The following is a 72,089-nucleotide window of genomic DNA, read 5'->3' on the forward strand; positions in this document are numbered from 1 at the left end:
TGTATGGCTTATCATGCTCGAGACAAGATTTCTGGAGATACAAGCTCATTTAGAAGTGAAGTAATTTCTTCTGAAATAAAAGTTTACTTCCTAATCATGAGAATATTTATCTTGGCTCTTTCTGGGTCTTGCATATAAAATGAAAGTCCTGAATGAGGCTTTCATTCAAATTTTGAAAAAACAGACACATTCATAGTCAGGAGATCCTCTCTCTCTTGCTCTCAATAGATAGACAGACAGAGAGATACAGATATATTAGTTTGTTTAATAAAACACAGGCAGACTGTATAAAATGTTGGTTTACTCAGAAAATGGACATACCTTACACATAGGAGCTGCGCTTGACGTTGTCCCCAGGCAGGAGGATCCAAACCCTGGGCCTCAGGTACACTGTAGGCCATGTGTATTGTTTAAAAACAGTGATTAGTGTAAATTAAAGAAGAAATAAGCTACTAAACCTGAAATCTTATTTCTGGCAAGCAAGGTAGCTGAATCTTATTATAAAATTAGTTGTCACCACGGGCCCATGATCACCACGGGTAACTGTCAGTGAATGTTAGTGAATGTGGTTCTCTGTGCTAGGCAGAGGGGACTGTCCCACAACAGGACTGTTAATAGAAAACTGAGACCCATGTAGGTCATTAAATGCACAGAATGGCAGCGACTTATTTCTAAGTACTCAGGTATTAAGGAAACATCCCAAAATATAGCAAATGTGACATATATCCTTGCCCTTGGGTTTCTTCTTTGGGGTCAGTGATTTAACTTCACTGTCCAGGATATTGTTGTTGGACTTGGTCCATCTGAAAAGCTTTGGGCAAACCACTCCTTACTATCACAACTCCACGAGATCAGCAGGGTTGTCAGATCATGCAAACAACTGTAGATGGGGGCAGAGATAGACTGTTTTTACTGAAAGCATACTATATGTCAGGTGCTATGCTAAGGGCTTCATATCTTGTTATGTCATTTAATCTTGAACCCATTTTAGCAACCCTATACAGTTAAGTTATTCTTTATTCTGCAGCTGAGAAACAGAAACCAGTTGAGTTACGTAGCTGTTAGGGAACATGGAAGTCAGCAGCATTCGGACTAGGATCCTAGCAGCTCTTCTGTAGAGCCCATACCCGGGATTACTGTGCACAACACTTCTACAAGTTGATCCAGTTCAGCTCATAGATAGAAATAATCTGCTTGTATCACTTGAATAAGCCTTTTTAAGGAAACTCCTTCCTTCCTTTATATAAATCTGTACATATACCAAAAGAGATAAATTAATAAATCAGATGATGGTGATTTGTAATACTAAAACAAAAACAGAAACAACCACAGCAAGAAAAAACTCCACTTAACAAATTGACAAGTAAAGTTGAGGCTCAGGGATAATATTTATGGTATTTAGGAATTTTGTGAACTACAAAAATTATGTGCAGAACTATGGGTCCACGGCTCTTTTTCTGTTCTCAGAGGAGCTTAGAATTCCACAACAGTAAATAGCCTCTGGCCAGGCACCTGGGAAGTGCAGAAAAAGGACAGGGAAGAAAGTATGAGTTATGTAATATAGTACATCCTAGAAGCTGCACTGGGTGACCTTTTAAGTGGTCGAACAGCAGGCCACTGCTGTAGGGAGATCCTGCTCAATAAGCCTGATTGAAGATTTAAGGGAGGTCACAATCCCAGATGGTGCTGGAAATGGGGAGAAGTATGTAAGGATAAGTGGGGAGGGGTGCTGTGGAAGTAAGAGCAGAGCCATAGATATGTTCTCTCCCAGAGACCAGAGAGAGACTCCCTTACAGCTGCATATTATTCCATCTGCTTTCACCAAGAGGCAGTTCTTGTAAAGTGAAAGTGTGAGTGGCCAGGGAAGCGTCGTACCTTATTGAAGGAGACTCACCATCATAGGCAGCTCCTAGTATTAAAGCTGTTGCCCTTCAATCTGGAAGAAATGGACAAATTCCTAGAAGCATACAAACCATCAACACTGAAACAGGAAGAAATAGAAAATTTGGACAGACACATAACCACCAAGGAAAATGAATCGGCAATCAAAAATCTCCCCACAAACAAAATTCCAGAGGCAGGTGGCTTCCTAGGGAAATTCTACCAGGCATCTAAATAGTTAATACCTATTCTTCTCAAACTGTTCCAGAAAAATAGAAATGGAAGGAACACTCCCAAACACAGCATTACCCTCATTCCAAAACCAGACAAAGACCCCACTTAAAAGAATTATAGACCCATATCCCTGATGAACATGGAATGCAAAAATTCTCATCAAGATACTAGCAAATCAAATTCAACAGCACATTAAAAGAATTATTCACCACGATCAAGTGGGATTATCCCTAGGCTGCTGGGCTGGTTCAGTATTCACAAATCAATCACTGTGATATACCACATTATCAAAACAAAGGATAAAAACCATATGAACCTCTCAATATATGCAGAAAAAGCATTTGACAAAATAAAGCATCCACTCCTTATAAAATCCCTCAAGAAAATAGAAATAGGTGGAACATAGTTCAACATCATAAAGGCCTTGTACAAGACCCACAGCTAATATCATCCTCAGTGGGAAGAAACTGAGAGCCTTTCCCCTGTGGTCAGGAACAAGATAAGGATGTCCACTCTCACCATTATTATTTAACACAGTACTGGAAGTCTTTACCTTGGCAATCAGGCAACAGAAGTAAAGGGCATCCAACCAACAAGGAAGAAATCAAACTTATTACTCTCTGCAGATGACATAATACTCTATGTAGAAAACCTGAAAGACTTCATTAAAAAAATTGCTAGAACTGGTGCATGAATTCAACACAAAGTCACAGGATATAAAATCAATGTACAGAAGTCTGTTGCATTTCTTTTTTTAAAAAAAGATTTTATTTATTTGAGAGAGAAAGAGACAGCACAAGTTGGGGAGGGGAAGAGGGAGAGGAAAAGCAGACTCTCAGCTGAGCAAGGAGCCCCTCTGTTGCATTTCTATATACCAATAATGAAGCGACAGAAAAAGAAATCAAGGAATCAATCCCATTTGCAATTGTGCCAAAAATCATACAGTAAATAAATCTATCCAAAAAGGTAAAAGATCTTCATTCTGAAAACTATAGAACACTTATGACAGAAATTGAAGAGGACACAAAGAAATGGAAAAGCATTTCATGCTCATGGATTGGGAGAACAAACATTGTTAAAATGTCTATACTACCTAGACCAATCTGCACATTTAATGCAATCCATATCCACCACCAGCATTTTTCTCAGAGCTAGAACAAACAATCCTAAACTTTGTATGAAACCATAAAAGACCCCAAATCACCAAAGCAATCCTGAAAAAGAAATGCAAAGCTGGAGGCATCACAATTCCAGACCTTAAGCTTTATTACAAAGCTATAGTCCTCAAGACACAAAAACAGACGCATAGATCAATGGGACAGAATAGAAAAACCAGAAATGGACCCAGAAATGGTCAACTCATCTTTGTCAAAGCAGGAAATAATATCCAATGGAGAAAAGACAATTTCCTCAACAAATGGTGTTGGGACCTGGACAGCCACATGCAGAAGAATAAAATGGGAACACTTCCTTATACCATACACAAAACCAAAATGGATTGAAGAACTAAATGTGAGACAGGAATACATCAAAATCCTAGAGGATATCACAGGTAGTAACCTCTGTGATCTTGGCCACAGTAACTTCTTGCTATACATGTCTCCAAAGGCAAGGTAAACAAAAGCGAAAATGAACTAGTAGGACTTCATCAAGACAAAAAGCTTCTGCACAGCCAAGGAAATAATCAGCAAAACTAAAAGGCAGCCAATGGAACGGGAGAAAAAAAAATTGCAAACAACATATCTGATAAAAGGTTGGTATCCAAAATCTATAAAGGACTTATCAGACTCAATACCCAAAAACCAAATATTTCCGTTAAGAATGGGGCAGAAAACATGAATAGATGCTTCTCCAAGAAGACATGCAAATGGCTAACAGACACATGAAAAGATGCTCAACATTGCTCATCCTCAGGGAGCTACAAATCAAAATGATGATGAGATGCCACCTCACCCCTGTCAGAATAGCTAAAATTAACAACACAAGAAATGACTCGTGTTGGCCAGGATGCCGAGAAAAGGGAGCCCTCTTGCTCTGTTGGTGGGAACGCAGGCTGGTGCAGCCACTCTGGAGAACAGTATGGAGATGCCTCAAAAAGTTCAAAACAGAGCTACCCTATGACCCAGCAATTGCACTCCTGAGTATTTACCCAAAGGGTACAAAAATACAAATTTGAAGGGGCACGTGCACTCTGATGTTTATGGCGGCAACATCAACCATAGCCAAACTATGGATAGAGCCCAAATATCCATCAATTGATGAATGGATAAAGAAGATGTGTATATGATAGAATATTATTCAGCCACGAAAAAGAATGCAATCTTCCCGTTTGCAGTGATGTGGATGGACCTAGAGTATGTTATGCTGAGTGAAATGAGTCGGTCAGCAAAAGACAAATACCATAGGATTTCACTCATATGTGGAACTTAAGAAACAAAACAGCTGACTACATGGGAAAGGGGGAGAAAAGAGAAGAAGAGAGAGGGAAACAATCTATTAGAGACTCTTTAACAGTAGAGAACAAACAGGATTGATGGAGGGGGTGGGTAGGGGATGGGCTGGATGGGTGATGGGTAGTAGGGAGGCATCTGTTGTGATGAGCACCAGCTGTTGTATGTAAGTGACGAGCCTCTGAATTCTACTCCCAAAGGTAAGTAGAATTTATTTATTTTTTTATAAGATTTTATTTATTTATTTGACAGAGAGAGATCACAGTAGACAGAGAGGCAGGCAGAGAGAGAGAGAGAGGGAAGCAGGCTCCCTGCGGAGCAGAGAGCCCGATGCGGGACTCGATCCCAGGACCCTGAGATCATGACCTGAGCCGAAGGCAGCGGCTTAACCACTGAGCCACCCAGGCACCCGGTAAGTAGAATTTAAACAAAAATTTAAAATAAGATAAAATGAAATAAAATATAGGCTAAAATTTTAAAAGGGAAAAAAATAAAAAATAAAGCTGTCGCCCCCGATTTCCTTAGCCAGGGGGAGGCTGTTGTCACTTTTTGTGAGTCTCTGTGCCACCGAAACATTGTGACCTGCCCAAGGCCATGCAGTCAGCATGTGGACATGATGTTGAATTTGAGCTGAGATCTGTTGCCAAAATCCACATTGTATCCATGAGCCAGCATTCAAGGGAGGTCTGACTGCTACCCAATGTTAGAAGAGGAACTAGAAATATGCAATACTGTTCTCCCCAAAATAGAATCATTATTGACCAGTATTGATTAGGCTCCGTGAGTCTTCAAGCCCCTGGGAGACTAATACGAGTGAGTCTGGGCCAAGTTTCCCTACATACATATCTCATTTTGATTGTTTCTTAACTATTTTCTTCAAGTTTTATTAAGCTACTTCCCTCTTATTTCTGTTGTCAGTTGTATCATTAAGCACAAAATCTCTGGTACTGAAGTTTCTGGTATAACCAAATTTCAGTTAGGCAGGTACTACACAGGAGGTCTTAATCTAGCTATTGCAGAATAGACAGCTTTTTAATTTCTGATACAAATGTTAAGGTAAACACAGTATTGGAAAAACCCAGTTCTTTCCCTGGAGAAGTGTTCAGCAAATCATCCTCTGGACACAGTTGCCCGTAGAGTCTTGGAACAGTTGTTCTGGCCAGTTTGAGGATTTATTACCTTCCGGACTGCCCGGGTGGCTCAGTCAGTTAAGCCTCTGCCTTTGGCTCACATCATGACCCTGGGGTCCTGGGATCGAACCCCACATTGGGCTCCCTGCTTGGTAGGAGGAAATCTGCCTCTCCCTTTCACACTATCCCTCTTATGTTCCTTCTCTCGCTGTCTCTCTCTCTCTGTCAAATAAATAAATAAAATCTTAAAAAAAAAAAAAAGATTACCTTCCTTTTGGACTTGGTGTACTATTGATAATGCTTTTCATGAAAGGTGACCTACAACTTCTATTTCTGTCACTTATTTCTTCTTTGTTTCCTTCATTTCAAAAGTGCACTAGTAGAAACACACATTTATTAGCACATTTTAAAATAGTAGACAGTAGAGAACAGGAGGTCATTGGTGGTCCTGCCTTCCTTCTGTGACCAGTGCCGTCAGGGATGACTGCCTTCTTTTTCCTCTGTGTACTTTTTCAATTAGGTTGTAGCAACATTTGATATTTAATTTTTGCTTTTGTTTTTATCTGTTAATATTATAGTCCAAGTATTTTTTCATATAACCAGATAAACTTCAAAGACATTTTTTAAGGACTATAAAAAATATATCAAGTGAAATGTGTCATAATTACTTAGTAACTCCTCCACTTGGTACCGGTTAGGGTATCCTATTTTTATACTATAAATGTTACAAATATCTTCATCTATACAGATGACTTTTCCATATTTCGGTTTTATTTCTTTAGACTATGAACCTAGAAATTGAAATATAGGGTTAAAAGGCAAAAACACTTTCATGCCTCTTGGTATTATTGAAAGATATGGGGTGCCACAAAAAAACTTGGGATATGTAAAAGCACATGGAGATGAGGATAAATTGTCTGAAAGTGTGCTATCATAGAAGAAATGCGCTTGGTAATAGGAACACAGGGTGTTCACTGCTGTGTTGTACAGAAAGGCTGCATTTGTGCCGAGCTGTCTTCTGCAATATGTTAAAGTTATAAATACTGCAAAAAGATTAAAGTCTTACATAAGAATCCTAACAGATACAGAATACTAAATCGCTTTTCTTAAGTGTTCTACCAATTTATGACACCTCCAGAAATGAATAATGGTGACACTATTTCCGCAGCTTTGCAAGAATTACGTAGTATCGGTTTTTAAGCCTTTGATAATTTACTGCGGAAAAACTTTGTTCTCATTTGCACTGGTTCTATAGGTCAGCTGAACATTTCACTCTACATTGTTTCAGGGAGTCGTGTTTGCTGGTATTCTGCCATTGATGTTTCTCTAGGCACTTTCCCCTGGGAATCTACTTCTGTCCAGACTCCCCTGCGTTGTAGAGCCCCTAATTGTACCTCTCAAGGGACTTCCTGTTATCCAGGGTGATGTTTACGTTTCATTTCCATTGTCACCTCCTCACAGCATGAATCTTTTCTCTGGTGTTTTATGTTTTGGAAACAAGCAGATGACACTTGTGATACTCTCTAAATAATAAATAATAAAAGTCCTGCCGTCCTCTGCCAGAGCCCTTTGATCAAGGGCAGCTTTCAACTGACTTCACATGAGTAGACATAAAGAAGGAAAAGAAGGAACTTTCTCCAGAGTTTGGCAATTTATCTGCAGTGATCATCTGGGTTGCTGATAGGGAGATGTCAGAAACACACCTGTACCTGCTCACAGAGAAACTTTGGTTTGTGGCAGACTCTCAAGGCAGAGCTCCAGATGCTCAGGTCTTCTGTGAAATGTCACTTAAGTGGGTTGCGAGGTGGGAGGATTCAGTATCCCTTAGTCTTTCCTCTTTCCGTGTGTGTGGATCCTCCTCTTCTCAGCTGTTGGAGGCAGAGAGGGAGCTGGAATCGTGTTTTGGTCTTAATGTCAGCTTTTCTGCGATAGAGTTGGAACCGCCCCAACGAGCCACGTATCATCTGAGCACTCCGTGCTAAGACTACACATGGTGACCACAGCTCCCGGGAACGCAGTTAATGCTCTGGTCTCAGAAGAACTCCCCTCTCCCCGTGGACAGTGGCTAGAATGGACTGAAGATCCTGTGCAAAGTGTTGTAGAGGCTGTTCTCTTTCAAATTGGGAGGAAAGCATTCAACTCGCCTACTTCCCAATCAAAATCAAAAGCATAAAACTTTAATCCATCGTGTTCACCAATTTAAAAAGAAAACAGCAGGTTTTCGCGGAGAGCAGAGAAAGGAGAAGAGAACGGTGTGGAAGAAGAAAAGAGGAGACAGAAGCAGGAGGGAGACAAGGTGGACGTAACAGAGAACAAAAGAATATTCCTGAAGAGGGAAAGGGGAAAGGGCCCTGGAGAAGGACATGGGTACAGAACAGGATCCAGACAAGGGCAGAGAGACTCAGGAACTTTGGAGGGAACTGTGTGTCTGTGCTAGAGTGGTAATGATTTCATCTGCTACTTTTCTGAATATTGCTGAACACCGAATAATGCCCGGAAGTGTCGAATCCCTGTGTCAATTCCCTGAAACTAACATACCACCATGTATTAACTACACTGGAACAGAAATAAAAATACTTTTTTAAAAAAGGGAATTGAACATGAGTATACGCATTTTTAAGGTTTTTGAAGCATTGACTGTCTTTCCTGATAGATTCTACCAGTATACACTGAAATTTACAATCTGTAAGTGTGTACGATCTGTAAGCGGTGTACACTTACACCAAAGTTATGTTGATACGGGTACACTTACAGATTGTACACTTACACTTTGGTGTACAGTCTGTAAGTATACAATCTTGTAAGTGTACCCGTATCACCATAACCTTGCAAGCATTAAAAAATATATATTCTTTCTCTATATATGGAGATGCTTTTTATGTTACGATACTGTAGGATGTAGAAAGCATAGTATGATGAAACTGGCAAAGCCGTAATTTAGCCCCAACAGTTAGCAATATATGGCTTCATCTGGGTTAGCAATATATGGCTTCATCTGGGTTCACCCATAGTCAGGCCTTGTTTTCCTGCAGACTCCAGACATAATACCATTTCAAATATTCCAGTATGAATTTCTAAAACATAATGTGTTTAGATACATGTATAAATAAGCCCAATACCATTCTTGCATCTAGGGGCGCCTGGGTGGCTCAGTGGGTTATGCCTTTCCCTTCAGCTCAAGTCATGATCTCTTGGCTCATGGGACCGAGCCCCACATCAGGCTCTCTGCTCCCCGGGGAGCCTGCTTCTCGCCCCTCCCCCACCGCCTGCCTCTCTGCCGACTTATGATCTCTCTCTCTGTCAAATAAATAAATAAAATCTTTAAAAAAAAAAAAAGAAACCGTTTTATCACTTTTTCAGTCATGTGCTGGGATAGTTCTAACAGAAATGATAGGATCAGCATCTTATTTTTTACCTAATTTGTCAGCTTTTGAAATGATGATTTAGTTCACTAATCTCTCAACAGTGATCAGTGAGAATTATTTTTTAAATATCATTATGAACTAACTCATGAATTGTATCAAAATTGACATCTTTTATAGATTTTTAAAGAAGATTTTATGTATTCATTTGACCGAGAGAAAGAGAGTACAAGGTGGCAGGCAGAGAGAGAGAGAGGGAAGCAGGATCCCTGCTGAGCAGAGAGCCCCACACAGGGCTCAATCCCAGGACCCCAAGATCATGTGATCCAAAAGTAGAGGCTTAACTGACTGAGCCACCCAGATACCGCATAATTGTTATGTTTCAATAATATGAGTTCTTATCCTTACCTTAGATATTCAAACTTACCCCCTTTAGCGGGTAAAGACCTATTTAAGCTTCCTCCTCCTTTTCATATGACTTTACAGCCTTTGATATTTTTCTTGCTTTCTGGTAATGACAGGATGTTCAAGCTCATCTTGTGAATTTTCTGTCCCAAACCAGAAATCTGTCAGTTCTCCAGGAAGACTTGGTTTCTCCTGGTGGGGAATAGTATTTTAATACCACAGCGTGGGATTAGAGATACTATCATTACTGTGTACCCATTGTTTCAGGGCCTTTCATGTAAACAGAGCTATAAAACAAGAGTTACTCACATGCAAGTTAAAATAAATCATGAGTTCATCTTCATACTTCTAATTAAATCAAGGATCACAGGGATTTTACTTAATCTGTTATACCTTTATGTTTATGTCTCCTTCTTACACATAAAGAATTTCAATTCTTGAAAACACTGGGAATGAGAGAAGCAGAACATTACACAAGTGCTCATTTGTTTTATCCTGTAATAGACAAACGCCAATCTCAGAAAAGCCATACCAACACTACCACCAAAACTACAATTACTGTAAACACTTGAGTTGTTTTTTTCCGTGTATTTCATCTTTAGGTTACATCCCAGTAGGAAATGCATGCAAATAATGTGCTACACGGTCATGTGGACTAGTTCTCTATATGGTCATACCAACCTACTGAGGGCATATTTACTTTAAATTTTTAGAGATTGATTATTTCTAAAAATTTCATTTCCTCATTATGCAAAATATACTCATGGTTTCAAGGTCAAATCTATAATACAATGTATTCAAGTAAGTGTAGCTTTTTACCGTGTCTTGCCTGTTCCCTTTCCCCCCGTCAGGAACCTGCTTTTTATAGTTTATCCTTTCCTTTAAAAAAAAAAAATCAAACGCATTCATATTCCTTCTTCCATCAGATTGAACATTCTGTACAAGTATTTCATTTTTTTCCACTTAACCATCTATTCAGGAAAGTACTTGACAGCAGTATATAGGTTTTTCTAACTCTTTTCCAGCTGCATAGGACCCCATTAGGTGGATGTGCCCTCGCTGACTTGTCCAGCCCCCTGTGATCGATATTAATGCGGCTTCCTGTCTTTTGCTATTATAAATCGTTCTGCAATGACTAGCTTTGCTCATACATCTTTTCCTATTTTTGCCAGTACATCTTTGGAATGAAATTCTAGAAGTTTGGTTGCTGAGCTAGAAAGTGCATTAGTTATTGTGCTGGGTGTTGATGGACGGCCCTCCTGACGGTGTGTGTCATCTTCTGTCTCCTGTGCAGTGCGTGACAGTGTCTGTTTCCTCCGAGCCCTGCTGGAAGATTGTTGTCTGACTTCGAAATGGTAACCAATCTAATTGGTTTGGAGCCGCGATAAATGGTAGCTCCGTGTGGTTTTAATTTGTTTATCTCTTATGAGAAGTGTGGTTGATCATCCTTCATCTGGTGGAGAGAAATTTGTGTGTCTTTTTCTTCCAACTCTGTATTCATTTCGCTAGATTTTCTTTTCTCTATCTTTAGAAACTCTGTTTTTTTCTGTGTGAGAGATTTTTCTCTGCTTTTAGGAACTTTTTATTTTAAAGGTTTTCATTCTTTGTTTGTGATATACAGTTGCAAATATTTTCCCTGATTTGCCATTTGTCTTTTTCCTTTCTTTACGTTGTGTGTGTGTGTGTGTGTGTGTTGCCATGCTAAATTTTTAATGTATAATTAAATTTATCTCTCTCTCTTGTTGTTACTAGATCTGAAACTATGGTAGAAATGTTTTCCCTTTTTCTGGGTTATAAAGGAATCCATTCATCTGTACTTCTGAATCCATAAATCTAGTATTTATATAGATTCTATTTTTTTAATCTTAAATTCCAGGTCCTTTTGGAATTTTTCTTTTTTAATAATATGAGAGATGGATCCAAATTTATCTTTTTCCATATATGTATATATGTATCCAATTATCTTGACAGCGTTATTAGATGCTCCATTTTTCCCTTCTTTTTCTTAATTATATTTTTAGTATGTAGGAGAGTTTGCATTTTTACCAAAGTTTAGTTTTATACTAATATTTGTTCATCATTTTAAGCTTTTTTTTTTTGTTATTGTCTAGTGATTCCCCACTATAAATATATTGAAATTGGGCTATAACCTCTTCTTTTCTTTCTCCTCCTTTCCCAGCTTCTGGTTTGAAGCACTATCCTTTCACTGCTAATGGCCAACTGTAAAGCAGTTTATTCTTCTACCTCTCCTGTGCTTTCCACATCGCCCTTTCCCACCCCATTTTGGTAGTTGTTCTCCAGCTACATTGTCTCTCCTAGCATCTCTCTACCTAATGGATGAATTTAGAGTAGTTCAAAAATGGGGCTACTTCGACGGCCATTTTTCCCGGCCTCTCCACTGTTTATTCTTTCTTGACTAATATCTTTCTTCCTTTCTTTCTCTTTCTCCTTCCCTCCCTCTCTCTCTTTTCTTTCCTTCCTTCCTTCCTTCCTTCCTTCTTCTCTAAATCAGAATTTCTCCAAGAGATCAGTTTGGGAATGTGCGGAGATGTTTCGGTTGTCACAGTTATTAAGGAGCCCGACAGGTGTTTAGCAGACCAAGGCCAGACTGGACGGTCTATAAGGCTGTAAAGAACTGTCCCATGTCCCACATTTGTTCACTTCCATGACTTTTGAACGTCGTATTGGGTATTCATAGAAGTTAAAAAAAATGATAATTTTTAAGCTTATAATCTAGCTCTGTATAATGTATAAATTCAAAGTATTTTTCTGTACCATTTTATTTCAATATATACTGAATTTCCAGGAATGCAACTACCACATAACTTGAAAGAAGACTGTACTTTGTTGGGTTTGGAACTGTGCCGAGAGTGTTTCATCATTAGAGAAACTTACGTCGCTGTGGCAATGCCGCTCGCATTGTTTGTGCTGCCAGTGCAGCCAGAGTCTAGTCAGCACGTTTGCGGCTCCTGCCCTCACAACACTTCTTCACGCAAATGCATCTGACTCCCTTGTTTTGTTTTCTGGTACGGTCATTTTCCCACATTTGCATATTGAAATATATATTATTTTATAGTAAAATATTTTATTATATTTACTCTTATTTCTTTTTTTAGTTCTCTTTTAACTGGGGCATATTAATTTTTTTTAAGATTTTATTTATTTTAGACAGAGAGAGCCTGCGAGCAGGTGGAGGAGCAAAAGGACAGGGGGAGAGAGAGACTGAATGTGGAGCCCGATGTGGGGCTTGATCCCAGGACCTTGAAATTGTGACCTGAGCCGAAATCAAGAGCTGGCTGCTTAACAGTCTGAGCCACCCTTGCCTCCCAACTAGGACATATATTGATTTAAAAAAATGATGGGTGAATTTCCGTTTCAAGATAGTGAATATTGCAAAATATGTGCGTCCACACACAGCAGGCAGTCAGTCTGATAGTATTGGGAACTTGGGATCTGGATGGTCCTAAAGCCAAAAAACAATAAGGAGATGGTGCCCTTGGACCACAGCATCAGCGCTCACAGCTGTGATGACCCAAAGGTAGGGACCGCACAGGACCCTGAGGGGAAGCTTCCTGTCCCTCTACTTGCCAGAGGCAAAACCCTTTAAAGAGTGATGCTCACAGGGAAACTGACTCTCCACCCACCGCCTATAGAGGAGTGAGGAAAAATGAGATAACAACATAGAAAGTGTTAAGAAGCAATTGGAAACCAGAGAAGTGTCGATTACCCACCAGCTGGACAATCACTGGCATATTGATGTCATGTCTTTAATGGGATGCCATAAACCAGACTTGGTTTGCCCAGTAAAGCTAACAGTCTTTATCAACCCCTGGTTGTACATGGCATGTGTTAGATACAAAGATGCCTACGAAAAATGAAATGGACAAAATTACCCTTGTGCCAGCTCTTCAACGGCCACATTTCTGCGTGGTTTGAATGCGACTGTGCTTAGCTAATAATGTGACTGCTTCTTGCTCTGCAATTCTAGATTGTGTAAGGGCAAGACTTAGCAATACCAAGCTAACCTCATGACAGGTCCTTTCATTGGCTTCCAGGTTGACTTTGCTCAGTGTCACTCATCCCCCTGGGGTCACAGACAAAAAAAGAAATATTCAGCCAACCCAGTGAGAGAGTGGGCATGCTGGACTGAGTAAGAGAAATGCTGCCAGATTCCAGTCACGTGTGGTTCATGAGTAGGGTGTGATGTTGTTGGTGAGCGGAGACACCAGTGATGGATTACCAGTTTGCACTTACTGTGGGATTCCAGTTGGTGGATCCCAGAGGACAGCCCATTTTCAATAGGATTTTGCCCTGGGTAGCAACACAGTCCATTCACTTTATGATCTCCTCATAGTTTTCTGACAGCTAAAATTTATAGGACACAGACTCTCTGAGATACATGCCTAATGTACATTCAGAAAAATCTTTCCAGTACTTCAGTGTTTTTTTTTTTTTTGTAATGAAATAATCCTCCCTTCCTGGAATGAAGTTTTTAATTATAATACATGGGATAGCAGATACTCTGTGTGTGTGTGTGTGTGTTGAGGACAATTAGCCTCTTGAGGAAAGGAGCTTGTATTTATTTCTGTATCACCATCACTTGGCATTGTAGATGTTCAATAAGTGTTTGTAGAATGGAATTAAATGTAGAATTAATTTGTAAATTGAAAGAGATAAAGTCTATAGAAAACATCAGAAACGTGGGCAGAGACAGTGCCTCGAGATGATTATCCATTTAACAAGTGCCTATGTAAGACTGGCTTCTGTCTTGTTTAATTCACTTTCATCTGGAGGCTCTTGGTGGCAGCTGCCAAAATGTATCCTAACTAATACAGATTTCATATATCAAACATTCTGGTCATATGCATTAATTTTTTAGACCATTAAAATTATCCAGTAACACTGAATTTGTGTATTATCCCCAAATTGCTTAGAAAGAGTAAGAGATTTACCTAAGTCTCTAGTGACATGGTGAACTTGGACAAATCCAGGCACTCCCCATTCCTTCCTTCCCTTGGAAAGAGAAATTTCTGCCTCCTATCAACCTCTCTCAGGCCACAATCCCTTGTCTTCTCAACTCTGCATCTAGATCTCTGCCTCACCCAGATACCTCGTCCTGCTGCCAGGCCCCCCTCTGCAGAGAAACCCTTGGGTCCAAGAGAGTCTTGTCTACCTCTTTGCAATACAAACTGAAAAGTCTGATTAGAGCTTCTGACTCTTGATTTTGGCTCAGGTCATGACCTCAGGGTCCTGAGATCTAGCCCTGCATCAGACTCTGGGCTCAGCGTGGAGTCTGCTTGCCCCTCTCCCTCCCACTCTGGTCCTCCCCTGTGTTTGGTCTCTCTTGCGTTCGGTCTCTCTCTCTCTAAAATAGTTAAATACAATCTTTAAAAATAAATAAGTAAAAATAAATAAAATGTCTGCTTTCAAAAGTCATCACTTTTTGGTCTTGGTAGAAGAACCAGCTATAAATACAATATCCAGTGAACCTGATACTGTATGAAATTCACGTCACCTACAGCTGAAGTATTTCTAGCCTTTTCGAGTCACCCTAACCTTTAATCATAAAATGTAAATGGCTAAATCTCCCAGCTAACACTGAAATGGGGAACGAATGTCGGCCCAACCACTTGCCCCAGTACTGATAGGAATATGTGTTTCAAAGTGCCTTAGGCTGGTTTCTTGTTTCCCTTCACTTTACCTCACCCGTGACTCAGTCCTGTGTGGGGTTTCTCAAATGTGGGCAAAGCTCCTTTGATTTCCCTAAATTTCACTACGACAAGGCAGATGTACACAGAGGGGTTCTACTGGGCTTTGGGGAAACAGGAGGAATGCGAGATCACATCTTTAAACTATCAGGCAGTAATGTTCTTAACTGTCCAGACACAGCCTTTCCTTTTTAATTTTTTTTAAGATTTTTTTTATTTATTTATTTTCAGCATAACAGTATCATTATTTTTCACCACACCCAATGTTCCATGCAATCCATGTCCTCTATAATACCCACCACCTGGTACCCCGACCTCCCACCCCCCCACCACTTCAAACCCCTCAGATTGTTTTTCAGAGTCCATAGTCTCTCATGGTTCACCTCCCCTTCCAATTTCCCCCAACGCCCTTCTCCTCTCTAACTCCCCATGTCCTCCATGCTATTTGTTATGCTCCACAAATAAGTGAAACCATATGATAATTGACTGTCTCTCCTTGACTTATTTCACTCAGCATAATCTCTTCCAGTCCCATCCATGTTGCTACAAAAGTTGGGTATTCATCCTTTCTGATGGAGGCATAATACTCCATAGTGTATATGGACCACATCTTCCTTATCCATTCATCCGTTGAAGGACATCTTGGTTCTTTCCATAGTTTGGCGACTGTGGCCATTGCTGCTATAAACATTGGGGTACAGATGGCCCTTCTTTTCACTCCATCTGTATCTTTGGGGTAAATACCCAGGAGTGCAATGGTAGGGTGATAGGGAAGGTCTATTTTTAATTTCTTGAGGAATCTCCACACTGTTCTCCAAAGAGGCTGCACCAACTTGCATTCCCACCAACAGTGGAAGAGGGTTCCCCTTTTTCCACATCCTCTCCAACACATGTTGTTTCCTGTCTTGCTAATTTTGGCCATTCTAACTGGTGTAAGGTGATATCTCAATATATTTTAATTTGAATCTCCCTGATGGCTAGTGATGATGAACATTTTTTCATGTGTCTGATAGCCATTTGTATGTCTTCATTGGAGAAGTGTCTGTCCATATCTTCTGCCCATTTTTTGATATGATTGTCTGTTGTGTGTGTTGAGTTTGAGGAGTTCATTATAGATTCTGGATATCAACCTTTTGTCTGTACTGTCATTTGCAAATATCTTCTCTCATTCCGTGGGTTGCCTCTTTGTTTTCTTGATTGTTTCCTTTGCTGTGCAGAAGCTTTTGATTTTGATGAAGTCCCAAAAGTTCATCTTTGCTTTTGTTTCCTTTGCCTTTGGCTGATATCGAAGAGATTACTGCCTATGTTCTCCTCTAGGACTCTGATGGAAACCTGTCTCATGTTGAGGTCTTTTATCCATTTTGAGTTTATCTTTGTGTACTGTGTAAGAGAATGGTCGAGTTTCATTCTTCTACATATAGCTGCCCAGTTTTCCCAGCACCATTTATTGAAGAGACTGTCTTTTTTCCACTGTATATTTTTTCGTGTTTTGTCGAAGATTATTTGCCCATAGAGTTGAGGGTCCATATCTGGGCTCTCTACTCTGTTCCACTGGTCTATGTGTCTGTTTTTATGCCAGTACCATGCTGTCTTGGTGATCACAGCTTTGTAGTAAAGCTTGAAATCAGGTAACGTGATGCCCTCCGTTTTATTTTTGTTTTTCAACATTTCCTTAGCGATCCGGGGTCTCTTCTGATTCCATACAAAGATTTTATTTATTTATTTGACAGAAAGAGATAGCAAGATAGGGAACATAAGCAGGGGGAGCTGGAGAGGGAGAAGCAGGCTCCCTGCTGAGCAGGGAGCCCGATATGGGGCTCGATCCCAGGACCCAGGATCATGACCTGAGCTGAAGACAGACAATTAACGATTGAGCCACCCAGGTGCCCCAATTTTTTTTTTAAGATTTTATTTATTTGAGACAGAGAGCACAAGTAGGGAGAGGGGCAGAGAGAGGGGGAAGTAGACTCCCTGCTGAGCAGAGAACCCCCTCGAAGCCCAGATCCCAGGATCCCCAGGATCATGACCTAAGCTGAAGACAGTCTATTAACTGACTGAGCCACCCAGGTACCCCAAGAGGCAGACTTTCTTAGTCACCTTACCACCCACATGGGGGCCTGACACAAAAGGAAAACAGGGTAATATCGATCCTGTCCTTATTTAAAATTTTGATATTTTGCTCTTCATGGACTTCTTTTTGCATTGATTTCAATTTTTTTTAAAGATTTTCTTTATTTATTTGACAGAGATCACATGTAGGCAGAGAGGCAGGCAGAGAGAGAGGAGGAAGCAGGATCCCCTCTGAGCAGAGAGCCAGATGTGGGGCTCGATCCCAGGATCCTGGGATCATGACCTGAGCCAAAGGCAGAGGCTTTAACCCACCGAGCCACCCAGGTGCCCCTTGATTTCAATTTTTTAAAATATTCCACTAAAATTCTATTTATCTTGGTTACTGACCTTTTTGGTGATCCTTTAAGTTTCATCTGGAGGGGCATCTGGCTGGTTCAGTCAGAAGAGAGAGCAACTCTTGATCTCAGAGTCTTGAGTTCAAGCCCCACGTTGGGGATAGAGATGACTTAAAACAAACAAACATTATATTTCACATCTTTAGAAAGTTCCTCCCTTGCCTCATGGTCATTCTGACCCTGCCAGCCGCCCATCATCTCCGCCCTTCCGTGCTCTCCCACACCAGCATGCTCCGACGTATGGTACATATGGCGTGGGAGACGGTATCAGGAATGACAGGAGGTCATTCAGTAGGTCTGAGGTGGGCCTTGGCCATCTGAATTTTTAATAATCGTTGTGGTAATTTGCATTGTTTCGTCCAACAAATTATGCTGACGTCCTAAACCCTGCTACCTATGAATGTAGTCTCACCTAGAAATAGGGTCTTTGCAGGTGTATTCAAGGTGTAAGTTAAAGTGAGGTCATACTGGAACAGGGGGCCTGTGATCCAGTATGACCAGTATCCTCATAAGAAGAGGAGGAGAGCCACAGGCATAAACACATGCACAGAAGAGAGCAGCATGATCAGCCAGGAGTGAAGGCCACATGATACTGGAGGCAGAGACTGGAGTCATCCGCCGGAGGCCGAGGAACACCAAAGATTCTTGGTGACCCCTGGAAGCTGGGAGAAAGAGCACAGTCCCACTGACACCTTCATGTCAGACTTCCCGCCTCCAGTCTGTGGGAAAATGTATTTCTGTTGTTTGAAGCCACTCAGGGTGCGAGACTTCGTTATGGGAACCCTAGAAAAGGCACACAGTCACCTGCCTCCCTCGGGCATTCTGATGGAAGTGGTCCACAGACTAGAGTTTGACATGACCCAAATGTTGGTCCTAGTCTGTCTCTGGGAATGCATCATTCTCATTTTATTAACGAAGCAGAGAAATTTAACACTCCCTGTCTTATTTCTCTACCCGAGCGTAACTGTGGTTCTGGGACTGTAGGTAAATCAGAACCATAACCCAAGCCCTATTTTTCCCAACAAAGTGAGTTCAGGAAAATCTATACATGAGCTGGGTTGAGAATTTTTTTTAAAGATTTCATTTATTCATTGGAGCCAGAAAGATACAGAGAGAGAAGAGAGCGTGAGAAGGGGGAGAGGAAGAGGACGAGGGAGAAGCAGCCTCCCCTGAGGAAGGAGCCTGACATGGGGCTGGATCCCAGGACCCTGGGGTCAGGACCTGAGCCAAAGGCAGACGCATAATCATCTAAGCCACCCAGGTGCCCTGGGCTGGACTGAGAGTTGAACACTGGTCCTACCGTCCCTTTAATTTGTTTCCTTTCTGCCAGACGATCTTGCTTTCCCTCTTCTGTATGAGAGACCTCCCTGAAAGCATGCTAGAAGGATTTGTCCTGTTTGGAAATAATTTTCATAGTCTATTCATAGCTTTCTGTAGTCTCCTTGTGTTGAATGGCAGCGAGGCAAGGAAATTTTGTTCCAGTAGGAATAAAAACAGCCAAAGATTATCCCCTCTCAAAGGGCACACACATAATTTTATATATAGTTTTAGAGATTGTGACTGCTACCGTAAAATGCTCCATTTTAACCACACAATTAAACTTTTTTCTTTTCACAAATTTCTGGGAAATAAGGCATTCGCAGAGGTTGGTCAGTATCATGTAGGTAGATGGCTTTCCCCTGCAGGGTTTTGTAAGCCGGTCCGAAGAGCTTTGGATGAGGCAGAAGTGAAGACACACCGGTGCAAGGGTTGAGGTACAACTAGTGAACACTGTCACTTGCGTCTCCACATTCACATGCCGGGGATCAGGGAAGGGTTAAAAACAGTGGGGAATGCAGCTTCCCTGAGCTCAGCACACCATACAAACTCACGTTCATAGAAGGGTCAGGAAGATGGGCTCCTGCTTTTTCTCAGCCTTCCACAGAACACCTGGAAAACATGATAGAGTATTCTCTTTTCCTCCTCCAGAGGAATGAAGAAGAAAAATCATATTGACCTCAGGACCTTTGTCTTCAATGCCAAACCATTCATCCATCCCCAGATAATTGCTATAATTCAGGACCTGTGATGAGGATATACAGATGAGAACATAAAGTCCCTTCTCTCATGTTTCTGACACCCAAGTGGGGGAAATAACCAGACACACGACTAGCAAAATTGATATTCACGGCAACAGAGGTGTGAGAAAAATGCAGGGAGCAGTAGCTTGGAGGGAGAAAGTCAAAGGGTCTCAAAAGGGGTGACTTTTGAATGAAAACCTGAAAATCACCAAGAATCTGAAGGGCCCAGAAGTTGAAAGATGGGAGGAATAGAGGTTGCTTTAAAACAGGACTGCCCAATAGAACTTTCTCTGATGAAATGTTCTTTATTGGCACTATTCAGTGCATACAAGCAGGGGACATTTGAAAATGTGGACATTGAGGCCAAGGAGCTGCATGCTTCATTTTATTAGTCTTAATTAGTTTGTAACTAACTTTAAATCACTGAACAGCACAGCTTTGGATAATAGAAACGGTGTTGTAAAGGCACAGAAATCTGAAAGCCTGGCTCTCTGCCACAGAGTAGCAGGTGTTTCAGGGGATGGGTTCTTGGATTTCAATGGGAATGGTGGAAAGTGGGAGATGATGGAGCTGGAAACATTGGCTGAGGCTGCATTACAAATGGCCTTATGTACCAGTAACATGTTGAAGATGTTAGACTTGCTCCTTCAGGTCACTGATAGCCCAGAAACACTTTTGAACAGGAAAATGATATGGTACAATCTCATTTTAAATAATTGCACTGGCTTTGATTGGCATCTATATGTATTTAGGATTTCTAGTCCTACTGAGTAATGTAGCCTAAGTAATTGTGGCCATTTCTCACCACCCCTCCCCCCAATGACAGATCCCGGATTTCAAAAAGTAGAGTGCAATCTACAAATAATATTTTTGTTCCCTGCTACTTCTCCCAGCGTTCTTGTAGGCTCTTAAACAATGACAGTATGTGGTAAAAATCTTATTGAAGTGTTTTCTAGGATATAAATCCCTTAACAACAGAGTGAGAACCAATTTCTTAGTCCCGGGACCTGTTCTACCCTGGGTTTCATTTCGAACCTTTACACAACACCTGGCACCCAAATTCTCATGGTCTTCATACTAACTATAGGTTGTTTTATGGATTATGGAAAGAATATTTTAAATTAATAACCATTCTTCTCCCTTCCAAAGCTGGTCTCCTAGGCTAGATTTTCTAGCTCTCTTCTTAGAAGAACGAGTTATGGGCATAAAATGAAGTAGCAAATGTGACTTGGAATTAGTTTGTCACCAGTGAAAGCTCTGTTGCAGGGGCCCTGGCAGAGACTGGACCAGGCTGCTCCGCACTGCTCTGGATCCCTGCCTGCCACCCCCAGGGACATGCGCACTGGTCCTTTCTGCAGCCGGCCTCTGCTCCAGCTTTCAGAGGTGGACGGAACAGTGCTCACCCGGCTGTTCCGAGAATGATAGGAGTTAACACACCAAGAGTTAGTTTACTTCCTGACCCATGCTAAATGCTTAATACATGCTACCCACGGTTTTTATAAATTCAAGTTTTCTTTTGTGCCCTCTCTGATCATGGCTTCCAAGGTTCCTAAGAGAAACCCTGGGTTTGTCATTACAATAAAAAACAAGGTCATTTGGGCCATCCTGTCTTTGTGTTACAGGCAAAGAACATGAGTGTAAAGCCCAGCAAACACACCTCAGATTAGGTTTAAAGGAAGAGCTTTCTGACAGTGATGATTTTTACATGTTGAAATTACTTTCTGAGAAACAACACAGTCACTACTTCCCACAACAGATTTTCAAAATGAAATGCTACAGGGACGGCTGGGTGGCTCAGCTGGTTAAGCATCCAACTCTTGATTTTGGCTCAGGTCATGATCTCAGGGTCGTGAGATGGAGCCCCACATTGGGCTCCTCTCTGGCCATGGAGCCTGCTTAAGACTCTCTCTCTCCCTCTGCTGCTTCTCCCTCCCCAACCCCTACTTCAACCCTCCAGCTCCCCTCCCTGCACTCACACGTGTGCGTTTTCTCTCTCTCTCAGAAAAGAAAGAAAGAAAGAAAGAAAGAAAGAAAGAAAGAAAGAAGCAAAAGACATTTCACAGGTCAGAATATTCTGGAATCGAGTGCCATGTGATCTTTTGGAGTTTTCTTTAGGGACAGGAAGGATTCCTGGTTGGTTGGTTTGTGTGTAGACAGAGGCTGTACGTGGTGAGAGGGGGCACATCCTGTGTCTGGGTTCCCACTCTACGGCTGGTTGGATTTGACACGTCACCTAACAAGCAAGCAAAGCAAACTGAAATATTCTGGCGAATCCTTCAGAAAGTAAAATTAGTGAACTGATCATGGATTTCATGTGTTTTGAAGGTAAGGGGGATGAAAGAGTCAAAATTGAAACTGAGCTTTCTGCTGAGGCAACCATGTGGTATCATTCATGGAAATCAAACACACTTTATTCATTCTTGACAGAGAGTTCATGAGTGCCCGCTAACTCCCTGACCCTGTTCTGATGAAGACAAAGCAGCAGTGAGTGTTTCAAAGACCTCACTGTCTTTAAGCTTGCAGGCAAGGTAGGAAAACCAATCATAAATGAGCTCCATTTGGGACATATTGAGGTACAGGTTTCTGTTCAGTCTCAACGTGGAAATGTCCAGATGGTATAAAGTTAGAAGAGAGATCTGGGTTGTAGACAGAGATTGGGAACCGTCAGCACATAAACAGTTCCTGAGGTGGTGGGAGAGAGATTCCCCAGGGAGACAATAGAAGGCTAGAACCCTGAAGAAAGCCAGTATGTGGAAGAAGAGGGACCTCCAAAGGAAATGAGGGAAGATAAAACCAGAGAAGTTGATGTGAAGTCAGGAGTGCAGGGTACCTAAAGTTCTAGTGAAGAGAGGGTTTTCAAAGAGACTAGCCAACGGCATCAGATCCTAGCAAGAAGTCAAGGACAGGAGAATTATGGGCTTGCTCAGTTGGAAAGGGAGGGATCCAGCTTCACTGGGAGGAGAGATGGCTAGGAAGGAAGTTGGAGGGAACTGGACGTGTAGACATCTCTCCCAGAAAACACAGTTTTGAAGAGGAGAAAATCTAGGGCTGTAGACGACAGTTAGATACACAAGAACCTTTAAATGTCTGACAAGAATAAGTGTGAAGAGAGAAATGTCAGCACAGGATAGAAAAAGGAATCACTGATGGGCAAATACTCAGAGGAGGACAGATTTCAGAGCAGAGAGTGAGGGACCAGCCCCAGACGTGGCCAAAGAAATATGCTCATTGTAAGAGAAGGAGGAAGGATGTAGGTCTCACGTACAGCTGAGAACAAGAGACAAACCCGGAGAAGCAGGACGAGGACCGTGTACTCTGTGCTACCGTTCTCTCACAGGAGGTGCGGATCCTCCGAAGGTTTTCAAGCAGGGACATGCTTGGGAAGATTTCTCTCTTCCTTGTAGCAACCTGGCAGCAGAATGAAGAAGGAATATGAGGGGATCCGGACTTGAAATAGGCTGAGAAATTTGGGAAATCTCTGCGGTAATCTGAGAGTTGCAAAGATTCTGAGCCATGGTGGCACAGTAAGGGAGGGCAAAGCGCGTTCGGAGTCCAAGTGAAATTGGCCAAAGTCGATGATTAATGGGGTGTCTCGAATGGAAGAGAAGGAAATCAAGAATGATCCAGAGATATCTGGCAGGTTCATGATCGAGTCATTCATAAATGACAGAGATTTCATGAAGAGAAGATATAGGGCGACAGTGACTTGCATAGAGGACCCGGTGAATAATGTGTGCGTAAAGTAGCCAGTGGAGATGTCCAGCGGATGGTTGGATGAAACCCAGTGTCAGGAGAGAGGGACCTGAGCTAGGGGCATGTTTGCTCACAGTAATACTTGCTGATATTTATTTAGATTTGATTCTGTGCGGGTGCTTTACTCTGTATTATTCCTCTGTCAAGTCTGCGAGGCTGCTGTTGGAATTCCCGTTGTATAGGTAAGGTAAGACCTTTTTTCTTTAATCTCGGTATGTGGCAGAATCATGATGCAAGATCGAGAGAAATCATCAGTGCCCAAGTGCTAAATGAAGCCACAGGCGTGCAGAAGATTGCCCGAGGAGAGGGTGTGGGAGGTGTGAAGAGGGCAAGTGTTCCCGTGTGGCTAATAAATTTCAGAGCTAATGGAAGAAGAGACGAAGCCAGTCACCAAGAAAGATGGCCTGTTGACTGGAATATGGCGGGCAATTTCATACCCCGCTCTGCTTGCTACCCAACCATCCAAACTCAAGTTCCAAGGTACAGACATTGTGCACAGATCCACACTGCAGCCAAAGTAAATTTTACACGTTAATTAAAGTTTGGTCACACAACTTGGAAGGTGACAAGGGACACCTTTGCCTCAGAGAACCTGTTCAGAATGAAAGCTCTTCTCTGCCTGCCTCTGGGCCTTGGAAGGGTGGCATCTGGCTCCACAGATCCTGTGGCACCCTACTCCCAGGCTCCAGGCTCTGGGGGCCTCTCCCCATTTCAACGCTGCTGCCCCGGACTCCAAATTCCATCCATCAGGGGTCTGTCACACCAGGAAAGACACCTGTCTTATAACTGCTCTCCTCCTGAGCACCTACAGCCACGAGGATCCACTCAGCCATTCTTTCCAGTGATTTCTGTCGCCAATGCGTTAGTCTTTCCTTGTAATTAGGAAGGTTATTGCTGTTACATCTCACGGTCTGTAAGAATATTCACTGCCATCCCTGAATTCTAATCGGTTGTCAGAAACAGCGTCGTAAGCAGCCCTCCGCTGCCCTTGCCTCATGAGAGAACCACAGTGCACCAGGTGAATATGAATGAGTTAGAGCTCTAGTGCGTTTCCTCTGGGTAAGTAGGGATGCATGCCAAATGACACCGCAAGAATTGCTGGGAATATGGCAGAATTCAAGTCTGGCCCTCCCTGACCGTTGTCGTCACCAAGCTGATTGATAATGTGACCGGCAGAGCAGCCCAGCAGTTTCACAAAACTTGTTCAAGACCCAGACGACACCAAACCTTGTGACTCTGAGTCCTGTGGACCTGGAATGGCTTCATAAATCAGACATGCTTGTTTCCAATAGCTCCCAGCAAAGGAAAAAAATGGGGAAATAAGACATCGTAAGCCTCTAGGCTGTGCTGTAAGTGTCTGAAAATGGTAGCAGTATCTTTTTTGAGATGTGCACTCTCATCGGCACGGACTGCCAAACGTTAAAAAAAAAAAAGAAGACAGGGTTCTTTTCTTTTCTTTTTTATTCTTGAACAAGGTACACTTTTTATGTCAGTGTGATCTGTCTTTTGTGATTAAGCACAGAAAAAGGGATCTTATTCTTAGGTTTCCTCCTACACGCTTAGCCCTGTGGCCTGCATGTAGTGGATGTTCAAGCCAGTGGGGCAGCAGAGCTCCAGAAAGGCATGTGGTGTGGTCCCCCTGGTGTGGGGCTGGCTGCAGCTGCGTGATTCAGCCACAGCTGAGGTGTCTGTGAAACGGCCAGCCAGCCATCACTTAAATGGGGTTTAACTGATCAGCCAGTCGAAATCTTTTAGGACAGAGTGGATTTTTATGACAAGATCGGTATCCAATTGTACTTTTACTTTATTGGTACATCAGATGAAATGCCACTAAGGCAGACATATTTAACTCAGGAAAACTCTGAAGAGCTTCTCTCCTCTCCTCATTGGTGTCAACTGAAACCTCTTAAAGGGAGAAAGATGGAAAAATTAGTCCAGACTGAGCATTTTACCCTAGACATCCCCTGCCTTTTCTCCTCAGAACATTCAAATGACCACCCCCATCAGTCCCTTAGGGACCCATTTCTGAACTTTTAAATCTTAGTCTGTCTACCACCCTTTCTGAGTATCAAATATCTTAAGAAATTTAAATTTTCTTCCCCTGTGGTTTGTGTTTACTTGCATCAAGGTACAGAGTATTTTGAAGAGAAATTGTGTAGCAGGTTGTATAAATGGGTACGTGTTTATGTACAAAACCTAGGTAGGTATGTGTGTGCGCATATGTAGAATGAATACACATGGACTTACAGAGAAACACATTTAATTTTAGAAGGCAGAGCTTACTGGTTCTGTTCATTGTGCCACTGGAAGGTTTAGAATGGTAATGGTATCTTGAATTAGCTGATTTGAGGCTGCTTAGGCTATGACTGTGTGATACAAAAATAATCAATTCAGAAAGTAAAAGTGTATGTATTATCTGGTTGTGTTTATTTTTTTTTTACCTTGTATTTATTTAGAACAAAAAAAATGTTTGATTCTACTTTTCACTTTTCAACTGTTCACTATCTTAAAGTAATTTATTTTTTAAAGATTTTATGTATTTATTCATGAGAGACAGAGAGAGAGAGAGGCAGAGAGAGACGTGGGACGTGATCCCAGGACCTGGGATCATGACATGAGCCAAAGGCAGATGCTTGACTGACTGAACCACCCGGGAACCCCCTTAAAGTAATTTAAATTAAAAATGAGTTATGTTGTGGTTCAGGGCTCAGTAAACCTAAGGAGAATGGCAGTCCCTGTGGACATACACAAAGGGGCCAGTAACGCGTCATGTAATTGTGCCCAAGTTGCTAACATATCCCTCCAAGAAATTTGTGTCCCAGAAAGACTGTGAAAAGAGACAAAGGATGGGTTTATTTGGAATAATAAGGGCAGACATGCGTCCCCCTGTGGAGGGGGAAAAAAATCAAGCGGAACAGTAATCTTCATTATTTAAGAATTATTGGTTGAGTTTCTCCTATAGGCCAGGCCGTGTAGAATACTGAGATAGACAAGACATGCCCCTGCCTTCCAGGAGCTCCCCACCCAGGAGCTTGAACGAGGATTGATAATAGGAAAAGACCTGGAAAGATTTAGTGTCCGTGGCTACCAGCGTAGACCATAGGCACCAGAGCAGGTCATCAGGAGATGAGGAATAGAGCAGTGAGGAGGACCTCCCTGGACTCGGAGAGTGGACGTCTTGTGGACAGAGAACAGAGGGAAGGTCGTTTGAAGTGAGGAAAAAGCAGTGGCCAGGACACTGAGCCAGGAACGAGCGTTGTTTGGAGGCAGAGAGGAGGGGAATGGGGCTGAAATAGAGGACAGGGAGTCCGATGAGTTTGGATGAGCAGGTGGTACCGAACTTGAGGCCTCGGTGCCCGGCCCAGGTGTGCAGATGTGAATGTCGGCAGTCGGCAGCCCTCGGCTGGGATCCGAATGGAGGCTCCGTGACTGCTCTAGGTTCCTTCCTGCTTTGGGGAAACTGCACTGCTTTTTTCCTTCTAAGTCATGGTTTCAAAACTAGAGAAGGCACCAAACCATTCAATGAACCATATTTACTTTCCTACGAGGGGGCACCTCTTACAACAATGGCTCATGGTGTGGATTTTAATGAAATTCTGCCTCCTTCGTCTTCATGAATCCCTGTTGTTATAAATAGGTGGGCCCAGCTCAGTCAGAGACCCATTAGGAGCCTCTTTAGAAACAGTGGACAGGGCCATCTGGTTACATTTCCACCCCCCACAGCCCTCCAGTCTTCTCATAATGACTTCTGGGCTCCTCCACACAGGCCTGTCTCAGCACGGAAAGAAAGCAGAAATTAAGTAGTAGAGTTTGAACCGAGATTTGAGCTTCCCGAAAGGAACACTCCAGGCAAGTCCAAGAAGGTGAGTTTGACACTCACTTTTATTATCTGAACTAACAGTGTGACTGTTTGGGAGGGCAGGGGCCATTGCCTGATGGCTGGAAAAATAGTTACTTTTCCACTAGTGTGTTTTTTGTGTTTTCTCATTTAATTCTGATACTTTACACACATTCTTTGGCTTAAAAAAATAAAAAGCTGCATTAAATTTGGTAGAATTTAATCTACCAATTTGGTAGAATTATGCCAATTTGCTTTGATTGTTGGTTGATAATAATGATGTTAACATTACTAATAGCTACTTTTTATTGAAAGTCTATCAAGCTCCAACTGCTCCAAGCGCCTGAGAAGCATGATCTCATTTAACACTCACAGCCATGCTAGGAAACCATACTCTTTCATTTTACATACAGAGAACTGATGTCGAGAGAAGTTACAAATACATGGTCACCACTCAGGACACTAGTTTGGGGCCAGGAAAACGACAATCTCAATAATCTTAATAAACAATGGGGAACATTGCTGTTGTTTTGTGACCTTTAAAAAAATTTCTCTCAAAAGATTGAGAACTCTATAGCTATTTTAAGTGTACAGAATAATGAAAAGGGGTAAAACTAATATTTTTTTAACTACACTAGAAGAGAATTAAAGTTTGTTATTTCTTCAGAAAAAAAAAGTATCAAGACTAGTTTGAACAGCGATTATTCCCTTCCTGTCATATAACTTACGATACATACTCTTTTCATTTTTTTTTTTTTTAAAGAGAGAGAGCGAGCATGTGCAACCATGCGGCCAGGGGTTGGGGATGAGAATTTCAATCTTGTTGGAGCCCAGCAAGAAGTCCAACATAGGGCTTGATCTCATGATCCTGAGATCATAACCTGTGCTGAAATCAAGATTCAGAGGCCTAACTGACTGAGCCACCCAGGTGCCCCAGTTTATACTCTTTTCTATGTTTGATTGAACTCCCAACAACTCATCTTTTGCTCCTTTAATGATGTGAACTATCTCTGAATGTTCTTTAAATGTGAAGTTAATTGCTGACACCACTTCTTCTTAGACACTTCATCCTCCTAATCACAACCACTTTCCTCGTTTCTGTCCATACGTTCACCTTCACTGGGTTCCTCAGGTTGCGTACCTGGAGCATTTTGGAAAGTGAGTGGTGGTATTCCCAAGGTCAGCTGCTTCTTCCACAAACTCCATTTATGCTCACTTCCACTTTCACTTCCATTTCGTTTATTTGTTGCACTTGCATCTTTGTTGGTCAGTTTCCTCTTCTGATGATTCATTTTTGTAAAATTCATGTTAGTTTCTCACTGGGGCATAAGAAGTCAACACAACTACATTCTTTGCTGCCTGTTGTCAATGGAATAAGAGATGCATAGTGACCGATCAATCCCCCACAGACTTTAAGAGAAGTGAGAGGATTGGTCATTGATCATGATGTCCATTTGTTATCTATGATGTGATTTGTGGAATGAGAAACTAACAGGAAAGTTTGTTGATTTATACAATTACTCATAGTCAATATAGCATTAAATCTGAACCATGTTATTAAAGGAGTAGGATTATTTAACTAAATTGTGGTAACTTAAATTCGTGCATGTCATAACTGGGCCACGTAAGGACTTCCTGCAATTGCTTATGTTGATATCGCTAATGGTGGTGAGAGAGCCAAGACTTGAATTCAAGTCTGCTTAGCTCCTAACTCCACTTTGACTGACTAACTCCTGCCGTTGATTTAGGATGTATGTCTCCTAAGAGAGAGTAAGGTTTTGTCTCTGGAGGTGGCATGGGTGAAGAAGAGATGGAGGTAGGGAGAAGAAAGGAAGAAAGAAGGGATCGGAAGGGAGAACAGCAAATGGAGCGGGAAAGAGAGCAAGGTGGGAAGAAGGGGAAAGGACAGCAAGGAAGAGAAGGAGAAAGCAAGCCAAAGAGGACACAAGGACAAGAGAACAGACAGAACAGGCAAAAGCAACAGGGTGTGACAAAAAAGAAAAGAAGTAGGAACGAGAGAGAACAGAGTTCAGTTTCCCCGCACAGTGACTCAGTAGGTCAGTATGAAATATCAGAATATCTGATTGCTATTTATGGACTGTTGCCTGCCCTCTTCTCTTGCCTAAACTCCAAGCTCCTTAATGACCAAAATGGCATCATTTTCATTTTTCATTTCCTTGTGACTAGGGCACTACCCAACTCAACAATGCATGTTAGCGAATGAGCTTCAAAAATACCCTCCTCCAACAGGGCATTCTAAATGATCCTGCCCTTATTTAATAACCAACCTGAGAATGAAAGTACATAATGTAAAATAATCAGCTTGTCCATTTACCAAAATAAAGTCTACATGATTAAAGAGGCAAATATAAAATTCTAATCCAAGAAAACCAACAGACTATAGGATTAAAAAAATTATATCCATCTTTTAAAAAAAAATTTATTTATTTATTTGACAGATAGAAATCACAAGTGGGTAGAGAGGCAGGCAGAGAGAGAGGAGGAAGCAGGCTCCCTGCTGAGCAGAGAGCCCAATACGGGGCTCAATCCCAGGACCCTGAGATCATGACCTGAATGGAAGGCAGAGGCTTAACCCACTGAGCCACCCAGGTGCCCCAAATTATATCCATCTTTAAAAGAATGAAAACTGTAAGAAGAAATAATTCAATTGTGTAAATACCTAAAGCTCAGGTACAATAAAGACTAACATAACTAAAATGCAAAAAAACCCCAAAAGACTAAAAAAATATTCACAGCAAACATGAAGGCTTATAGAATTGTCAATAAAATTATCTAGACCCAAAGGGGAAATAAACAAAGGATCTAAAAAGAGAGTTCACAGAAGAGGAAGAACAGTTGCTAAACAAACATGGAAAATAGTCTTTGAAACCAATTGGCAGAAACAAGGTGATTTCCACGTGCTACGTTAACAAGCATTTTAAATGAAAATTCATAATCCTGATGGAAATATTTTTAAACTGGTACTATATTGCTGATATGTTGCTGGGGACAATTTAAATTTGTTCAGCTCTCTTGAGAAGTAATTTGGAAATGTATTCTATGAGATTTTTTAAAAAGTTCATACAAGTTGACCTAGCAAAATTACTCATAGGAATATCTTAAAGAAAGAATAAAGTATATGAAAAATCCATAAGAATGAATATTTCCATTGTGATATTATTTACAAAATGAAAAGGGAAGTGATAGCTATATAATTATATGAAATGTTATGTAGCCATTATAAAATTAATATAAGAACAAAATGTGATAAATGATAAAAGAATAAAACAAAATAGAAAATTTCATGAATGCCGTTTAAATATGTATTCTAAATATATATGACATGCTGAATAGGTAGGCATGGAAATAAAAACCAGAAGACAATATGGCAAAATGAGAGTGGTTGGTTCGAAGGCAAGTAAGTAGAGTTTTTTTTTTTTTCTTTTAAAGCTCCATAATTTTCTTTTAAAGATTTGATTTATTGTTGAAAGTGGAGAGAGAACACAAGTGGGAGGAGGAGCAGAGGGAGAGGAAGAAGCAGATTCCATGCTGAGCAGAGAGCCCAACATGGGGCTCAATCCTAGGACCCCAAGATCATGACCTGAGCCGAAGGCAGACATTTGACTGACTGAGCCACACAGGCCCCCAGCTCCCATAATTTTTATAATTATTTTGTGCAGTGCCTTAAAAATGGTGTACTTTGACATCATACATCTTGGTGAGATCAGTCTAGCCAGAAGTTGACAATAACCTTTTCTTGAGTAAAATGAACTGAAAAACATGATCTAGCAAATAATGTTGCTCAGATAAAAGTGTAGCCACAGAGTACAATGTATAATAAAAAAAATTCTCCTTTCCTTTGCCTTATCATAATAATCTGAATATCAAAAGACAAGGACCTGGGGTCTAACTTAGGAGACAAACAAAGGAGACTCTGTTTTTGAAACTTCCTAAGAGGATGCAATATTTAAAATACCCCAAAAGGACATCATTTTTAATGACCATAATTAAGCCCTTTGAAGCTCCAACTCCATGCCTTTCATCAGTGAGTTAATCCTTTCCAACAGTTTTATATCATTTTTGCCTCAAATTAAAGTCTGTTGCTAACAACCAATCAAACTGTTTTCTCTGGATAATCATATAAGTGCCAAATAAAAATGGTTATATAGCTTGATGTTGTGATGCTCAAATCACCTACTTGCTGGCTTAGTAATTAATGGAAATGAAATGCATGGAACTACAACATAAAAATATTCTGAGACACGTTATGCTCACAATCAATTGTTTTATTATCCCCAGTGCCTTAGAGTTTCGTGTCATTAATACCAATATATTTTCATCAGTTGAATCAATAAGGACGTGCTATAATGAATGTTTCATGCTCAGTCTTGAGGATAATAGAAAAACTGACAGACTGAGAAACAACGGGAGTTCCTTCTGCTCTAATGTAAGTCATTATGGTAGCTGCAGGCTTGCATCCAGACAGCACTTTGCTCCCTTCATAGCTCGATGGCATTTACTGTCCCTGCAACTTTGCAGGCTCCCTCATGACTGTCAGTGTGGGGTGGTGGACTAGAGCCCCGCTTTTCCTGGGGGTTGGAAGGCTGGGCCACCTCAGGGGGTCCTATAAAGGTGATCTTGGACCACACAAGAAGGAGACTCTGAGGGCAGCTCTTCTTGTATGGAGAAGGTAATATAACGTCTCCTCCTAGCTGCAGAGAGGTGGAGATCTCATGGCCTGGTTGCTGGATAAAGGGCTCAGGGACAGGTTCAGCCAAGCACCAGGAAGCCTGGTTTGTGACCTGCCCTGCTGGAGAAACAGAAAACTGCCATACAGTGTAGGGAGCTTCATGATAAGGAGGGTAAAGGGTGGCTTATGAGCACACAGAAACAGTACTTAGCACTGTCCTAGAGAAGGCTTCCCAAAGGAAGGAAAAATAAATTGGGATATTAAGAGTAAGAAGGAGTTGGCCAGAAGAAAAATTGGAGAAAGGGAAGGTCCAGGGATAGTTGAAACTGTGCACGTCATCCATACAGTGGTGGATAAAGTAGACAAATTCTTTACCCATACAGTGCTAGCCGAGGGCAACTTAAATGTATTTCTGTGCCTACCTATTCAGCATGCCATATATACTTGGAATACATATTTAGAATACAAATTTATATTATATATATAGTTAGATACAAATTTATATATAAACATTTAAGAAATGTATGTTATATATAAGAAATATACATATTTTTGATAAATGCTGTGATAAGAAAGAAAGCAGATACAGGGAAGAGAAGATGGGGACTGATATTTTAGGTAAAATTACCATGGAAGACAGCTCTGAGGAAGTGACATTTGAATGAAGCGAGGGGGTAAGACATGTGAATTGGCTTAGGAATTAATGGAAATGAAATGCATGGAAATACCACATTAAAATATTCCGGGTGAAGACTCTTCCAAGATGAGAGAACAAGAAGTACTGTCCTGAGTCAGCAGCATGCTTGCCATGTTGGAGCAGTGGCATGAAGACCAGTGGTTGAGATAGGGGTGGGAAGGGCAGCCTGGGTCTGGGTCTCAGAGACTTTGGTAAAAGCTTCTTTGAAAGCTAACTTTGGCTGCAGTATGAAACAAAGTGTGGGGACCGTATAAGAAAATGAGAAGGCAGGCTTGGAGGTGATTATCCAGCAGAGATGGTGGTGGTGTGGGTCGAGGTGGCAGCAGGGAGGCCAGATTCTGGATGTGTTCTGAAGGTGCCAATGACTGGATTTCCTGGGGAAGTGCAAGAGAAGGACGATGACATGCCAGCATTTGTAATCTAACTGAGTGGATGGGGATCTTGCTTGACTGAAAGAAACACAGGAGAAGCAGGATTGGGAGCACTGGGAATCATGGGTTCAGTTCTAGGAAAGTGGAGTTGGAGATGACGTTTGGACCTCCCAGGTTCGGCTGCTTTTTAGGATATACATACTTGGAATTCAAGAGAAGAGTCATTGAGTACACATCTGGAAGCTGTCGAAGTACGAGAGTATTTAGAGAAATGGGTGTTATCACTTAGGAAGTAAGAGCAGACAAAGAGAGACCAAAGGACTGATCCCCAGCCCAGACAACCGCCCTGCAGGTTGGGAAGAGGAGAGGATTACAACAAAGGAACATGGAAAGGAGTAAACACCAAAAAAGTGTGACCTAGAAACTGAACAAAGAAAAGTGTTTCTGAAAGGAGGAAACTTATCCATTGAGTCTCTTGTCCCTACCATGGAGACTATCAGATTTAGCAACAATGGAGGTCTTTACCGATCTTTGACCTTGAGGTGAGGGGGTGGGGGCAAAAGCTTGACTAGACCTTGGAAACTTGGGAGGAAAGGACATGGACACCCTAAATATAGCCTATTTGGTGGGAATTTTTGCAACAAAGAAGAGCAGAGAAATGATAGCTAGAGGGATACATTTGGTCCAGAAAAAAAATGTGTTGGTTTTTTTTAAGACAGAAATTATCACAAAATATTTTATTGCTAATAGAAAAGAATAGGTAGTCAAGGGAAATTGATGGGCCAAAAGAGAGGTGGAGAGTTGAAGAAGCCAAGCCTTGGCGAAGACGAAAGACAATGGGATCGAGGCACAGGCAGACAGGTTGAGCCAAGACCTGGGCAGGGCGCGTTCTTGCGTAGACCCTGGAGAAGAGTCCGCAGCCAGGGCGCATGCGCAGAGGTGGGCGGAGCCCAAGGCGGAGCGCTGAAGGAACCGGAAGTAGTTCCCTTTGGGTGGAGTGGGAGCGTAAAGAGGACAATTGTGGAATAAATCATGACACCTTCAGCTTGTCTGTCCAGGAGGAGTTGTGAGACACTGATTTTTTCTAATCAGAACTTGGACTTGAAAGAACTGCTTGGACGTGTGCTTCCCAGGGTGCTTCCTGACGGGGTAGTGGAACTGGGATTACTGTGCGCCCCCCAGCGAGCGCACGCGAAATAGCGTCGATAATGCAGAGCCTGAGTCGGCCTCAGGCCTCCTGCAAGCGTGTTGGGTGTATCGGCCCACTTTACCCTTTATCCCTGTCCGAGAGGGGAGCGCTGTTCTTCGTCTGCAGATGATCCGAGACGCAAGAGGTCCTCTGACTTGCACTGGGTCACGAGCTGGCAAATCCACGGCAGAGCAGGGGCCTCAACCCAGAGGTTCTGAGGCAAGAGCCCAGGCTCTCGGCCGTTTGCTGGACAGCCCTCTGATCACAACCACTTCGAAGTCTAAGTTCGGTTAAATTCCTTTTTTTCCTAAAGTCACGCTCCTTCACAGTCATGCCTTTACTGGGGAACCTGCACAAGGTTTGTGCTCCGAGTGTGACTGGGAGACGGGCAAGAGCCGCGTGATCTGGAGGAGTGCGCCTGGACGTGGGCGCTGCAGCTTCCCCCGGTGGGAGAAGAAGGGTCTGATCCAGCCGATCTGTGGTCTGGTGCCTCCACAGCCCGTGCTCTTCCCATGGGGCCTCGCAGCTGCCCTGCTGTCTCCTTGAACAACCAGCCATTCGCTGCAGTGACCCAGACCGGGAGCTCACTGTCCCAGCGCCCTACCCTCCCCAGGGCCAACCATGAGAGCATCCGCCCAAGCCACAGGTGCGGGGGCAAACCAGGGTGCTGTAAGCAGCTGTACTTATCCTGCAGTCCGTGTGCTCCCTTCTGCTTCCCAGATGTTCACACAGGGAAGGTGGGCCCAGGACAATGGATTTTGAGTAGAAGTGACAGTGGCATCAGTTAGTCCCAACCCAAGGCCATTGTTAGGAGTCCTTCTGCCTTCTCCGTGTGGCTCAGGACCTACGGGGGCAACCACAGAGGTCCCTTGTACCAGATGCCTTAGCTCCTGGGTGGAGGGCCGCCTCCTAACCCACACCTGACTTGATGTGAATGAGAAATACGTTTATGGTGATATGAGCTACTAAGTTTTAGGAGACTTTCTGTTGCAGTTCTCACTAATGACCTTGATTAATAAGTGGGCAAGTGACTCCCGGTCACCAGTGTTGTCCCCAGGGAGCTGAGCTGCTGCATCCCCTGGAGAAGGTGATGAAAAGAAAGACAGAAGGAGGCCTGAGCCCAGAAAACACTTGGGCAGCCAGCGCAGAAGAAAGAAGAAAGGGGCTTGGGTTAAAGTCTATCTTGTTGAAAGAAACAGATTATCTCCTGGTAACTTAAGTCAAATGGGATGTTATTTTTAAAGTAGATTTCTCAGGACCAAACAAAGATGAAGCATCTCTGGGCCAGACAAGGACAGACAGAAGGCTCCGTGTCCTCAGGAGTCTTGTGACTTCTCCCCTCCCTTCTCTCCGGCTCCCTTTCCTCTTTCCTTGTCTGGGTTCTGCTTCCCGCGACCCCACCTGGGGACAGCAATCCTGACATCACCTGCTCTTCAGGAGCACTTGCTGGCATCAGCTGGCTCAATCTCTCTTGCATTGCAAATGTCTCTGAGAGAGTATCCAACCTCCCTGTGTGTCCCCCTCAACTCCGTGCGGCTGCTGTCTTCCCTTCAGTTGGCCCCGGCCAGAAGCAGCTGTGGGTGAGGCAACGTCAACCCAGGGCCTGGGCACAGACCTTAGGGGAGATGGCCATGGAGGAGAATTTCTGTGACCGAACTCCTAAAAAGTCTAAGAGCTTATGGGAAGCATTATTAATTATGGAAAGGAAAAGACAAAGTCTGCGTGGAAAGAAAAAGAATGTCAGGCCAGAAGGAAGACAGAATGCAGATGTGAGCCCCAGGATGGAGTCAGATTGATCCTCAACTTGCCGGAAGATTCCCGCCGAGGAAATAGGGGACACTGTTAGAGCTAATCATTTAGTTTTGTAGTAATACTTATTTTAGGTTTTAGGTTTAAAGGCAAATTTTCTAAGTGAGGAAAGAATACCCACCCAAGAGACTCTCCTTATGTCAGATTGAAGAGGCAGGGTGGCCGCAGAGGGTGCCGACCTGTCATGAAGCCGGATAAAGCAGCATCGAAATGGACTGGAGGCGTGGGGCCAGTTAACTCAGGCTTCTGCGTGTGCCATACTGCAGACTCGGGGAATGGAATTGGTTCCGCTGCTGCTGATCTAGGCAGTGTCCTTGAAGGATGTTTAAAAAATAGTGTTCCTCACCAGGGCAGACGCGTCTCCGTGGAGCATTTGTGCAAGTTGCATAAAACAGCTACAACCCCGAGCCAGCCCGATAACGGTTGCCTGAGATCAACCCTCAGAAGCAGCGACATCTGAAAACTGTATCATGCGTGACATGGAACTATTTAGCAAAAACAAATGGTTTATTTTTATACACATTTCACATCTTTAGTATGTCTCCCAAGGAAAGCACATCTGCTTCAGGAAATCACAAATGAAAGCTGAAAAGAGAACAGAACTATAGAAAAGTGTTTTTTTGCAGAATTGTTTTCACAACATTGACTCCGTCTCTGCCTGGGGGAAATGATTTAGTAAGTGAATTTGTTTCAGGATAAAATACATGTTAATAGAAAATCAGTTTATCCCTACCTTTATTAAATGTTTAGAAAATATCAATTTTTAAAACTGCCAAATTACTGGCATGTCTGGGGATGTATCCCGGATGTATCCCAGCTCTGGCTGGGGCTGTGTGCAGACAGGAGATGGTCACTGTCTTGTGCTTGGTGCTCGTGCGGATAATGATGGGAAATCAGACTCCCCCAGGAGCTGGGGGGAGAAAACAAGGCAAGATTGTACTCGCTACCTGTATGATATGAAATGTCGATCCTCAACTTGCCAGAAGATTCCTGCCGAGGAAATAGAGGACACCGTTAGAGTTAATCATTTAATTTTGTAGTTATACTTATTTTAGGTTTTAGGTTTAAAGGCAAATTTTCTGAGTGAGGAAAGAATACCCACCCAAGAGACTCTCCTTATCCTCATATCGGAGCATGGTCAACGCAGGTCCAGAAAATTCTCTGTACCATATAAACAACCAACAACCATGCACATGTGACTGACCGTCTCTTATCCACACAGTAAATTTAAATCTCCTATTCCTTTCTCCTTTTTTCTAACTCTTGGATACCCCTTAACCTGGTGTTATCCTGAGGCAGTGAACACTCTCTTTAATTCAATTTGCTGGTTATTTGCTTAAGTAAATCAAGTTGTTTATGGAGAATCTAATCTGGTGTGAGTGTATAGACATTACAGAGACTATGAGGTCCAGCAAGAGTATAGCACCTGACAGAGAACATCACCTCGATTTGGAGTTAGACAGATGCACACAGTGGGAGAGACCCACAGGCCAGCTCCAGAATGAATTCCAGTACAACAAGGAAACAGGACCCTAAGGAAGGCACAGGACAGCTGATCCTTGGCAGCCCCCAGATCAGGAAGGGGCAGCAGGATGACAAGACAGCCCTCCCCAAGCAAGACAGAGGGAAGAGAGTGGAAAGGAATTCCAAAGCAGGTGAAGGTCAGACATTGGACATATCAGAAGCAAGGGCTGAAAAGTAGGAGCCTGACCATCAGGGTAGAGGCCAACAGTAAGCCCAGGCAGGGATGCTGAGGCTGGAGTGAGGGGTACCTATGTGCTAACCAGAGGAGAGTGTGTGTCCAGAGAAGTCCCAGAAGCCTGGGACAGAAAACTGGGGAATGCCATCCCAGTGTGAGGAAATCATACAGCAGAGGCCCTGACAAGGAGTGCAGAGGGCTGCAGTGTCACAAAAATGGACAGGAAGGGAGAGTTTTAGGGAGGCCGTGTTGGTCACCAGGAAGGGCAAGGAGATCAGAATGAGCTGCTGCGTGGGAGGTGGAGGGAGCTGGAGACCTGGAGAGCATGCGGGGGACTGGTGGGAACTGGCTGAGAGGCTCTCTGTCCCCTGCTGGAGGACCCTGGCAGACTCGTGTGAAGGGCATCTTCATGGCAAACCCACACACATGGAAGATGAGTCACGTTTTCTTCTTGAGAGTCATCTCACTTGACTCCCAAATGGGACGAGTGTAAATCATTCTTAATTTCAACAGAAACTGGCAGTTGTTTCCAAACAGAACGTGAATCTTTTTCTAACCTTGCTATGGTAGGAGCTCAGTAACACTGAATTTAACTCCTTTCTGTGATAAATTATTTTATGATAGGGAGATGTCCAAATTTCCATTTGGATCGACTATAGGAATAAGGCTTACAGAACAGGGGTCATCAGCTGGGGCGCATGTGTAGCCAGACACGGGGCTGTGGGCCAACAGCCGTGGTTCAGGAGCCTCGCCTGTGATGTCCTTCAGTGTCAGCTGTAGACCCTGTAGACACAGCTCAAGGACGGTCCATGGGCAAACAGTGAGGGACCAAGAGCACAAGAAGTCCCAGGACCCACTGGTGCATGTGATAATGAGTGAATGCACCCCCTCCTTGGGCCTTTTGGTGTGGGAGTTCAAAGATTTTTTTATAAAGATTTCATGTATTTACTTAGAGAATGTGCTCGGGGTGAGGGGGGCAGAGCAGAGGGAAAGCAAGCGAGAGAATCCCAAGCAGACTCCCTGCCGAGCACAGAGCTCAGTCTTAGGCATGGGGCTCCATATCTCGACCCTAAGATCATGACCTGAGCAGAAATCAAGAGTCAACTGACAGAGCCACCCAGGTGCCCTCAAAAGATGCTTTTTTAAAAGGCCAGTTTTTGTCAATCACACCTCATGACATACCTGTATTTTTTTTAAATATTTTATTTATTTATTTGACAGACAGAGAACAGAAGTAGAGTAGGCAGAGAGGCAGGCAGAGAGAGAGGAGGAAGCAGGCAGGGAGCCTGCTGAGCAGAGAGCCCAATGCGGGGCTCGAGCCCAGGACCCTGGGATCATGACCTGAGCCAAAGGCAGAGGCTTTTAACCCTCTGAGCCACCCAGGCACCCTGTACCTGTATATTTTTTAAAAGTTAGAAGCTCTGGGGGAGCCTGGGTGGCTGGGTCAGTTAAGTGGCTGCCTTCTGCTTAGGTCATGATCTCAGGGGCCCGGGATTGAGCCCCACATCAGGCTCCCTGCTCAGAGGGGAGTCTGCTTCTTGCTTCACCTCTGGCCCTTCCCCAGCTCGAGTGTACTCTTGCCTGCTCTCTCTCTCAGATAAACAAAACCTTTAAAAAAAAAAAAGTTAGAAACTTTGAGTTTAAAACCTTGCCCTATTACTTTCAAACTTTGTGAGTTACTTTCTCACTTTGGTGAGCCTAAGTTTGCTCAGTTACCAACAGGGATAAGAAAATCTCATCTTGCGGTGATGGGGGGGTGGGGGCTTGGCTTACAGCTCCTGCCTGTAAACTGTTGGGCACCAGCACATGCTGGATGAGTGGAAGCATTGCCGTTTTATTAACAAGCAGATCTTTGTCCCTCCAGCCTTAGCAAATACAGCGTTCCAATAAAGGACAGCACGATGGACTAATGAAAATGGGGAATTTCATGCTTGGCTGATCGATGCATTTTGTGCAAAGAGGAGCAAAGTGGGCAGAGAAAGAAGCTGGTGGCTGGCCTCAAGGTACCACTCACAGAGAATGCCCAGGGAAGATTACTGCCCAGGGATCCCCCAGAATTTCAGGTCCCAACGTGACAGTCCTTGTTTTGATACATCTTTCCTAGGAATTAGGAAGGGAGGGAGAGAGGATGGTAGGAAGAGAGAGAAAGAAAAAAAGGAAGGAAGGAAGTGAGGGAGGAAGAAAGAAAGAAAGAGGAAAAGAAAAAGAGAAGAAAAGGAAAGGAAAGGAAGAAAGAGAGAGAAAGGGAGAAAAGGAAAGGAAGGGAGGGACCTTAAACGACTAAACCACTAGAGAAGGACCGAGGGGAAAGAGGAATCACACATAAAAGCCGAAATTACAGAAGCAGTTAACTGTGAAATCCAACCAGCGGAAAGGAGAATGAACTCTACAGACACCTTTTAGGGTCCAACATGTCCAGTCAATGAAGGCGTGAATTATGTCACACATGTTCTGCTGCTCTTGCTGAAGTATGAGCTTCAGGGGCATAACTTGCTGAAAAAGTGAGAGAAAATTATGGTTTTTGGAAGCTGATCATACACCCAGTCTGTTGACATTTGCTCCCAGATCTCATGTGCCACGAGCTGAGAGCCCTGAGTCTTTTTCACTGTAAATGCCTGAGTGGATGCTCTGTGTCTTCTGGCCTTGGAGGCCAGGCAGTCCCCTTCAATTACCTAAGGATCTGATGGGAGCCAGGGTGGAGAAAGCGTTCAGCGGAATGTAAAAAGTCAAGCTTGGAGTTTATAATCCCTTTAGCCCTAAGGGATGTTGGCTAATACAGCCCTGGGCGAAACTCCCAGGCCAGTGAAAGAAAAATCTGAGAAGAAAAACAAGTAGGAGAAAGGAAAAGTTAGAAGAGAATACAGAAGACGTTAGTCACGTGATCGGGCTGCAGGTCAGGAAATCTCTCCGGGCTGGCCTGAGAATTCCTGTGCGGAGTGGAACACCGCCCGAGGTACCCCGCGGTCACCGTCCGTCAGGATGGACAGCATCACGGCGGGTGTTCTTGTACCTCCCTGCTGGATGGGACCACGGTCTGCACATTTCGGTTCTGAGGGGCCAGAGTCAGGTCAAGGCTTGATCTGGCTAGGGAGCGGGGGAAAGGGAGAAGTTACACTGAGAAGAAGCCTGGGTTATCAGGGACCTTCCATGAGGGTAAGCAGTTCTCAGAGAACAGGGGTCACTGCTGCCCAGTGCTGATCCACCATGCAGAGGAAGGGAGAAGGATGGGCCAGAGAAAGAGGAATCTCCACTGACACTTTCTCCAGCCACTGATGAGTCCTGACGGCAAAGACTTCATTTTAAATGGCATATAAGAGACAAGGAAATTGGAAATGACCCAGATACCCAGATGCTCATCAAAACATGAATTCATCAACCAAATGTGGTATCTGCGTGCAACAGAACATCATTCAGCCATAGAAAGGAGGAAATGCTCACACGTACTGCAACACGGATTAACCTTGGAAGCATTGCTGAGTGGACAAATAAGCCAGACACAGAAGGACAATTATTGTAGGATTTACTCACGTGCAGTACCTAGAGCAGTCAAATTTAGAGACGGGAAGTAGGATGGCAGTTGCCGGAGACTGTGGAGAAAGACAACTGAGGAGGAGTTGATGTTTAGTGGATACAGAATTCCAGTTTGGAAAAATGCAGAAGTTCTAGGATTCCTGTGATGATTGAACAACACTATGAATGTTCTTAATGCCACTTGCCTGCATACTGAAAAATAGTTAAAAGAGTAAATTCTATGTTATATATTCCTTACCACAATTAAAAAGAGAGAGAGAAAAACAAGGAAACCAACATGTATGTTATGGTGAAGGGAAATGCCAGATACAGAACAACAGACACCCAGAATATTTTATTAGAATTTTCTCTGTAAAGAGCAGGTGAACATTCTTCCTGGGTCCACAGAAACCTGTGCCACACGCTTCACTCCCGACACCGGTCGTTTAGAGTTTGTATGTGCTGTTCATTTCCTTGTTTTCTTGTGCTTTCTTCCGTCCCCTGGAGAGAGTACAAAACGCCCACAGTGGGCAGCACGTGCGCTTAGTGTCCTCCGCACATAAATCCCCAACACTAGATCTTCTCCCCAGTCACCTCCCAGAAGAATCCAGAAGCCACAGAGCCCTGGGGAAGGGGGCAGGCCGGGTTTCTAAAGACTGGACAGACCTGGGCCAGAGAAGGTGCAGTGCTTCAAGCTTAAATGAGAAATTGGGGTTTTGATGTAGGAAGTGGACTGGACTTCAGATGAGCCTGTTTGTCCATGCCAGGAAGTGGCAAGAATAGCTAGAGAATGTGCCGGAACCATTACCGAGTAGAGGGAAAGGGAATTTCAGCAGGCCAGATTGGAAAGGGAATGTTGCCGAGAGATAACGCTGCTTCCCACTTCCATCCTCCCAAATGCAGCTGGCTCAGTCGCTGACTTTAGCTCACATGTAGTATTTATTTTTTAAAAAAAATATTTATTTGCACGAGAGAGAGCACACAAGTGCAAACCAGGGGAGAGGGTGAGGGGGAGAAAGAGAAAGAGAAAGAATCTTCAAGCAGACTCCCTGCTGAGTGCAGAGACTGACGTGGGGCTCGATCCCATGACCCTGAGAACATGACGTGAGCTGAAATCAAGAGCTGGATTTTTAGCTGACTGAGTCACCCAGGCCCCCCTCACATTTAACCTTTATAGCAATCTTTAAGAGATAGAGATTGTTATACCTGTACATACAAGAAACCCCAGGTTCAAGGAAGTAAATTAATTTACCCAGGGTTGGTCCCATAAACGAGTTAAAGGGCCAGTGTCTAAAGCCTGTACCTTTCTATTTTGCCATGCTACCTATATTCATGTACTCGGTGTTTAAAAATACTCTTAATAGGGGCACCTGGGTGGCTCAGTGGGTTAAAGCCTCTGCTTTCAGCTCAGGTCATGGTCTCAGGGTCCTGGGATCGAGCCCCGCATCGGGCTCTCTGCTCAGCAGGGAGCCTGCTTCCTCCTCTCTCTCTGCCTGCCTCTCTGCCTACTTGTGATCTCCTTCTGTCAAATAAATAAAATCTTTAAAAAAAGATTTACTCTTAATAAGCTAGCAGAGGAGTATGCAAAGGACAGGAATGCTAGGACGCTCTCTGTGGCGATGTTTTCTGTGACGCCGGCCTGACAATGACTGTGGGCCACATGGGGCTGCCGAGGAGATCAGTTTGGCCTCCCAAATGAGGCTTTCTGGAATGCAGGGTCTGAGGGGCTTTCACCATTATGCAGAGGCCCCCACCTGGCACCACACATGTTGGTAAGGTTTGTCTTCAAGTTCTGTCCTCACCCCTCAGTGAGGGAGTGGAGTACCGGTTGGCGCTTGGTGAGCCTGTGGGGCTCTGGTGATGGTGGCCTGACCTGAGGGTCTGCTCCTTGCCCTCAGTCACCCTCACGACATAGTTTCCAGGCTCAGTGCTGACCTGAGGTATTTTCAGTAAGTGACAGGCCCCCCTTCTCCAGACTGCCGTATTTACAGTCCTCACCTCCCCAGAGCCTCCCTTTTTCCTTCTTTCAGGGTCACCGACGGCTTCATCCTCCCCAGAAAACCACTGTCAGAGGAGGTGGTGAGAACATGAGGCCGTTATAGCTTTTTTTTTTTTTTTTCCTGTCCTTCAGCCGCCTCCTCTGTGTCCTTCTGTCTGAGCCGTGGGAGAGCATCCCTCCTCCAGTTCTCTCGTTCGGTTCAGATTTCTGGAAGCCTGAGGTTCCGAACAGCCCATGGGGGGTTCCCTCCCTGCCATGCGTGTCACCTATCTCTTGGGAACTGTTCAGTCCTATTTCCTTCCCCCAATTGGCTCATGAAAGAGCCAAGAAGCAAGAAGTGCTTCGACGGACACGCTCTCGCACCCGGGTCCGTTCCCCTGAGCTCCCAGGACTTTGCAAAGGTCGACACTCCGAATTCACGGTCTTGCACTCCTGCAGCAAGGAGGTCGGGAGTTCTTGATGCGGACTGAGTGCTGGGATCACCCAGGGAAGGGCTAAAATGTACGGATGCCACTCCAAACTCACTGCCCTGGGTTCTCTGGATAAGTTCCTTGAGCATTAGGGTACCGTAAGGCCTCCCCGGTGCTTCTGGCATTCAGCCAGCATTGCAAAGCACATCTCAAGGCCGTGGCCGCTCAAAAGTAGAGAGGCCAAGGCTGGTCCGTGAGCCTGTCATCCACATGAGACCCGACGAAGCTTCCACCAGCCGCAAGCATGTCCTTACAGCTTCGGTTCAGCCGGCGTTGTCTCTGTGGCAAAATGGCCTCCGTGAAAGACAAGGTTCATTGATCTACCTTCAGAGTCTCCTCATCTCTAATGAAAATTTTGGAAGCTGGTTTCCTTGAACAGCACTGCTGTGGGCCTGTCCCGCAGATCCAGAAGTCTCTGGAATTCTCCCTTTTATGCAGCCTCTTTGGAGCCTGGGCACTTCATCTAAACATTTATTGTTGTAGTGCTGAGTACCGCGTGCCGAGCAGATTACACATGTCTACAGAACATTCTAGCGTCACTGTGTTTGCACCCCGTCTGCCATGAAAGCACATATTTTTGTCAGGTCATTAAAATGGGCAAATGACCAAATTCTGGGTCCCTGAGGGCATGGGGGGTAGGGAAGAGCTTTGAAGTGACCCCAGCTCCATAGCATAGGTGGGCTGTGCCTTCTCTTATTCTCTCCTCTCGTCTACCAGACAGTTGAGGAGTAGACAGGAATTCATTGACCGATATAGATAAATATGGAGAATCTCAAGACAGAGAATTCCCTTCCCCTCCACCCCCAAGCCAGAGCCATTGTTTTAAAAAAAAAAAAAAAATTCCTTCTGGATCATGAAAGCTTTGTTGGAGTGAAAGGTTATGTTTCACATGTTTCAGGTAATGCTGAAAGTATTCCTGGAATGTGTGAACCTAATGAACCACGACTTATTTTATTTAAGATTTTATTTATTCATTTGAAAGTGAGAGAGAGAGTGAGAGAGAGAACATGTGGGGGGTGGAGCCGAAGGAGAGGGAGAGCAGGCTCCGCACTGAGCAAAGAGCCTGACTCAAGACTCGATCCCAAAACCCCGAGATCATGACCTGAGCCAAAGGCAGACGCTTAACCAACTGAGCCATCCAGGCACCCCCGAACCACCAATTTAAATAAAAGGTAGAAGAGAGTAAAAGACTGTAGGAACTGGAGTCAAGGTAAGCATTCAGTAGGGAAAGGGGAGACTGCACATAGACAGGGCGCCCCTCGGTAGTGGCACGAGCAGAGGACCTCTGCAGTTGGAACAAGACGTCATTTTGTGTCCTGGGTCTCTCTCTCCCTATTCATCTTGCAGTGTTTCTTAGTATACCCGCACCTTAGTGTCCGCGTTTGTAAATGTTTGTGCCGCCAAATTGTGGGGAGTTTTCATTGAGATAATGTGCTCAAAAGCACTTAGCACAGTGCCTGACACTGAGTTAGTCTGTTCGTTCAGTCAACAAAAATGTTTTGTCAGGCACCGTACCAAGTACCATTCCTGGTCGGGGGCATCACGGTGTGCCCTCATGCTGCCTAGAGTCATGTGGGGGAGACGGAGAAAAATCACTTTAATGGAGGCATAAGCGCATCAATTAATATTTCATTCCAAATGGACATGAGGAGAAGAAGTGATCATAATAGCGAGGGCTTACCGTGTTTGGAGGATCTAGAAGTACTTCCCCACAGAAGGGATGTCACAGCCCAGGGCTGAAGAAATCAACCTGGTATGAGCAAGGTGGGGGTATGCCTGTAGAACAAAGACTAAGGTAAGAGGAAGAGCCCCTTGTGATGTCAACTCAATTTAAATCAACCTAAATCAAAAAGGAGTAGACAGGCTCACGTGACTGGGAGCTCCAGGATCAGGCACTGGCTTCCAGCGTCAACCCCAACAAATGCCACCCCTCCCCTGTCTCTTCTTCATCTCCTGACTCACATCCCTTCAGCCTGACCTACTTCCTCAGGCAGGCTTTCTCCACATGGTAGAAAAGCTCAGCCCTAGAGGTGGGCTTCAAAGCTCTTATCTCAGGAGGTCAAAGACCCTGCTTCTAGGATTCATATTAATTGCCAAAGTAGGGCTCTCCTTGACTCTGACCCTGACCCTGACCCCTGCCGTGGAGATAATGCCCAGCTCTGAGCCAGTCCCTGGAGTACTCTGATGTGCCCGGTGGGGTCCCATGCTCTTCCCCGTAGGGAAGATGGAGCTAAGGGATCGGTAACCCACTGGACTGGGGAGAGGCACTTCTGAAAGAGAGCTGGGTGGGGGAGGTAGCAGATACCCACTGCAGGGAAATTCATGGTATAGTAAACATTTCGGTCTTCACCCTAAGAGCAGTGGAAACTACTTAAGGGTTTTAAACAATGCAGTGAGATTGGTACTTTGATACAAATCATCCTAAGTGCAAAAAGGATAATAAACTGGAGGGGGCACCATAGATGTGGGGAGACAAGCTGGGCTCTTTCAGACCGGGATGATGGTAACTTGGACTAGGGTTGCACACGCGGAGCTATAAACAAGGAGATGGGATGAAAATATTTAGAGGGTAGAATCAACAGTGTTAGAATAGGAAAGAGAAAGGGGTGGGAGAACCAGCCTACAAGGAAGACCATGCCTGAGATCTGGGGTATGCTGAGGTTGGCGTATCTTGGAGACACCCAAGGGGAAGAGATGACCAGGAAGCTGGTATTCTGTGTGGGCCCCGGGTATAATTTTTGAAGATACTGATCGACTGCTGGTAGTCATAGCCATGAGTATGGATGAGATTCACTAGAAGAGTGGAAGGCCTGTGGTAGAAGAAACACAAACACTTAATACATATTTACATGGTTTGAGCTCGGGTCAGACTGGTCCTGCCCATTTACTCAGGTCCCCAGTTTTCTTTTTGTAGGGACACGTTTTCCCTTTCTTCTGTGCACTCACCCACAGCGTGCTTCCTAATTTGACCCTTTTAATGGGGTTGTTTTCACAGATTATTTTAAATGACTACATGAACAACAAATTACAAAGATTGAATACACACGTAAAGAGGTTATTGTTGTAATCAAACAAAGCCTGCAACAGAGTTAATCAGGTGCATGTTTTAATGCTATGCATCGTTTTGATTGTGCTGCATACAAATTAGTCTCAAATGGTAAGCAGTTCACCCCATGACTGTCATCAGTATCACTGTGATGGACCAGCCAAATCATATTTTTAGTTTATCTCCTTTTTACTTGATTATTTGTCATCTTTGTTACTGTTGACCTTGTTCCTTGTGAATCATTCTACCGCCCATATGTGTGTACACACACACACACACACACACACACACACACACACGCAGAGTATCATTCATCAGCGGCCAGAGTTACCCTGTTCCTGACATTCTCTTATCATAGTAGAACAGGTCAGGCTAGGTTGAGGCAAGATGACAGACCCCAGATCATAGAGGCTTACAACAGAAGCTTATTCATTGATAATCAGGTAGAATAGATAAGATTGATAGAAAAGATAGATGATAGATAAGGTAGATAGTAGGTAGATACATAGATAAACGGACAGACAGACAGAGATGGATCTACTGCGTCGCTGTGCTCCCCACTCTCCACGCCCCCGGACCTAAGCCCAAAGGGCAATCCGCCCGGTGATCAGTCCAGTCACTGTGGTGAAGGGAACATTGTGGTGAAGGGAACTGTGACTTGCCTGCCCCTAAGACTTCTTCTCAGAAGTGACACCAGGACCTCAGACTCCCTTCATCGGCTGCTGTGAGTCACGTGGCTAGGCAGTAGGGCAGGGGAGAGAATGCTTCCCCAGGGAGGCAGCAAAGACTTGAAACAATAGTCCTTCCATTTCGACTCCCATTCTGTAGCCACTGCCCTGAGCCCAACTCCAAGGGCGTTCTGCTCTCACACGTCCTGACACCGCAGGATCCTCTCCCGAAGCCTCATACCGGTGGCTTCTACAGCAGCTGTGCGCAGCCTCCTAAGTCTGCGGGGTGTCCTGGCCATGGAGTGGTTTGTGGGGCAGTATTCCTGGGCCATGAGGCTGTGAGCTGGCTCTCCAGCAGTCACCGTAACCGTGACAGTGATGGCAGTGGTGACTCAGTGAGAGCAAGACAGAGCAGTAAAAACATAGATAAGGGGACAGAATCCACTGAGGTCCTGGTTAATGTTTGAAGTCAGTGCAAAGTATCAACAATGAAATTATTCCTTGGGATAGCCTAAAATGACTAAAATGTTAATTTTTAGGATGTCTCTAGGTATAAGATGAATTTAGGCACCAGCATAAGATTTCCCTTATTCATTAGAATTTAGCAAGCTTTAGAAGTAGTATTCAAACCCACATTAGTTTACACTGCATAACCTTGGTTCCCCGTCCCTACCCCTACCCATCCATCTGCCCACTCCTTCCTGTGCCTGCTGGAGTCGTGCCTCACCTGGCAGACTCTTCTGTACTCTGACGCTTTTCCTGATGCCTCCCTTCCCCAGCAGGAGATCCACTTCTCTGGGTGTGGCCCTCCTAGATGTCTCTGATGGCCCGTAGATGACCATCCCATGGGGTAAAGCATCCTTCACAAAGAAAGGTGTGTCGAATATGAGGGTGGTTTACAGCTCTTCTCATACTGATGAGTGAGTTTCTATCAAAGGATAATGGTGATGTAGACCAGTGCTTGCTCTTCTTGGGAGAAGATTCAGAAAGCAATGAGGTCTTGGAACCCAAGACAGGAAGAGAACGCTTATGAAGATCAAGAGTCAGAAAGGGAGGCTAAGGAAACAATGATCTTGCTAACAGAACCATTTTTCCGCCATTTTCCTGGCCAAAGCTGGTTTTTGTTGGGGGGATGGCACAGAGTGGGAATGTTTTGTGAGTGTGAAGGGGGACGGTGTTGCAGGTAGTAGGCTGGGGTGCAGAGCAGAAGCTATGACCCTCACGGACAGGGGGGTTAGCGAGACCCTGCCCACTAGACTGGCCACAGAGTGTCCGATATTTTGGTCTTTGGCCAGTTTTTTGTGGGCTTGTCAGGTGCAACTTCTGACTGGCCTTGGCAGACTCTGTTCATGCCCATAGCTTACTTGGAGTCCTTGCCTGACCCCATTAGGATTTCTTTTTCCCCCAGGGATTTCTCCTTTCTGTAGATCCTGGTATGTTTGGTGTATACAGGATAATTATCGAAGGGCACTGGCTTTTGACAGTCCAATTTGTGGCTTCTGTATGATGCAGGCAATTCTCAGACTTGTCTGGTATTTCTGTCTAAAGCTGTTAGACCCCTTACCAATTAATTGTCTTTTTCATTTGCATAGTAAGATAGCCTGAATTTCCATGTAATTGGATCCCTGAGACAGTGAAATTTTGTAGATCAGTCTTAGACGTTTGTTGGACATGTCTCCTCTCGAGATTAGTTTATAAAAATACTATTTAGTTTTTAAAAAAATACAATTCAGCCCCTTTCAAATTAGAAAATGTTGGAATTCCTGTGTCAGAACACTCCCATCCACGAGAGCCATTTCTATCAATACCATGTCATTTCTTGTTGTTTCTGTAATATTGTTCAATTAAGAACAATGTGAAACAAGAAGTGCTCAGAGATGCTGATTCTAATTCTCATCAGCAGTAAAGGTCAGGGCTCATTCCATCTAATTCCCCTTCTCTGGGTCTGAGGCCTCGTGTTGCTATGCATTGGGATGATCCAGTTATACAACAAAGTTCCTTGGTCATAAACATCTAAAATGATCGATGGTGGGTTTCACATTAATTTTTCAAGTGCTTTGGTTGCTCTCCATTATTAGAACATTGGGTCAAGTCATCTTTTTTGAGACAGACATTACCCTTCTAATTTCCCATCGATTTCTAGTCTGTCGATCAGCTGATCTGTTTGGCTTATTTTAGAAAACTGCTCGGTAGAGCAGAGCATCTAGCAATTAAATATCTGTCAATTTTATGTCATATGGCTATTCCAACGGTCCAGCTCGTGTCTCCTCCTGTGTCTGACTGGAGGCTGGTCTGTTTTCAGAGGTGCTCATGAGGTCCCCCGAGGAGCCGAATGAGGAAGGTCACCTTCAAAATCATCCAGGTGCCATCCTGAAGAAAGTTCGCTCCAAATAATTAGGCTGTGGTGTTTGATATTGTCAGAAAGCTGAGAATAAGACAGTGGGACTCCAGTTCGAGCGTACACAACTATTTCTCCTGGGGGGTTGGTGAGGGGGTGCTTAAGGCTTAAACAGGAGACACACAGTTCTGGGGGTGGGGAGTCTGACATCAAGGTGTTGGCAGGGCTGGTTCCTCAGAAGGCTTGGTGGGGGTGTGGGGGTGTCTGCTCCTGCCTTCTCTCTCCTTCCCTGACTCGTAGATGCCTCACCCCAGTCTCTGCCTTCAAGTCTACACAAAGTTCTCCCCGGGTGAGTCTGTTTCTTCCTGTGGCTGCCTTTCCTTTGTATGTCCTGTTCCTGCTTTTCTAAGGACACCAGTCTTGGGATTCGGATCCACCCTACTCTGATATGATCTCATCTTAACTAAATATCTTTCCAAATTCATACAGATTTACATCCTTTGCATAATCATACAGATTATGTCATTTCACATTTCCACTCCAAGTTCACCTCCTCAGAGAGGCCTTCCTTGGCAGCGACTTTTAAAAATAGACCGCTCTCCTCTCCTACTGGGTGCCCTCGCTCTGATCCATTTTCTTGATAGCATTTCTCCTGCTCTGGAACTACCTGACATATGGATGTTTGTTCCTCATTTCTCACTTATCCTAAGGACTAAAAAGTCACTGCATGAGAGCAGCGACTCGGTGGATTTGGGTCACCGCACATCCCTGGCACCTGTTAGAGAATAAGCATTAAACAACTCTTTGTTTAAGAAACGAATGAACAGCCCTTCAGTCTCTACAGGAGAGATTCATGACTATGTCGATTGAACAAGCCAGATGATGACTCACGACCTCGCTTTGACTGTGGCCAGAGTTGACTAGGCGGTCATATAACTTAAAGACAGGTAGTAAACCTCAATCATAAATGGAATGCAGGCTGTTTTTAATTATTCTTATAAATAAATAAATATTAGAGGGGCGCAGGGGTGGCTTAGTCAGTTATGTGTCTGCCTTCGGCTCAGGTCTTGATCCCAGCGTCTTGGGATTGAACCCCATGTCAGGCTCCCTGCTCAGTGGGGAGCTTGCCTCTCCCTCTCTCCCCTACTGTGCTCTATCTCTCGCCCTCTCTCTCAAATAAATAAATAAAATCTTGAAAAATATATAAATAAATAAATGTTAAAAAGTATCACAATGGTCTCTTTCCCAGTTAATCCTTCCTTACTGGAGAAACCCTGGTGATGAAATTAATTAAATTAGCTTTTCTTTACTCCTTACCTGGCGTAAGTCATCATCTGCTACCGGCCAGTAGAAACCTGGCCCCTTTGCAGGATGCATTAAATTCTGGCTCATCTGTTCAAGTGAGTAAGAATAACATATATATTTATTCTATGGAATACCAAGATGTGCCATTTCTTGGAGTCCACATTGATCTCTACTTCTCTTGACTCAACTTTCTTCTCTCCAGTCAGTGTACTTAGAAAGTTTTCTCCCCAGGCTCCAATATTGCTTTCACTAGGAGTCAAAATTAAGAACTATGGCTCCGTCTCCTCCTGGCTTCTGGACAGTATAAGGAAGTGCATCCTGTCGAGGAAGAAGCCCCTACCCCGGAGGAAGGCGCCACCCTGGCCTGGTCATGTGGGAAAGCAGGGAGCCCCAGTCACAGATGCACAAATCCTTCCTCTTTGTGGGCATTCACTTCTTTATGAAAATTGTCTTCATCTGCTCAAAAAATGTGTAAGTCATTGTCCGTGTCATGCAGTTAATCATGGCAATCAGAGAGCAGCAGCAGATGACATATATAACAGAAATTGTAACCATTATGGCTAAAGACACAACGTGAGGTTAATTTCCCAACGTTGGAAAATAGCCAACAAATCTGGAAATCGGGGCTGCGGCTGCAGATCTTCTAGGAACAATCTGTGATCCATGTAAGTGAGGCACATACACGTTAAGGGTGTCAGCGTATAAGTGAGGGCTAAGTCAGTTCTCTGTTTTGGTTATATAATCTCATTTACTCACCATAGTTACTTCGATCTAGGTGAAAAGTTTGGAGTTGAAAGAACCAATTGGCGATAGTCATCAGAAATACAATGTGCAACAACTGACATTGCTCCCTGAAGAATTGGAAGAGAGAAGACTGTTCCGTGAAGCATAGTTAATCCCACACATTAACCCCAGACCCACCGCATCCAGGAATTTGGAAGATAACATACCCCAAGGAGAAGAAAGTAGCAACCTTTCAGAACCACCTTTGTGTTCGTTTGCAGAGACACCAAATGGGCTGCAAGGAGTTCGGAGGGTTTATTTATCGACACATGGACATATATTCACACCTTCCAAGCCTTGCTGGAAAAAAAATCTCCGTTAAAGGGAATCTTTACAGGAGGACAAGATGGCGGGGGAGTAGGAGGAGGCGCCTTTTCAGCCAGCACCCCAAAGTGAGCTGATTACCTACCAAAGAACTCTGATCACCCATGAAATCAGCCTGAGATCAGAATTATACACGTCTGGATCGCTAGAGGGGCAGAAGACGCCAGTGGGCAGGTAAAGCGAAATGGGACCAGCACGGACTAATATCGGAAGATAAACAAAAGGGGGAGGGAGCCACCAGACGCGACCGGTTGGAAAGTAATACCCCAATCCGAGCAAGAGTGCACTGCGTCTGGGGACCAGCATTAACTCGGAGACTGGTTGAAAGCACTCCCAAAGAGCAAAGGATCGCGGGGGGAAATTGTGGGAATCGGGGCGGCTAGGGACAGGGGCTTAAGTCCCCGGTCCCAAGACAGCCTCCCGTGGCGCTGAGGCAGAGAGAGTGCGGCGGAGAAACCAGCTCTTGGTCCCTAAGCCGCCAGCGCGCCCCAGAATGCGTGGGTTCTAGTTCCTGTGAGGGGATGGGAGCCACATCGGTCGGCAGAACGCGCGAGCCCTACCACAAAGCTTGAGATACGCACGTCCCTCATGCTCCCCTGAGTTACAGAGGCCCAGCCGGCGCTCTTTGACACGTGCCATTGTTTCAAAGCCTAAGCCGCGCCCCAAACTCTCCCCTGACAGAGGGGCACAAAAGCCCAGCCTGGTGCTTACGGAACAGCACCCCGTTCTCAGTGCCTGAGACGCGCACCCGACCCAGAGCCGCCTCTGAAAGAGGTGCGCGCAAGCCGGGCACTCCCAGGCCGGGCCAGCGGCAAAATTTCAGTGTGGGATCGCTGCTTGGAACCTCTCTGGTGATCGGTGGGGAGCTCCCAGACAGCCGCCACTGCCTTGGCTTTGGGTACAAGCAAAAGATCCTGCGCCCCCAGGGTCTGCAACTTGGAACCTGCTCTGCCAGCGGCCAAGGGGGATCTTATTTAGGCTCTGCACCCAGACTGAGGCTTCTCTCTGAGAGGGAGATCAGGGTGCGGTTTGTTTTCCTCTAAAACTACAAAAACCATCAAAGGCGGTCAAGGTGAGAGAAAAAAAAGTGAACAAACATAAAGACCGCCAGAGAACAAAAGCCTGAAAAAAACCAGTTTCCTCAGAGCCCACCCCCTTGAGGGGGGCGGGAGGACTTAACTCAGGAAACTTCATTGACTGACAACCCACGTGGTAGGCCCCTCCCCCAGAAAACAAACCAAGAAAGAAAAAAAAAAAAGAGAGAAAAAAAAAAAAAGGACTACAAGAGAACAACCACTCCTTCATAAAAAAAACTTGTATTGTTCACTCGTTCCCACTATTCCGGTTCATTTTTTTTTTTACACATAGGTAATTTTTTTAACCTATTTACCATCACAGAGAGCTGTACAATACATCAAATTCCATAATACCTTTCTAACCTGAACTTTTTGATACATACACCTATGTTTTTCTTTTGCATTTTTATTTTTTGAATTCCTTTTTTTAAATTTTAGTTTCGTTTAGTCTAGTTTATTCCTTTTTATTTTTATCCTCTAATATTCATATCGAGTTAAACTTCCAAGTAATCCCCTTTCCCCAATCAATATTACCCCTATAGGTAAGCCAATTTTTAATCCCCTTTATCTTAGGAAAGTTGAGTCCTTTAACAAAGATATCAAGATACATCCAGGAAGAATCAAAACAACCTTCCTCGCACACACTGAGAATTTATAAGAACTCTCCCATCTTCTTCCACCAGTGTTTCTGTGTTTGTTGTTTTTGTCCTGATAGCATATAAATTTTACACTTGGGGTTCTTTTTGACAAGGTTCTTTCTTTATTTGCATATATATATTTTTTTCTCTTGTCATACACTTGTATCAGACTTTTTATCTCTTTTTGTTTGTCTACTTCATAAATCTTACCTTGGGGCCCATCTGGGCTGAACCTTCTTTTTCATCTTCCCTTTCTTTCCTGTCTCTTTCTCTCTCTCTTTTGTTTTTCTTCTTTCCTTTTTTTTCTTTTTCTTTTTCTTTTCTTTTGTCTCTCGTTTGGGTGGGGAATCCTGATTGCTCAGAAGTGTTCCAGGGTGCACCTTGACTGCACCACAGTTGATACATCCAGCTACATCTGTTCAGTCATCTCCCACCAAAATGACTAGGAGGAGGAATGCCCAACAGAAGAAAAATACAGAGGATGGACCTTCTGCAACAGAGCTAACGGCTATCAACATAGACAATATGTCGGAAAGAGAATTCAGACTAACAATTATCCAGGCAATAGCTAGGTTGGAGAAAGCCATGGATGACCAAACAGAATTGATTAGGGCTGAACTGAAAGCGACCAGACAGGATGTTCACAATGTTAGGGCGGAGCTTAAAGCTACCAGGGAGGAGGTTCACAATGCTCTCAATGAGTTCCAATCTAATCTAAACTCTCTCAAAGCTAGGGTAACTGAGACAGAAGGTAGAATTAGTGATCTGGAAGACAAAAAGATAGAGAGAAAGGATCAGGAGGAAGCCTGGAACAAACAGCTTAGAAACCACGAAAACAGAATCAGGGAAATAAATGATGCCGTGAAGCGTTCCAGCGTCAGAATTATTGGAATCCCTGAAGGGGAGGAGAAAGAAAGAAATCTAGAAGATATAGTGGAACAAGTCCTTCATGAAAATTTTCCCAATCTTGCGAATGGAACCAGCGTTCATGTACTAGAGGCTGAACGGTCTCCACCCAAGATTATACATTCCAAAAAAAATCACCACACCTGATAGTCAAATTGAGGAATTATAATTGTAGGTATAATCTCTTGAAAGCTTCCAGGGCAAAGAGGCTCCTTACTTACAGAGGGAAGCCCATCAGAATAACGTCAGACCTGTCCACAGAGACCTGGCAAGCCAGAAGAGGCTGGCAAGATATATTCAGGGCACTAAATGAGAAGAAAATGCAGCCAAGAAAATCCAGCAAGACTGACATTCAAAATGGATGGAGAGATAAAGAGTTTTCAAGACCGGCAAGACTTAAAAGACTATGCAACCACCAAGCTGACACTGCAGGAAATATTAAGGGGGGTTCTATAAAAGAGGAAAAATCCTAAGAATAGCATTGAACAGAAATATAGAGACAGTCTACAGAAAGAAAGACTTCAAGGGTAACTCGATGTCAATAAAAACGTATCTATCAATAATCACTCTCAATGTGAATGGCCTAAATGCACCCATAAAACGACACAGGGTTGAAGATTGGATAAAACTACAGGACCCATCCATATGTTGTCTACAAGAGACCCATTTTGAACCTAAAGATACACGCAGACTGAAAGTGAAGGGATGGAGAAGCATCTTTCATGCCAATGGGCCTCAAAAGAAGGCTGGGGTAGTGATTCTCATATCAGATAAATTAGACTTCAAACTAAAGACTGTGGTCAGAGATACAGAAGGACACTACATAATCCTTAAAGGGACTATCCACCAAGATGATCTAACAATTATAAATATCTATGCTCCCAATATGGGAGCAGCCAATTACTTAAGAAAACTGTTAATCAAGATAAAGAGTCATATTGATATGAATACACTAATCGTAGGAGATCTTAACACGCCTCTCTCAGAAATAGATCATCGAAGCAGAAAATCAATAAAGAAACAAGAGCATTGAATGACACATTGGACCAGATGGACCTCATAGATATATACAGAACATTCCACCCTAAAACAACAGAATACTCATTCTTCTCAAGTGCACACGGAACCTTCTCCAGAATAGACCACATACTGGGTCACAAATCAGGACTCAACCGATACCAAAAGACTGAGATTATTCCCTGCATATTCTCAGATCACAATGCTTTGAAACTGGAGCTCAATCACAAGGAAAAGTTCAGAAGGAACTCAAACACCTGGAAGCTAAAGACCACCTTGCTTAAGAATGCTTGGATCAACCAGGAGATCAAAGAAGAACTGAAACAATTCATGGAAACCAATGAGAATGAAGACACTTCGGTCCAAAACCTATGGGATATGGCAAAGGCTGTCCTAAGGGGGAAATACATAGTCATTCAAGCCTCCCTCAAAAAAATTGAAAAATCCAGAACACACCAGCTGTCTCTACACCTTAAAGAACTGGAGAATTGACAACAAATCAAACCAACTCCACAAATAAGAAGGGAAATCATCAAGATTAGAGCTGAGATCAATGAGGTAGAAACCAGAGATACAGTAGAACGTATCAACAAAAATAGAAGGTGGTTTTTTGAAAGAATCAATAAGACCGATAAACCATTGGCCACACTAATCCAAAAGAAAAGAGAGAAAGCCCAAATTCATAAAATTATGAATGAAAAGGGAGAGATCACAACTAACACCAAGGAAGTAGAAACAATCATCAGAAGTTATTATCAACAGTTATATGCCAATAAGCTTAGCAACCTAGATGAAATGGATGCATTCCTGGAAAAATATAAACTACCAAAATTGAACCAGGAAGAAATCGACAACCTGAATAGACCAATATCTAATAACGAGATTGAAGCAGTGATCAAAAACCTCCCAAGAAACAAGAGCCCAGGACCTGACGGATTCCCTGGGGAATTCTACCAAACCTTCAAAGAAGAAATAACACCTCTTCTCCTGAAGCTTTTTCAAAAAATTGAAGCAGAAGGAAAACTTCCAGACTCTTTCGATGAAGCCAGCATTACCCTGATCTGCAAACCAGGCAAAGACCCCACCAAAAAGGAGAATTTTAGACCAATATCACTGATGAATATGGATGCTAAGATTCTCAACAAGATCCTAGCCAACAGGATCCAACAGCACATTAAAAAGATTATCCACCATGATCAGGTGGGATTCATCCCTGGGCTACAAGGATGGTTCAACATTCGCAAATCAATCAATGTGATACAACAAATTAATATGAGAAGAGAGAAGAACCACATGGTCCTCTCAATTGATGCAGAAAAAGCATTTGACAAAATCCAGCATCTGTTCCTGATAAAACGCTTCAAAGTACGGATAGAGGGAACATTCCTGAACCTCATCAAATCTATCTATGAAAGACCCACAGCAAATATCATCCTCAATGGCAAAAAGCTTGCAGCCTTCCCATTGAGATCAGGAATAAGACAAGGATGCCCACTCTCACCACTCTTGTTCAACATAGTATTAGAAGTCCTAGCAACAGCAATCAGACAACAAAGAGAAATAAAAGGTATCCAAATTGGTAATGAAGAAGTCAAACTCTCTCTCTTCACAGATGACATGATTCTTTATATGGAAGACCCAAAAGACTCCACCCCCAAACTACTAGAACTCATACAGCAATTCAGCAACATGGCAAGATACAAAGTCAATGTGCAGAAATCAGTGGCTTTCTTATACACTAACAATGAAAACACAGAAAGGGAAATTAGAGAATCGATTCCATTTACTATAGCACCAAGAACCATAAAATACCTGGGAATAAACCTAACCAAAGAGGTAAAGGATCTATACTCGAGGAACTACAGAACACTCATGAAAGAAATTGAAGAAGACACAAAAAGATGGAAGACCATTCCATGTTCTTGGATCGGAAGAATAAACATTGTTAAAATGTCTCCACTGCCTAGAGCAATATATACTTTTAATGCCATTCCGATCAAAATTCCACCAGTATTCTTCAAAGAGCTGGAGCAAATAATCCTAAAATTTGTATGGAATCAGAAGAAACCCCGAATTGCTAAGGAAATGTTGAAAAAAATAAAGCTGGGGGCATCACGTTACCTGATTTCAAGCTTTATTACAAAGCTGTGATCACCAAGACAGCATGGTACTGGCATAAAAGCAGACACATAGACCAGTGGAACAGAGTAGAGAGCCCAGATATGGACCCTCATCTCTATGGTCAATTAATCTTCAACAAAACACGAAAAAATATACAGTGGAAAAAAGACAGTCTCTTCAATAAATGGTGCTGGGAAAACTGGACAGCTATATGTAGAAGAATGAAACTCGACCATTCTCTTACACCATACACAAAGATAAACTCAAAATGGATAAAAGACCTCAACGTGAGACAGGAATCCATCAGAATCCTAGAGGAGAACATAGGCAGTAATCTCTTCGATATCAGCCACAGCAACTTCTTTCAAGATATGTCTCCAAAGGCAAAGGAGACATATGCACTTTTGGGACTTCATCAAAATCAAAAGCTTCTGCACAGCAAAGGAAACAGTCATAAAAACAAAGAGGCAACCCATGAAATGGGAGAAGATATTTGCAAATGACAGTACAGACAAAAGGTTAATATCCAGGATGTATAATGAACTCCTCAAACTCAACACACACGAAACAGGTAAACATACCAAAAAATGGGAAGAAGATATGAACAGACACTTCTCCAATCAAGACATACAAATGGCTATCAGACACATGAAAAAATGCTCATCATCATTAGCCCTCAGGGAGACTCAAATTAAAACCACATTGAGATATCACCTTACACTGGTTAGAATGGCCAAAATTAACAAAACAGGAAACAACATGTGTTGGAGAGGATGTGGAGAAAGGGGAATCCTATTCCACTGTTGGTGGGAATGCAAGTTGGTGCAGCCTCTTTGGAGAACAGTGTGGAGATTCTTCAAGAAATTAAAAATAGAACTTCCCTATGACCCTGCCATTGCACTCCTCGGTATTTACCCCAAAGATACAGATGGAGTGAAAAGAAGGGCCATCTGTACCCCAATGTTTATAGCAGCAATGGCCACAGTCGCCAAACTATGGAAAGAACCAAGATGTCCTTCAACGGACAAATGGATAAGGAAGATGTGGTCCATATACACTATGGAGTATTATGCCTCCATCAGAAAGGATGAATACCCAACTTTTGTAGCAACATGGACGGGACTGGAAGAGATTATGCTGAGTGAAATAAGTCAAGTAAAGAGAGTCAATTATCATATGGTTTCACTTATTTGTGGAGCATAACAAATATCATGGAGGACAAGGGGTGTTAGAGAGGAGAAGGGAGTTGGGGCAAATTGGAAGGGGAGGTGAACTATGAGAGACTATGGTCTCTGAAAAACAATCCGAGGGGTTTGAAGTGGCGGGGGTGGGAGGTTGGGGTACCAGGTGGTGGGTATTATAGAAGGCATGGATTGCATGGAGCACTGGGTGTGGTGAAAAAATAATGAATACTGTTTTTCTGAAAATAAATAAATTGAAAAAAAATAAATAATAATAGAGGGATCTTTACTCTGGGGAAAAGACTTACAGAGTTTTACTTGGCTATCAGCTTAGGAATTTGTTCTAGGATGGGCTGATATTCACAAACAAACGTTTCTGAAGCAATTATTTAAACTATTTATTGACGAATTGAATATTCGAATCCGGAAAAGTGAAGGAAGGGGGAATTGCCTTATTCCCGTATTGGCTGTTAGGAATGTACAGAGGCAGGAAGAATTTCAATTGTTTTGCTGGTGAGAGTGAAATCAAAATGTGTCAAAGCTGCTGCCTCCTTCTGTGGCCCATGTGGAGACTTGTCCCTGAGGAGGATAGTGTCACTTCACACATCAGAGACTCCATCTGAGAGGACGTCTGTCCTGAAGGACGGTCACTAGAACAACTCTGTGTTCCAGGCACGGTTATCATCGAGAGGCACCACCGGGCAGGACCACCTCCTCCTTCGTCTCGAAGCAGGAAATAGGTTCTGCAGAGCCTTCTGCAGTCAGCACCTGAGTGCCCCCTTCTCCCCCTGCCGGGCTGCTGCAGAAGGTAAGTGTGTGTTACGTTGTGTTTTGGGCTAAAATGCTCTATAGCCCCCACTGAAGCATCGGGATCCAGGGGTGATGGGAGCATTCCATGCTGTGAAACCAGAGAGGACTCTGCTGTAGTCAGCCCCTGCCCCTCACCCTTTGGCTTCTGGAGAGCTCTAGGAGGTGAGCTCCCCTCGAAGCGACGGGGGCTGGTCTGGGGAAATAAGAGCCCTCGTGTCTCCACAGAGGATACCCGTGCATGTGTTTAGACTCCAGAATCCTCAGGCCTCAGGCCTGTTCCTAGGGAACCTCTCCGGAGACAGAAACATACCCTCCCGGTGACAGGACAGATGAGAGCAGAATGACGGGGTTCACATTAGAAGATCCTTGTGACCCTTTGGCAGAATCCCTAAAATACCCAGGAGAGAAGGAACTCTTCAAGTCACCTGCACATGTCCCAGGGTCAAATCCACCTCACCGGACCCCGTGTGAGCCCGGGCACCCAGCGTTGGTGTCACCCTCTGCCTCTGACCCTCCCCAAAGGGATAAGCACAGTCTGTCCCTTGAAAGAGGTGGGGACTCAGAATTTTAGACGCACTCTCTTCCCTTGCCACATCTAGGAGGCTCAAAAGGACAGAGAGATCGAGCATATAAATCAGATAGAAAGATACATGTGTTCCTTCTGAATGCAGTGAAGGCCACAGGAGGTGGTGAGAGGCAGTGATCCCGTATTTTCATTGTCTGGAATGGAGAACCAGTGGAAACTCTAAAATCAGACTTGAAATGGGAGGCATGCACCTGAATTTCCTCGTTGAATATAGTCATGCGGGGGCTGTGGACAGAGGCAGAGAGAGGTATGGGAGCGGTTTGGCCAGGGGTGCCTGTGAAACACCCGACAGCACCCTGCTTTTCCCCTTCCCAGAGCTGCACACCCCTAGAGACACCTAATTTACTATTTGAGATACTTTGTCTTCCCTTCCTAAGCATAAGCACTGTGGCAGCTCTATGTGTTCTGCTTCTTAAAGTCATTTTCTCTCCTCACCCCAAATTTTACAACTTACTGTGAGTACAGCTTTGTGGGTAAGAACCATCATTGGAGTTAGAAAACCACACTCTACTGCCTGCTGGCTGCGTGGGCTTGAGTGAGTTGTTCAACCTCTCTGAGCCTCAGTTTCCTAATAAGTACAATGGGAATAATAGTGCCGGGTACGGTAAAAATGGAACGAGGTGGAGCCCACAGGGCCCTTAGCACAGTGCCTGAAACATCAGAAGTTCTCAGGACATGGGTGCTGTTATTTAATGTTAATTATTCTAATATTACCACATCGAGATTCTTTATTCACCACACCAAACTCAGAGAAATACGCAGCTCGAGTGCCTACGTACAACTATAGAGTCACTGTTGTTCAAAGAGCCAAAGGCCCAAAATGGAGTCGCTGGTGCTAAGCCCCACACCAGGAAACCAAGACAATAGCTAATTGTAAGGTCCGCTTGTCCCGGGACTGGAACCATCACCAAGTAATCTGGAATTACCTGGTCTGCACTACTAATGAGGCAGCGCTCTCTACAGATGCCTTATTTCCCCCAGGCGAGGGACAGAAGCAATCCACTCTCCGCATTCCTGCCTGTAGAGGCCCACCGTGTCATCCATCTCCTCGGGGCTCCTTACTTGCTGCTTGCTAGAAGGGACGCTGCCCAGCTCAGGAGTTACTGAATTAAGCCAATAAGACCTGTAAGTTTTTCTTCGTTGAATTTCATTCTTTAACAACATACACAGAATATTCTTCCCCACACTCCCCTGTGACCTCTTCCTTCTCCTTCAGTAACACTTTCCCTGCATCAGGCCAGAATCTTCCCACTGAATTTGGATGATTAATTTTTTCTTTGCAAATACAACACTGATTTCTCCAGCACTCTCTCCTCCCAGTGACAAGACCGGTGGAGGTCATCGGAGTGGGCGGCTCTCAGAGCCCATTAGCAACCCCGCAGCCCCAAGGCCACCCTGGCTTGTGATTTCCACGGTGGAGGCGGAAGGCAGGGGCAGCCACCCAGGAGAATGGCCTACAGCAGCAGAGCTTGGAGCAGAGCCGGGACCTCAGTTCCTGACCCTCAGACCACATCTCGCCTCCGTGCAGCATTCCCTCCCCAACCACTGCGGCTCTGCCTTTCAGGCCCCAGGCTGTCCTGGGATTGGCAGTCAGCAGCCCCCGCGCCCGCCCCAGCACCCCCTGCCCCACTCCTCTGCAGAACACATTTGCCACCAGCAGCCTCCGAGTGAACTCGCTCCTTTTTCCGTGCGACTCGCCACGCCCAGTGGCGGTATTTCGGGGCGGGGGTGGACCTGGCCGCTCCACCTGCTGCGCAGCGCTTTTCATTACCGGTGAAGATTTCCCGAGAAGATTCATTAAATATTGAGCTGGAGGTCTGCTATCAATTTGGTGCCCCAGGAATACAAACAAGGAGAATTTCTAGGCTGATTTGATTATTCGTGATCTGAAAACGTATGTAATTGCACACACTTACCTAGCACACACGGCGGGGGCTGGACCACATAGCCATTAATCCTGCGTTATTCGGGATAAGCTTTCTGAAGCATAGCTGCTTCTTTATCACATCTCTGATTGGGAATCTGCCACACTCTCGCTGCAAAAGATGACTGGGGGATGAATATATTAACTATTTAATTGAATGGAGCACAGATCCTGTCCCAAGGGTATAGCATTCTCCAGCGCAGCTTTTGAGACTGTGGAGGCATTGAATCTAAGCCTCCTGAAATACAAAGTAGTAGGTGTCAATCACTAGATCACTTTTATGTTCCTTTAGAACCTCCTTTTTGGAAAATGGTCGTGACTCAGCTTTTATTTCATGCCCATGACTAACGGGAAACATGAATCAGCCACATGCATGGAGGATTTCCTGAAAAAACTCAAAACTGGGATATTATTCTCATTTTACATGAAGAAAGTACAAGGAGGGAACCCTTCTTAATCTTAACTAGATTAGTAGAATCCCAACCATTTTCACTGTGCTAATTTGTGTGACTTTTGTCACCAGCTGTGAACTGTAATTATGCCTAAAGGGCCCTGAAGTAGCCTTTTCCAAAGAGGTTTCTGCAAAACATTTATCTAAAATGTACCCCTGCTCCCTCCTCAGCCGAATAGTCCAGACAAAAAGGGCTTCTTACTTAAAGAGGCCTTGAGGATGCCATGGTTTACAGGCTGTGCCCGCATAACCAGAATGTATGTCACTGAAGACTGTGAGGTCCTTTCAGGAAGAGACACGTTTCATTTTCGGTGGTCCAAATTGATTTGACAAGAAACCTTTTATTGAGTTACACTTGTTCCGTACTACAAAACCAGCTTTAGAGCAAGTTCTTTTAGGACACAGGCTCCTCGTTTCCTTTAATATGAAATAATCCTCATTCTTCTCAATGATCATGGGCAATACTTGAAGCATCTTTGAGCCATTAACGCAAACATCAACAAAAGAGCCCTTCATCTTTCTTTGACAAAAGAGTAGAGAATGAATGTGGTTTTTCTGTTTTTTGGTGTTTTTTGCTCTTGTCGCAGCCTTCTGTGGTGAAGGTAAAGTATCCACACCCGCGTTGTCTGCATAGACCGCCAGAACCGTCCGCTGGGCTTGCTGGTCACCCCTTCCCTCCTCACCTCCTTCCCCAGGTGATGTGTGGTCCCGGCCGACCTCTTGGAGCAGGCGTCTGGTCGCACGGCTGCTCCTCATCGAGGCCAGCACGAAAGCACCTGGGGTGGTGCTAAGGCTCCAGGGCCAGCCCCCTAGATCACAAATGTCTTCGATGGCTCTCCCCTTCCCGTGGTATAATTGGATCCATTGCTCATCTGTCATGACCAAAGTAGAAACAGGCAACAGGCCATCTGTTCCACTTTCCCAAGATCTTCCTCAGCGCGAGGCCACATCTCTGCCGTTCATTGTTACCATGGTGAGGCGCACCCATGGTAACGGTGCACTGTGTGGCCTCGGAGCGGCCCGCTTCGCCACCCGAGGGACACTGACTCAGCATCACGTCCTTCAGTCACCCAATGGGCTTGTCTTCCCCAGATCTGGGAAGGGCTCATGCAAGTGCCTCGTGTTTCCCGGAGGCTCCTGCCTTGCGCTCCTTTAATGCGTTTTATGGCCCGTGTGTCCCCTGCAAATGGCTGGATGTGTTGTGCCCAAGTGTGAAGAGTAATTAAGATCATTCCAAGTCCAATGAAGTGTTGAAATACATCGTCAGAGGACCGTGAGCGTTGTAAACGTCTCGTTACCTCTGACACTCTGAATGGGGTGTGTTGTCGCTCTGCTCCTGTCCTCCGAAATGGCCCTGTGGGGCTCTCCCTCCCACCCTATGTCCACTTCTCTGTGTGTCACGAAGCTGCCACACACCCACGACCAGGTGTCACAAGTGTCCCAGGCCGATACAAGAGCGACTAAAGCTTGGGGGATGCTCCACACAGCCTTGCAGCACCCTCTGCTTGCGGTGCCCGGGGCCGAGGGAGGCCAGCAGGTGTTGAGACGACGCGCCCTGCCCAGTGGCGGCACCCGGGGCATCGTGTCTCCCACCCCAGGCTTCGTGCCTCTTCCTCCACGTGGTAACCCATGGTCTGCGGGGCAGGCCGAGCCCCCTTTCTCCCCCTCCTCCTCTGTCTCCTCCCAGGGAGCCCTTGGCAGCTCCTGTTAGGGTACGGAGTCAACCACCCCTCAATTAGACAGAGAACACTCTCGATAATGCAAGTCACACAGCGAGGTTTATTTCCATCTAGCTGGGGTCCAAGTATCCGCCCGGCACGGCAGGTTTCAACAAGGACCCCGAGCACTCAAAGCCAAGGGTTTATATAGCATTTTCCAGGCACTTTTTCATAGCTACATACATCTCTTGCGCCCCACTTTGACCGTTTAACTTTGTTTAACTTTTTGCCACTCCCGTGTCACCCTGGTGGTTAAGGGAGTTTAGAAGAATTTTCACCTTAATTACATTTCCTTCTGCCTCAGCCTCCTACAGTTTTATGGTGGGGAGGGTGACCTTTGGCCTTAAGGTACTGAGCCATTGAAAAGATGGCCTTTTCGTTGTAAATCACCAGGACATTTGCAAACCAAGGGAGACTACTGTCTAGCAGGATTGTGATCTCTGCAAGTTAACTATTTGTTTTTCTTCAACATTTGGTCCCTATGGCACCATCACCTAACCGCCCTGGTGGTATATGCAGTGTTGCAGTGTCGGCCTGTTAGGGACACTCAGTAAAATGGCTTCCGGGCCTTCAGGATGGCCATTCTTATGCTAACCCACTCTTACAGTGCAAGGTGCCGGCTTTTACTTTGCCAAGATGGCTGTACTTATGTCAGGGCCAGACCCGAGGTGGGGTCAGCCTTGTTTTTCTTGGCCTCCACACCCGGAGCTGGTTTCTGGGACTTGTTTTTAAGTCCCCTGGGGGAAGGGGAGCAGGGACAGTTTAAGAGTTAAACAACAAAGTTATTGTTTAACCTCAATGGAAGCCTCTGGCTAAAATAAAAATATAAAATAGGTCCTTGCAGCAGAATGAGCCTCTCCCCGGAGCTAAAACCAACCGATTCTGACTTGAAAATTGTCGTTCTGAATATGTGTGAGCTGACAGTTACCGAGCACGTGAGTGTCGCCGGGCGCTCCGTTAATGCCTGCCGCATACGGTCAGCGTTTATCCTCACGTTAACTCGTTCAGCAGGCTGCTGTCATCCCACTGTATATTGGGGAAATTCAGGCTTAGAGACCTTCAATGACCCCCAAGCCAACAGCCTTTGGCTGGTAAAGCTGAAATGCAAACCTGCGTCCCCCCCAAGGGACCATGTCAGTGACCTCTTCACGACCAGCAGGTTTTTGCGTTGCCTCGTCCCCACGGTCTCCAGAGGTCCAGGTGCCCCAGCACACAGTGCTCTGCCCCTGGAGTCTGTGTTCTGTCTGTCCAAATACCAAATATCAGCCCTCGCGGCTGCAGCCTCCCCATCCTTGTGGACAGATCCTTTCTCTAGGTCCTCGGCCCCTCGTCTCGGCCCCAGCCTGCTCCTGTCAACCAGATCACATCCAGCAAAACCCAAACCCTTGACACCCCCATTTGCCAAAAATCTATGTTTGAGACGAAAACACAGGATGCATGAGAAGCTAGACACGGGGTCCCGCGGGCCGGGCCGTAAGAGCAGCCGGTGATGCTTACTTCTGTGTCACACTTCACAGAGGACAAAGCTGTTTAACTTATTCCCTCATTTAAAATGAATGAACAGTTCAAGATGCAAATAGCAAAATGGCAGCAGGAGAACCAGTCCATGTTACAAACTGGCGCTTGGGCCCCTCTCCAATCAGGAAGGGAAGCGTGTGCACCGCTGACTAAGTGCATTTAACCACATCTGCAGAAGGAGTTAGTAGTTAGCAGTCTCTTCTTTTAATTCAAAGTTTATTTTTATTCATTGATCGATTACATAGAGTCTTATACAAATTCAGATACGCAGTAGGAACGGTTGGCAAACTCATTAAACTTGAGGATGTTTCTACTTCTCTTTCCCAAAAGTAAACCAATTGTTTGAGAAAACAGCGGCGATAATTACTGCCAATTGTTAACTGCAAACACGCTGGCACTTTCACAAACATGGTGTGTTTGCATCTCACACGTCTTCTGTTTTATGACCTGGAGCAAGTCTCCATTAACATTTGTTTTTAATGGAATGTTTAGAAAAGACAGTGGTTTAGCAAATAACCAAATAATTACTTTGGGTTAAGAGTCCTCGGTTAGGCCCAACTTGAAGATGTACTGCTATTCTTTCCTACCCTGAATGTTCACCTCCAAATAACCTTCAGTTATGCCATCAATACACTATGCAGATTGATTGTTTATCCAGGTCACATTATTGTACAACTAAGTGTCCCCTCAAGTCCTAGTCCGTCCTCGTCAGGCCCTCCGCGAGTCCCATCAGGCTGTCCTCACGCGCTTGCCCCCACTCACAGCATCTTTCCAGCTTCCTTTCTGTTTCCCTGATGGCCATTTTCAAAGTTTCATCTATGGAATTATTTTGAATGCCTCTTCTTGCTACTTGGAAGGTTTGCTGAGGGTCCCCAAGACCACCTTCAAGTTCAGTGATTCACTAAAACGACTCACAGAATTCCAACAAGCTGTTATAGACCCACATTTATGATTTACTACAGTGGAAGGATGCCCACTAAAGTCACCAATAGCGAAGGCACATAGAGGGGAATCCAGAAGAACCCAGCATGGGTTTCCTGGTGCTCTCGGTCAGGAGAATCCCAGGACACTGCGTTAACTCATTACTACACTTCTTGATCAAAAAATATGTTAAAATATCTGTTTAAACTTCTCTAGTAAGCTTTATGCTGATTATTTTCATCAATCCAAGAAAGCAGTGGGCCTGAAGCAACTCTAGAACCTATAGATTAAAAGATGATAAAAATGTGGTAGGGGGAGGGCACACTAGGGAATTCTTACTGGATGGCAATTAAATAATAGAACAGGGGAATACATTTATCATAGAGAGCTCTCATTGTATTACAACCAAGATTACTTTCTGTAAAGAGAAACTTATGTCAATAAAAACTGCTAAGATTTGGGGCTGTTGCCACCACATGCATCCAAGTTAACCTCTCCCTGTGGATAGGTATCTTCAGTCTCCATCCCCACCCCCAGTGCTCATAAAGGGCAAGCAGCGTTTGAAAGCAGCCTGTTGTCCATTCTCATCCCAACCCTCTGAAACCCAACACAATCCTGCCAGAAAGTTGGTAGTTGGTTTTATCCCTGATGAGTAGTTTTGACACCTCTGTTCTGAAGAACGGAAGTCTTCAAGGGCTTTTTTATGCATCAAGCCACGACACCCTCATTCCTGCATTATTTTCAGATATCTTGGTTTATCTCTCATCCCTAAATCCTTACCCTTAAGATGGGACCCTAGACTTGGACCCTATCCTGTTGGCCCCCCATTGCTGCCTGCCCCTTGGTCTGGATTTCCTGGGGCTGCTGCAGCAACACTTCACAGACTGAGTGACTTAAAGGCAGAAATGTATTGCCTCAGTTCTGGAGGCCAGAAGTCCAAGATCGAGGTGTTGGCAGGATTGATTCTCCTGTGAGGGAGAGTCTGTTCTCCTAGCTTGTGGTGATTTGCCAACAATCTTTGGCATTCCTTGGCTTGCTGAGGTAACGCCATGATCTCTGCCTTGAGGTTCACATGGCATTCTCCCACTATGCTTGTCTCTGTGTCCAAATTTTCCCTTTTGATAAGCACGCCAGTCATATGGGATTAGAGGTCTACCCTACTTCGGTGTGATCTCCTGTTAACTGATTGTATCTGCAGTGACCTTATTTCTACATAGTCACATTCTGAGTTATTGGGGGTTAGGATTTTAACATATGATTCTTTTTTTTTTTTTTTTTTTTGGTAGTGGAGGGGAGATACAATTCAACCCATAATACCCACTGTTCCATCGTAGATCTACCGGGAACATGTTTTCTTGAACGACCCAGCTCTGTAACTGGGAATCTTGTCATTACAACCCTCCATTTCCAAAGTCATTCCTTCAGCCTACTCCCAGATTTATATTCTTCCTTGGATCTTGCCTCTTGTTCAAGTTAGATCATTTTATAATTTACAATAAAGTTTGACATACTTGATCACAGAATTGATTTTTTTTTTTTTTTATCCAACAAACTTTTATTTTCGCACCTAGTTTTATCTATTGGGAATTGAATGCATTTCCTGTTCCTTAGAAGCTCACAGTTTAAGTGGGGAGCAAAATCTCTGTACAGTTAGGAACAAGACTTTCCCATAGTACATTTCATGTGACCCTCCACAGCCCTGTGGGAAGGTCATTATCACTATTAAACAAATGAGGAAAGGGTCATTCAGTGGGAAGTCCTGAGATATCATTGCAACTCTGTCAGGAAGCAAGAATTCCTGTCCCTTTCAAGGTCCTTCTAGCCAGACTAAGAATCGAATGGATAGGAGATAGATTAACAGGATAAAATAAAATTTAATTTCGTGCACACAAGGAATCCACAGGACGAAATTCCGAGGACGTTCAAGCAAAATGAGATATATTTATCATCCTGAGCTAAGAAGAAGGCTTAGGGGTCTAGGACTTCAAGGGAAGCCATGCAGTTTTCAGAAAGATGAAAAAGAGTAAATGTTTGGTAAACAAATATTTTCTAGGCCATTCAGAAATAATAGGGCTTGGAAAGGAATTTTAAGGAACAGAATGCCCCCACCAACCCCCTCTTCGTTCTTATTATACTGTCGTTACCCATGGGGAGAGCTCTCTTCCTGGAGCAGGTCCTCTGTTTAAATTCTTTTTAGGTAGTTGTTGGGGGTGGGGCAGGGAGGTAAAGAGCTTTTCCTGAATCTGCTGGGTCTTGATTGCTTTTAACTCAAAATAATCTTTATGCCAAAGTGACTCCTCGTGGGGCAGTCTGCCCTTGGTACCCATAATAAAAGGAAAAAAAGTCAGAAAGTGCAAAAGAAAGTCTTAGAAAGTAAACGAAGACACAGAAAAGGTAAAAATCCAAGCTAGACCATATACCAGTTGGAAAAAATGGAGGAAGAATTTAGTACCAAAAAATATACTGTCAGAAATTCAGTCCCCAGCACTATCTTTATTGAAAAGAAAAAAAAAAAATCTACCTTAAGACATTCTGGTGATATCATGATGATGATGAAGTTCTAGAACCTAGGTGAGGTTCAGTGGGGGGAGGTCTGGAGCCGATGACCAAGAGAATTCTTGAGACATCTTTGATGCAAAATGGTGGTTTATTAAAGCACAGGGACAGGACCCCTGGGCAGGAAGAGATATAAGGGGTGTGAGGGATGTGACCCTCGGGATGTGTCCCCGGGATGTGAAGGGTGGTCTATTATATACCTGTAAGTTAGGTATACAGGTCTATTATATACCTGTAAGTTAGGAAGGGGATTAGGGATGATGTAAGTCTCTAAGGAATTTTGGAAGCAAGGCTTCTAGGACCTTGAGGGGCTAGCTATTGTCTGGGGGAAAGGTTATTCATTACCAGTAATAAAACCTTCTTGTGAGACCCTTTAGATGTATATCAGTGGGCCATATGCTTGGGAATGATTGTTGACACTATCTTGGAGGTTTAGAGATAAAGTTTCCAAAGGAATTGTTAAAGTAGACTTACAGGATCCTAGCAGGTCAGTCAGGCTAGAATTGTCCTTTGCCCTTAGCAAAGCCTCAAGGTGAGGGTAGTTGAGTCCCTAGAGGAGGGTCACTCTGCCTGTTTCAAGGGCTTGTCAGTAGGTAAGGAAATTTAATCATTTTCTTCTGCCTCTATTTCCCACATCAATGATTTCCAGAAATACAGCATGGTCTATAACTTGCGATCATTTCTTTAGCCAGTGCCAGTGAAAGAAAAACCTCCCCATAAGAATGCTTATTTCTAAGATAAAAGTAAATCAACTAATGAACCGTCTTCATTTTGTATGGTAGTTATGCATTGAATTATGTCCTTTCTAGAAGCGTCGTATGTTGAAGTCCTAATGCCCAATATCTCAGAATGTGACCATACTTGGAGACAGGGTTTTTACAGAGATAATTAAGGTAAAAGGAGGTCATTAGGGGAACCCCTAATCCAGTATGACTGGTGTCCCTATAAGAAGAGATAATTGAGACACAGATACACACAGAAGGAAAATGATGTGAAGACAGGAAGAGAAGAGAGCCAACTAGAAGCTGAGGCCAGAAGCCTGGATTAACTAGGTCCTTCCTTAATGGCCTCCAACAAAATCAACCCTGGTAACACCTTCCTATCTGACTTCCAGCCTCCAGAACTGTGAAGAAACACATTTCTGTTGTTTCAGCCCCCTAGTCTGTGCTATTTTCTTATGGAAGTCCTAGAAAATGAATCCATATGACTGATTCTTTTTAATTAAAAAATAATAATAATAATAATAAGCGATTAGAATTTAAAGGCAATGCAAAAAACACTCCTCTTCTTTTTTCTGTTTAAAGAAAATTTCCACTAATAGTTTCATATTCTCTCTCTCTCTCTCTCTCTCACACACACACACACACACACACACACACATACACAATAGCATATAGTAAAAAATAATAGATATGTAATTTATAGTAAATTTGTGTTTGGTCTTCATCCTGGTTCCTGGCACCCTTGGTATTTTGAAGGTGTTGAGAAAGATAAAGTAGCTTCTGTTATGTTAATGAGGTGACCTTTTGGAAGCCTAACCAAAGGTTGGGAGCTAGTTGCCAGGGGAAACAACACTGTGACTGGGGGTTGGAACTTTCATCCCCTCTTCCCACCAACTGGATCTCCAGGGAGTGGAGAGGAACCAGAGATGAGTTCAATCACCCGTGGCCAAAGTTTTAATTAGTAAGGCCTGTGTAATGAAGCCTCCATAGAAACCCAAAAGGACTAGGTTCGGAGTTTCCAGCTTGATGAACAAGAGTGCATGGGTGTACCTCTGAGCAGGGCCCCAAAGTCATCAGAGACAGAAACTCTTGTGCTCGGGACTTGTCCTGTGTATCTCTTCATCTGGCTGTTGATTCATATCCTTTAATATCCTTTGTAATAAACTGGTAATCTAGTGGATAAACAGATTTTCTGAATCCTGGGAGCCGCTCTCGACAATTCCTCGAACCCAAGAAGAAGGTTGTGAGTAGCTCCGATGTGTAGCCAGACTGTCCATAGGACAGTTAACACATGAGGTGTGGGACTGGCGTCTGAAGTGGGAATGGTCTTATGGGAGTGAGTCCTCAACCTTTGGGATCCGATGCTCTCTCCAGGTGAATAGTGTCGAAACTGACTTGAACTGTAGGACACCCAGCTGATGTAGAAGAGCTGCTTGCTGTGGAGAAAGAACCCACACATCAAAACTGGTGTCACAATCGGTCTAATGTTATTGATGTAATTGACACACACTCTCAGAGATAGAAGAGTGATTCCTAAAGAGGTAAATGTGTTGCTTCTTTTCTAGGAAGAAGGTTAACTTGTGCTACAGCATGTTAGCCATAGGCAGACACATTGAGAGAACAAAAAGAAATAGGTGAGAAAATACATAGAAGGCAGAACTTGAGGAGCCATGAGGAAAGCAGAGATCGCCTGGAAGCTAAAGGAACTGGAAAGGCCAGAATACGAAGACGGCATCTATCACCGTCATGAATGAAGGGCC

Source organism: Mustela putorius, unplaced genomic scaffold (genome assembly GCF_011764305.1).
Source record: "Mustela putorius furo isolate JIRA1106 unplaced genomic scaffold, ASM1176430v1.1 tig00000198_pilon_pilon_pilon, whole genome shotgun sequence".
NCBI lineage: Eukaryota > Metazoa > Chordata > Mammalia > Carnivora > Mustelidae > Mustela > Mustela putorius.